Here is a 72,089-nt window from a genome sequence, read left to right as displayed (position 1 = left end):
TCCTGGTCAATGACATGACCACAGTACGAGATCCGTTTCTGAAAGAACTCACATTTCTGGCGATTAACTCGAAGTCCATATTCCTTCAATCTGGTGAGCGCCAGTTTCAAATTTGCAAGGTGTTCCTCATCGTCATCTCCTGTAATCAGGATATTGTCCAAGTAACATTGAGTGTTTGGAATTCCCTGTAATACCTGCTCCATGGCCCTCTGCCAAATTGCTGGAGCCGAAGCCACTCCAAAAACCAGTCTATTATATCGATACAAGCCTCTGTGCGTGTTGATTGTGAGATACTGGCGCGACTCTTCCTCAACTTCCATCTGTAAGTACGCTTGCGCCAGGTCTATCTTGGTGAAGTGTTTCCCGCCAGACAATGAAGCAAAGATATCCTCAATCCGCGGAAGCGGATATTGCACCGTGTGAAGCACCGGATTAACCGTGATCTTGAAGTCTCCACCGATGCGGACCTTCCCTGGTTCCCCTGGCTTGTTACTCGATGAACGCTTCATGACGGGAACAATGGACGTGGCCCACTCACTCCATTCCACCTTAGACAGTACTCCTGAATGTTCTAGCCCTTCCAGCTCAGCTTCCACAGCAGGTCGTATCGCATAATGTACCGGTCTGGCTTTGAAAAATTTTGGGTTTGCATGTTCTGCAATCTTGATTTTTGCCGTAATTCCTCTCAGTGTTCCCAGTCCCTGTTGGAACACCTCTTTAACCTCATCCAATATTCTGGACAATCGTTCAGGTTTGACATCTTTTTTTCCGGAATCTACCGTTATTGCTTTTAGGGAGCGCCAGTCCATATTTATTTTCCTGATCCACTCCCGTCCCAGAAGTGGTGGACCTCCCTCAGGTAGTACATATATGTCCATTCCTTGGTATTCTTTGCCCTTGTGTACCACCTTGACTTTTATCTTTCCGATGGGGTATACTCTTTGCCCCGTGTATGTCTGCAATACTATCTCCGTATCCCGTAGGGGAATATGTGTGAATAACCTTTTGTAATCTTGCTTATTCATGACCGTCAACGCCGATCCGGTGTCCAATTCCTGCTATCTGAAGTGTGACCCAGATAGTTTGTAGGTCAGCTTCCTTACTCACATTGTGAATTCTCAGACTACCCAGTTCCTTGCTGTTGGAGTCTGAATCCGAATTCTGTTCATCCGAACTCTTCTCAGCCACCTTATGTACCTTTCTGCACTTTTCCTGCGGTGACTTTTTGTTGCTAGTCTTCTTTCCTGACCGGCATACTTTAGCTATGTGACCAAGCTTGCCACATTTTCTACATTCCTGATTTTTAAACCAGCATTGGTTCTGATCATGTGTTGTCTTTCCACAACGATAACATTTCGCTGTACCCAAAGCCATTTGATCTACGCTGAGTACCGCTGCCTTCAGCTGCATTTCCGCAGTGCCTCTCGCTGCGGCTTCGTGCGATGCTGCAATAGTGACAGCCTTATCAAGTGTAAGATCATTCTCTTCAAGCAGCCGCTTTTGTGTTCCTTCTTTCGACAATCCACACACGAATTTGTCTCTTAGTGCCTCTGTCAGTCTTTCCCCAAACTGACAGTATTTCGCTAGCTTACGCAGTTCAATTAAATACTCCGTGTTGCTTTCCTCTTTCAGTTGCGTTCTCGCATAAAATTTAAATCGTTCCGCTAACATCAGCGGTGTGGGGTTCAAATGATTTCTCAGGACAGCAACAATATTAGTGAAAGCCTGATCCGCCGGTTTAGCTGGTGATAGAAGATGCTTCAATAGCCCGTATGTCTTCGCACCCATTGAGTTTAGTAAGGTTAGTGCTTTATCTTCATCTGATATTTTATTTGCCTTACAATAAATCTCTATGCGTTCTACATACGTGGCCCAATCTTCAACATCAGGATCGAAATCATTGATGTTACCACGCTTAGGCATCCTCGCAATCTTCTTGAGAAACAAAAAGAATTTTTTTTTTTTTTCAAAATGGCGGTTTCCCGCGCTTGTCTTCTTCCCCTGCCTACGAAAATGGCGGCTTCCCACGTTTGCCTTTCTCCCCCGCTGGCTGTAATGGAGATTGCCGTATTGCTGCGTTCGCCCTCCCCAGCGGTTCTCAAATCGTGCCTCCCAGCCCCTCTTGCAGTCCGGTCCTTTCCCCCGGCTGCGGCTGAGTTCTCCGCGTTTTTTTTAAAATTTTATCCCGCGCCTCGCGGCCTCGGTAGCTGCCCGGCCTTTTTCCCCGGTCGTGGTCAAGCTCTCTCTCGACGCTGTTGCATCTCCCAGCCCGCTTGCAGCCCGGTCTTTTGCACCGGCTGCGTTTGCTTTCACCGCGGCTCCCGTGCCTTACGCTGCCCCAGTCTCAGCGCCTCTGGCCCCGACTTCTGTCCGGCTCTTTTCCCCGGCCGTGGTCGAGTTCTCCGCCCTTATATCCTCCGTTTTTCCCTCCTCTACTTCACAGCTAACGTGGCCGACTTGCTGCTCGTCGCTGATCGGCTTACCCACCACCGTGATAGAAGGGATGATCACTGCCTGTTGCTGATGGAAGGCTTCGTGTCAGGATTCTTCCTTGCTCTTCAGACCCGAGTCTTTTCTCAGCAGGATGATGAGGGCGGATGCCTCTTCTCGACGCCCGTTAAACTGCCTTGGATATATCTCTGCCGCAGGGTAAGATCGTCATCGTCGCCACTGTTAAGCCTGTGTGTTCTAGTTATTGTTAATAAGAATCACTGCACACAGACCACAAGAGTAAATTCAACAGGTCTTTACTAGTCGGAGGTCCGGCTGAACTGCCCAATAAATCATTACACAGCACTTATATACCGGTGTGGTCACCACCGGTATTACAGTATACAGCAGCCAAGATAAAGTAGTGCATCTCTTAAAATAGTTCTCTTGAAGGTGGAACGGTTACATACACCACATAGGTCGTGATGCCAATCGGCGTGCAACGCCTGAATTGAAGCACGACTGTGATTTTGGGCATCGCCGCTCTCCATCCCGCCTTCTCCTAACCACGCACGGAAGAACGAGCATGCAGCAGTTCTACAGAGGCACTGTCAGCACTTCTTAAAGGGACACACATTTTTCAGTTAAGTTTCGATTTCAACTTTTGTGGGCGGGGGGGCGAGAATTAGCACCGGCGAACGCGAAAATCAGTTTTAGTGCCCCAAGAGGGAAGTGGAGCACTAAATCAAATGCTACACACTGCTCTTAGGGTTCTAATGTCGGCGAGCGGGGTGCTACCGCAGAGCGCTACTCAAGTTCCGGCGCTGTCTATTACAAGTACTCAGGCAGACTGGCGCCTTCCAATTCTTAAAGGAGAGGTTCCATCATGCTGCACAGCCTCACTCTGATCATTGCTGCTTGTGACCTGAACCTGCAAGGAGCTGCAAACCATCATTCACAAATCTCACGGCTGATCAGAGGCCCAGGGAGGGAGGAAGCCGGTTCAACAACTAGGCTTCGGTTGCGGCTGTGGAATGGCGACGGGCAGTGCTCTTCCCGGACACTGGCAGGAGGCCATTGCTGCAAGAGTTCAGGAGCATGTGGAGGGAGGTCGCCCAGTACGTCTTGGCCAGAAGTGTGGTCCACAGGACTCCCACCCAGTGCCGCAAGAAGTTCAACGACCTCACTTGGGTGGTCAGGGTGAGTACATGCTTCAAAAACTTCTCCTTCTCACCATCTCAACCTCACTCTGTGCACAGACAGTATAAACCTCCAAATCCCCAACACTCGCCCACCAACTATGCCCATCTACTAAAAGTCACATCCACATCTCGCGCCTTGCATACATTAACAGCTATTCAACTATGGTAGGCACATCTATCAAACACATGGCTGCACACTCACTCGCACGCTGTCCTTTTTATTACAGGCCAAGCTTGCTCATAACAGGAGGGAGCAGCAACACACGAGAGGAGGTCATGCAGAGCTGCACCCCCTTACAGACCTGAAGGAGCGAGTGCGCAGCATCATTGCGGCCCAGGTCATGGGCGCTGTAGCAGTCGGAGATGTCGACCCCCTTGGGGACAACAACGGTATGTTCATCACCACTCCCTCTTCTCTCATACCACTTCCTCTTCACAACACAAGCCCTTCCCACTTTCCAGCTAAGTATACTGTCTCCATTCCTTGCTCCCTTCCTGCCCCGCTCCCCTGACCTTAACCGCACTCTTGTGCGTTTATGCTTTCAGATAATCAGCCACCAGCTGACCAGCCTGTCCCCCAGCCTCCCAGTGGCAGCAACGCAGGAGAGGTGGAGGAACAGCAAGCCAGAGCCTCACTGCCTGTGTTTCTCAAGGGTGAGAGGTTGGATAATGGGGCCACACGTTCACTGGAGGGGAGCCTAGCAGATGGGTTTGATGTGGGTGAAGCTCCGGGACCCAGCGGGCTGCAGCAATGCCACAGGGAAAGGAAAGCTCGGGCCATCTCCCTGGAGGGTGAGTGTGCGCGCGAGTTCTGCTGCACAGGACTCAGATGAGGAACTCGATGTGGAGGTGTTGACCGCACAGGCAATGAGCATGCACACTGAGCTCATGGGTGCAATGGCAAGGGTGCCCGAGAGCATGGATGCACTGACTAGGAGCGTAGAGGAGTCCGCCGCCAGCACAGCTGTCATCTGTGCAAAAACCCTCAAACCCATGCTTTGCAGTTTGCAAAGGATGGTTGCCTCGCAGAGAGACCGTGGGGACCCAGACCTCAGGCTGCGTGTCATGGGTGAGGTGGCAGGAGCTATTGCAGCACAAGCCAAAGCAATGCAATGTCTTAGTGCTGTAATGGAGTCAGTGGTTGGTGGCATCCAATCTCAGACTACTCTCATGCAGTCTCGGATTGATGTTACGCAAGGGCTGACTGCTGCCATCGTCGTTGGGTCGTCCACCGCGGATCTCACAGCGCCGAAGCAAGCCAGCAATCTGTGCTCGAGCAGATTGCTCCGGATGCTGAGGTTCTGCCCCGGGGGCGTGGCAGTGTGTCAGTCGAGCAGGAAGCTGCTGTCCTCTCTCTGGATGACAGCATTCCTGCTCCCACCACTGCCACTCCGCCACTGCACTTGCCGCAGCCTGTAACCCAGGCATCCCAGACTGCTGCCGCCCATGCTGAGGTGGTGCAGTCTGCAGCCGGACCTTCCAGGCCCAGAGCTGGTCGAGGGCGTGCTGCAAGGCCACCTGCAGTCTCTGGCTCCCAGACTCAACAGCCTTCCACCAGCCTTGCTGCAGCCATTGGGGCCACATTACGGAGGAGCAGTAGGGTGGGGAGGGGGGAATTGCAATGGGGAGGGAAATCATTGAGGAAGGATGAAGGTGGGGAACCAAGGGTTTAATGAGGGTGAGGAACTTAACGTAATTGATATAAGTAAAGAAAGAGTACTAGAGAAACTAATGGGACTAAAAGCCGACAAATCCCCTGGACCCAATGGCCTACATCCTAGGGTTCTGAAAGAGGTGGCTGAAGAGATAGTGGATGCATTGGTTTTGATCTTCCAAAATTCCCTAGATTCTAGAATGATCCCAGCGGATTGGAAGGTCGCAAATGTAAACCGCTATTCAAGAAAGGAGGGAGAGAAAAAACAAGGAACTGCAGGCCAGTTAGCCTGACATCAGTCACCGGGAAAATGCTGGAATCCATTGTTAAGGAAGTGGTATCAGGGCACTTAGAAAATCATAACATGATTAGGCAGAGTCAACATAGTTTTATGAAAGGGAACTCGTGTTTGACAAATTTATTACAGTTTTTTGAGGATGTAACTAGCAAGGTAGATAAAGGGGAACCAGTGGATGTAGTATATTTGGATTTCCAAAAGGCATTCGATAAGGTGCCACATAAAAGGTTATTACACAAGATTAGGGCTCATGGGGTTGGGGGTAATATAGTAGCATGGATAGAGGATTGTTTAACGGACAGAAAGCAGAGAGTAGGGATAAACGGATCTTTTTCAGGTTGGCAGGCTGTAACTAGTGGGGTGCCGCAAGGATCAGTGTTGGGGCCTCAGTTATTTACAATCTATATTAATGACCTAAATGAAAGGACCGAGTGTAATGTATCCAAGTTTGCTGATGATACAAAGCTAGGTGGGACAGTAAGTTGTGAGGAGAACACAAAGGGGGAGAAATTCGGTTGTTAGTGCCACCGATTAACGCCTAAAGAGGCCGAGAAGTGGGGCGCTAGCCAATTTCCGGGTGGGCGCAAGGCGCCTAGCGCTTCGCCCCATATTGAGCATGCATTTAGCGCCGGCGCTAAATCTTAGCGCCCGCTCATGGGCGCAGGCTGATTATGACGTCATTTGAGTGTGCAACGCCTTTTGGGCGCCCCGGACTGGAAATTCAGTGGCGCCCCCCTCCGTAGCACCTGGCGCTAATAGTGACAGCTTACCTGGACCTTACCAACTCACTCTCGGGCTGGAGGAGCGTTATTTAAAGGGGACTGGTGTGGTTTAAAAGTGGCAGCCATTTTTGGAGCACAACTTCCTCGAGAGCTACAACGAGTTGCTGAGCTGCACACTGAGAGCCATTTGACCACTGAGCCAGCGCAGGCAGACGATCTTCAGCCTTCTGACCATCACCTTGCTGTTGGTGAGCCTTGACAACGGGGAACCTTCCTGTGGGCACTTATTATGGGGGCTGCATTGGAGGGGAACATCCTGCTGCTGAATCATCTGGAAAGGGCACTGAGATGCTGGGAGAGGGGGGCGGGCATGGCCAGACGGAGGAGGGCCAACAGACGTCGCCACAGCAGACCTTACGCTGGCAGGGTTTTCCGACAGCAGTTTTCCTACATGAACATGCCGGAGGAGCAGTGTGTCAGAAGGCTGCGATTTAGAAAGGAGGTGGTGACTGAGCTGTGCCAGCTGCTTCAGCCAGATCTGCAGCCTCAGATAAGGTGCAGGACATCTCTGTCGGTGGCTGAGAAGATGGCTGCTGGCCTGAACTTCTACGCGAGTGGCTCTTCTCAGGCTGCGCGTCAGAGGCTGATCAGAAGTAGCTTCTAGACCCCTCTCACGGAATGCTTGCTGCCATTCCAAGAACAGGAATGGAACTGGTCTGATACCCCCAAGCCTGTGAAGGGCAAGATGCATGTAAATAGAAGGCATGGCCATTGTAAATGAAGCAAGTGTTTCATTGCACAAAATGTGGTTCCTTCAAACATGAGAAAGCTATGGCAACAGAAAGCAAAACTAATACACTGACACATAACTGCCTCTCACACCCGGGAGACTGTCCAAAACATAAATCACATTCCGACCATCTTCCTTGGCCTTGATTCCACTGCGCCAACCAAAGCATCCAATGTCCCATCAGTGAGGTGTTCCGCCCTCTGCCTCACCCTTTCCATGTCTTGCTAGGCTGGTGCACCACAGGTAGGCTCCCACCGCTTTGAAGGTCTACAAGGCAGTGAGTGTGTCTGGTGATGCCAATTGACCTGCCCCTTTAAGAGCTGGCCGGCGCCAGTGTGTCTCAGGGAAAGTGATTATTGACAGCACCCTTGCTGCGCCACACCGCTGCGAAATTGGGTTGCGCCGCCGGGTTAGCGCCTGATTTAGCGCCGCAATCACCTTTAGGGGCACTGCAACCCAATATCGCGCTAGGTGGTGCTAAATTGCGCCTGGCGCTAAACTTTGCGCATTGCCAGGACTAGCGCCACAAATGCAGCTATAACGAATTTCTAGGCCAAAGAGTCTGCAAAGGGATATAGATAGACTAAATGAGTGGTCAGTAAGGTGGCAGATGGAGTATAATGTAGGGAAATGTGAGGTTATTCACTTTGGTAGGAAGAATAGAAAAACAGAATCTTTTTTAAATGGTAAGAAACTTTCAAATGTTGGTGTTGAGAGAAATTTAGGTGTCCTCGTGCAAGAAACAGAAAGCTAGCATACAGGTACAGCAAGCAATAAGGAAGGCAAATGGCATGTTGGCCTTTATTGCAAGGGGGTTGGAGAACAAGAATAAGTAAGTCTTGCTACAATTGTACAGAGCCTTGGTGAGACCACACCTGGAGTACTGTGCAGAGCTTTGGTCTCCTTATCTAAGGAAGGATATACTTGCCTTGGAGGCGGTGCAACAAAGATTCACTAGATTGATTCCTGGAATGAGTGGGCTGTCCTATGATGAGGGATTGTGTAGAATGGGCCGATACTCTCTGGAGTTTAGAAGAATGAGAGGTGATATTGACACATACAAGATTCTGAAGGGGATTGACAGGGTAGATGCTGAGAGGTTGTTTCCCCTGGCTGGAGTGTCTAGAACTAGGGGGCATAGTCTCAGGAGAAGAGGTAGGCCATTTAAGACCGAGATGAGGAGGAATTTCTTCACTCAGAGGGTTGTGAATCTTTGGAATTCTCTGCCCCAGAGGGCTGTGAATGCTGAGTCTTTGAGTATATTCAAGGCTGAGAGAGATAGATTTTTCGACTCTAGGGGAATCAAGGGATATGGAGATCGGGTGGGAAAGTGGAGTTGAGGTCAAAGATCAACCATGATTTTATTGAATGGCGGAGCAGGCTCGAGGGGCTATATGACCTACTCCTGCTCTTATTTCTTATGTTCTTAAATAATACATTATTAGCAAATAGGGGGAGTGTGTGTAAATAATTTGATGTGTTTGTAAATATATTGTTGAGTTTGGTAACAAATAGTTCAGTTTGCTAAGAAAGAGTTGTGTTTGTTTATTATTGGTTGTGTTTGATAAGAGAGAGTTGTGCATAATAATGAATTTTTAATTCGACGTAGAGCATTTTGTGATGTTTCTCATTTGATCTTTGCCCAGTGATAGGGGCTGCGAGCTGGATGTAATGATGTGGTTGTGCTGCGCAAAGGCCATGTGCTATCTCATTTATTGGAAGCGCTGTCTAATGATGCGATCACGAACGGCCCTTGCAGAAGCATGATTGAGTGCCTCCCTCCTACGTTGCTGCTGCTCCTCCTCCTCTTCATCCTCCTCCTCCTCCTCCACTTGAGGTGGACCTGCAATCCCTGGTGGCAATGGCTGGGCCCTCAGAATGGCCAGGTTGTGCAGCATGCAGCACACAACAATGAAAAGGGAGACTCGATCAGGGAAGTACTGCAGGGCTCCTCCAGAGCGGTCAAGGCAGCGGAACCGTTGCTTTAGCACCCCGATAGTTTGTTCGATCAGGTCCCAGGTGGCGCTATGACTCTCATTTTATGCGTGTTGAGCAGAAGTTTTGAGGTTGTGGACGGGTGTCATCAGCTAGGTGGCGAATGGATAACCCTTGTTTCCGAGCAGCCAGCTGTGAGTTTCCTGTGGTGGGTGGAACAGTGCTGGAACTCCGGTCTCATGCAGGATGAATGCATCGTGCCTGCTGCCAGGATAGCGGACACTGATGTCGAGGATGCGCTGTCTGTGGTCGCACACCAACTGAATGTTCAGAGAGTGGTAGCCTTTGCGGTTACGGAACACCTCTGCATAGTGATGAGGTGCCCACAATGCCACGTGGGTGCAGTCAATGGCGCCTGAACCATGGGGAAACCCACTATCCTTGCAAAGATACATGGGTGTTCATCCTGTTTCTCCCTGGTCATGGGGAATGAGATGTACTCCCTTATCCTTCTGTACAGAGCATCTGTCACCTCCCGGATGCAGCAATGGACGGCGAACTGCAAAGTGTTTGCAATATCCCCTGTTGAAGCCTGGAAGGAGCCGCTGGCATAGAAATTTAGAGTGACTGTGACCTTCACTGCCACTAAGAGAGACATCCTGGTCCTGATCTGAGTCTGGTGGTCTGGCTGCTGGGGGTGGCAAAGCTCTTGCTGAAGCGGAGCCTTCTAAGGCACTGCTCCTCTGAGCGATGAATGTAGGAGAACTGCACCCGGAATACTTTGGTAGGGCAAGGTCTCCTGTTGAGAGCCCCGTTGGCACTCCTCCCTCTGGCCACATTTTCCAATTTTTCTCTCTGCCTCCGACGGTGATGCTGGAGGGCAAGCTCCAGTGCCAGTACAGAACCCATTAAGTGTTGGAAATGTTGCACTATCAAATGTAACCCAAATGAAAGTGATAAACTTTTCTAAGGAGCAAAACTCCTTCAAGTCGAAAAAATTCAAATTGGTAAAAACGCCTCTCTGCTTCTGTCAAACTGACAAGGCAGCATTGTTTGCCAACTAAAAAAAAAAGCAGAAGTTCACACCTTTAAATAGCGCTCCTCCAGCTCTCAACCAACTACAAACTCCTCTATCTATGGTTCCTAACGGCAGGCGCTGAGGGAAGGGGCGAGAATGAATTTCCGGTCCAGGGTGATGCACGGCTGGATGACGTCAAGATCTCTGGCCACAGGCAGGTGTGGTGATAATGGTTAGTGCTGCCCCAAACCGTCAGGTGAATTTTGCCAATGGTGCTAACATCACAACGTTCGGGCAGTAAGTCGTTAGCACCCCCCCCCCCCCCCCGAGGTGTTAAGTTACCCAATTTCTAGCCCTTGGACTTTTTACATTTTATTGGAGTAGTGGCTTGGTGCAATGCATTAAAAAAGTTGTTAAAGTGTGCAAGGAATGCTGCTGGACGCTAGCAAGGCTTTGGATGTTAAAGGATGGCCTCTGAGAACACCACTTGCCCACAGTCCTGGGGGCTGTAGTTGTACTCCCCCTTGGGCAGCAACAGCATATGGAGATGAAGCCGAGGCAGCAAAGGAGACGAGCTGCTCACAGAGGGAGGAGGAAAAAACAGAAGAGGACGAAGCGGAAGGAAGGAGGCAACCCAGACAGTCCCTTTCTGGCTGGGATATCCGGGATCAAATCATCCACCTGCGGTACCAAGGAACACAACCCCAATTCCCCTTTCAACATTTGTCCTACACCTTACCTTCCCTCTGTTACTGACCATCACAGCATCCTCTTGGCCACAATGCTAAAATAAAAGCCACCACAAAGCAAACTATCCACTCCAACTTTATCCATATATGCATCCAATATTACATCAAAAAATCAACTAATCACCCTTGTGCATTCCCTTAGTGACTGTCTTGTGTGTGCCTTTGCCTATCCTAGTGATGTTATGCAGTGCTACCCCAGTGGCTGCAGCATGAATGGTGCAAGTACAACAACCTCTCCCTCAACATCAGCAAAACAAAGGAGATGATCGTGGACTACAGGAAGCGGCAGGGGGAGGGACACACCCCAATCTACATTGAAGGGGCTGAGGTGGAGAGGGTCAGCAGCTTCAAATTCCTGGGTGTATTCATTACGGAGGACTTAACGTGGTCTCATCACATCGACGTCGTAACGAAGAAGGCATGCCAACGCCTGTTCTTCCTCAGGAGACTGAAGAAATTTGGAATGGCCCCCCAGATTCTCACCAACTTCTATCGGTGCACCATCGAGAGTATCCTGTCCGGCTGCATCACTACCTGGTATGGCAACTGCACCGCCACAGACCACAAGGCTCTACAGGTGGTGGTGAAAGCTGCACAACATACTATAGGAATTAAACTACCTGCTGTCCAGGATATCTACCCCGAGAGGTGCCGGGGGAAGGCCCTGAGAATCATTAAAGACACGAGCCACCCCAGCCACAACCTCTTTGCCCTGCTCCTGTCCGGTAAGAGATACCGAAGCATACGGTCTCGTACCAGCAGGTTTCGAAACAGCTTCTACCCCCAGGCCATAAGACTCATGAACGTATAATTTATTATTATTTATTACTGTTTTATTTATTATTACTGTATTTCTATTAGTATTTTATCATTGTTATGCCATATTTATTCCAATGTTGGGAGGACTCGTAAAAAATATCAACATTTCATTGTGCAGTACACACGTCTGCTGCATATATGACAAATAACTAATTGAATTGAATGCTGCAGACTTTCAGTGGGGGGACACTGCATGATGGCCTTGCAGGACGAATTTGAAGAACTGGTGGCTGGGCGTGTGAAATCGAATGATAGTGTTTCTTCTTCACTCTCCTCGCCCTTTTCTTGGTCAACCAGTGGCTAATGCAGCTGCATTTCTTGGGTGTTTCAAATGAGGAAGGCACTTGGGTAGGGTTGTGGTGAGGGGAGGGCAGGAAAGCAAGAGGTGCATGCTTACACCATGTGCAGCTTGTACATCAGAAGAGATTGTGGGATGAGGGGGAAGTGGAATGTGAGAAGGAGGATAACGTATGAGGATACCAGTATCTCGTATTCTTTCAGCCTCAGTGCTGGCCAGGGGCTCAGCTATGTCCCTGCCAAGAATGTCTAGCACAGTCTCCTCCAAGGAGGTGAGGTGAAGCTAGGAATGGGAGGTGTGGCTCGTGTTTGATAGAGATTGTTGGTAGGTGAGTGATTGGGCGGGTGGGGTGTCGTGCATTGAGCAGTGTGTGAGGCTAGTGATGCAGTTGGTAGGAGACGGCTTTTGAAGATGCATTCACTGATCTTGACCACTCGTCTGAGGTCATGAAACCTCTTTGGGCATTGGAGCCAGGTCCTGGGGGATGACACTGCTGGCAGTGACTGCCTCGGCAATCTGGTCCCACATGCTTCATTCTGGAGTGCCTCCTGGCCCCTGTGGGTAGAGGACCTCTCTTGAAGTGTTGACCCCTGCACAAAGCTGAAGTGCATGCAAGACCCTGACCTGTTGAGCCATTTGTGTCAGTGCTGGAGCACTTTTACCATCTTTTATGTGCAGAAGGCAGTTCAGCTTTAAGAGCTGCAGACTGCTTAGTTTGGAATTATTTTCATTTTTTTTTGTTGTAGAAGACATTTCACCTTTTACGGGCTTGAGACTGCTTTCAAAACTGACAGCCTTGTTTTTTAAAAAATGCAGCATCACCCCAGCGGCACAACCTTGGGCCTCCTGCTGAGTGACAGCCTATCAGCAGCGTGATAGTCACTGGGCTGTGCATTCAAATCATTTAAATTAGCAGGCAGCACCCAATTAATGTGCTGTCTGCACTTTCTAAACGGGTGTGAGCAAATCTCGGCCTGTGGTGCCCCCATCTGTTTTCGGGCCTTATCGAATTTCCTGGCCCTAATGTGAGCCAGTTCAATGCTTTAGGAACATGATGAAAATAAACTGAAATGTGCCTACTTTCTTTTCAAAACCTAAACAAAATCAAATGGTATTTTGCAGTACACAAAGATTGAAAAGAACATAGTGAAAGTTTGATATGTGATTCTGTATTAGAAATTAGACATGAGTAAAGCTTTTTATCATCATTTTGGTTGGTTCCAATAAGTAATTGGAAATTGACTGATCTAACATTGTTGCTAAGCGCCTATGTCATTAGTTCATCCGGTGTGCATATGCAAGTATCTTCTATGACTTCAAAAAGACATGTTGTCATTAGCAATACAAATTAGAGGCCCACAACGGGCCACTGAACCTGTAAGTGACCTGGGAGCTTATAGGCTTGTCCAAGACTTTAAACTTTCAGCTTGGAGAAGTTGTAATATTTGAAACCTAATGTTAAGCAGAATAGGTGCATAATGTGAAATCAGGCCAGCACACAGACTTGGCCAAGCTTCAAAAGCCTGTCAACTACGCTCTACAATTTTTTTTGTACATGTCTCTAACATAAATGCTCTAGTTGAGACAAGCTGACATAAGATCTTTGAGTTCAAAGTTTTCAAAATTAATGTCAGCCATTCTGTCTTATGTGGTGACAATGAGGGCACTTTATTAAATCATAAGCTCAGATCTACATTTCCTACCTTCATCAAAATTGTTTTTCTGTGTTCTGTTAATTGTTTTTCTAAGTCAAAATCTAATTCTCAGAATGTAAGAGGATTAAATGGTTGATATTACACTTTCTGGAGAATGTGTTTCGCTAACAGTGATGACTTTATTGGCATCTCAAATTTCTTGAAATCTAATAAAATCTGCAAGCTACTTTGTAAATACTGTAGTGATGTGATGGATGAGTCTGTGTAGGTCATTCAAAATATATTTTATAAAGGAGATTCCTTTAAATATAGTGAATAATTCTAAGATGATTCAATTCATTTATACTTTTTAATGTCTTTACATTTTTTGGTAAGACTTTGATCTTTGTTTAGATCATCTTATTAGAGTTGTATTGAGTGCAAAAATTAACAGTTGATAATGTTGAACACTATTTTGTAATGCTGACTGCAAGAACTGCTCTTCTTTTTCTTGAACGCATTGGCAGTTGAAGATGTAGAAATCTTTGATTTAATTACCAAAAGTACGTGTACTAGCTGTACTTGATTCAAACACAGTTATACGATGTGTTTTGAAGTACGCACAGTGAATGATGAGTTTGAGCCCCTTAGTCATAAATTAAGTACATTTTATGATGGAAAGAAACCACAGGAGTGAGCAAAGTATTAAAATCACAGCAAGGAGCAAATTCCTAGTGAGAATAAAATGGAGCACAGTACTTAGGAAGGTAGTTTTTATTTGTGTACTAAGAGTTAACATGGCATATAAAACGCTTGGAATGAAATCTGATTCTGTTCAATTACAAAATCTTTATGACTTCTTGGTTTTTGCTTACCATAACTGGATGAGGCTGTGAAGATAAGCTAGTTCAACATAAATCTGCAGTACATGCAGTAAAATGAGTACAGTAATTACAATGCACAAGTAAGCATAAATACATACAGTGCTCATTGTTTAATATTATTGACTCAAACTAATTAATTGCTACTAATGATGCCTGGCTATACCAAGCAGAACTGTCGTGCTTATATACTATATAGGTGAGCACTATGATCAGTCAGCTGTAATTGCATTCTCATTCAGTGTGTGACTCCACTGTTGTGTAAGATTTGCAGAATCATGCAGTCAAATAAGAATGCAGTGGTTCTTCCCACCTCCTTTAATGGTTTATCCTTCGCAATCCCCAAGAGAGCTGGGGAGAAATGAGCTGGCTCCCAATTGTTTTTTTTAGCATTTTAGCAAAACTGACTGCACAAAGTCAAAGAGATGTTTGCAATGACATCAAATCCAGACTCATTTTGTTAAATCTCACTTTAACTAGTATTATTTGAATCTACAGTGCTCAACATTCTATCATATAATGTAGAGATCAAAGATTTGAGAGCATTATTCCAAGGTGAATAACTATTAACCTAAATAAAGACCATTGTTCTGGTATGAATAGCTTTTACTTTGCAATGAAGTATGGACAACCTTATACTTTTATTCTAAAATGAAGACCATTCTACCAATAATCTCAGTTGTTCATCGCCGACTCTTATTTTTAATTTATTTTTGACATTCACCAAGTTATTTTATCTTTCTCAATTATTTCCTTAGACTCTCCAGGCTATGCACCAAGTACAGCTGAGAGGACAAGTGGGCTGCTTCAAGGCCTGCTGTTTTCAGCATGTTAAAGGCCTAAGGATGACTCTCATTCCCACTGTGGGGAAGCTCCTGCTTTCTACTCCAGACCTCCTTGCTGTAACGTAGTTGAGATGAGGATTTCAGTAACATGGAGCTTTACAGACAGTAACCCACATCCCGCCACTGTGCTGCCTGTTCATCCCAGAATTTTAATACTTAACAGCAGTAACTGGAAAAAAATATATAATTTTTTACAGTGAAAAGCAGCAAGTATAATATATACTTCTACTAAGGGCATTAAATTAAAAGCTAAAATACTGTTGCTTTTTACAATTGTGGTAGTTATCGCTTATCGTTCTTTAGTTGTTCTGTGTAAGGACATATTTCAAGCACCTCAAAAAAAAACACACCCAAAGGGAGAATATAGACATTTAATAATAACTGATATTGAATGAGACATTGGGGTAGATTTATGTCTTCACCACCTACGTAATAATATACGACAGGAGCGGATCACGCATCCTTTATAGAACCTGCCTAATGTTCATTCCATTGATTTGAACAGTGAAAATCAGGGGGGTTGTATAAAGGACGTGTGATCAGCCCCACCATATATTACCACCCAGGCGGTGAAGGTGAAACTCTATCCCATAGGTTTGCTGTTCTGAGTGGATAATAGGCACAACACCTTTGCAATTTGCCCATTAAAACTGCCTGTTGATTAGTAATGTTTTCATAACAGATCGTGTTGGATATTTAGTGCAGGTAAGTGGTTTGCCAATTATTCTGTTTTGTTTTATTTTTGAGTCTGAGGCTTTTGTATGCATTTGGCGGTCGGTTACAGAGGCAGCTCATCTGCTGCTATCTCTAGCCAGTCGAAACAGTGGGAGCTCAAATGTTCATGAGAATGTGAACCTTGCCTGCGCTGGTTGGTTTTTCTGCCCTCTCACACTCCTAATGCAAATCATGGAAGCACATGTGAGGATATGCTGCAAATTCCAAAACAAACTACTGGATTTTTTTATCAGTTCAAATACCTTTTAAACTCAGGCTGCTCGAAATAGGTTGTGCGGCGTGCTTTTAATTAATCTTCAGTAAACTTTATTAATGCCAGAATGACCTCCCTTTTGGTCAACCTTGTAATATTATGGGCAAAATTATGCTGAATACAATCTCTCACAATGAAACAGAAATTAATTATTAAATACCCATAACATTCTGAACAAAAGCTTTGAAATAATTATTTAAATATTCATATCCTTCTCTCTGACTATTCACATTCCACACAGTGGAAATTATCTCCTTGGGGGTTTGGATTTCAATCCAAGTCCTTGAACAAATAAAGGTAATTGAGGATACAAACATGTGTAACTGTGCATGTCCCAGTACTTTTGCCTGTGGTATATTAGGTGATAAGTTGCTGAGTTATGTTAGTGGTATTCTTGTTGCTTTAGTTGAGGTCTATGGAAATGCAGCGACACTGTTTAACTCTCTGGATTCTTTTCTTCTTAATTGGTGGCTGCAGGTCAGGACAGTTGAGGGTGACTGTCATGGTGGTGAATCTTTTAGGCTTGCAGAAAGAGCAGGACTGGAAGGAGCCCTCCTCCTTGCGGACATGCCTTGGTATGTAAAAAGAATTGCACTGGCCGTAGCAGAACCGATTGATGATGGTACGGCTGTTGCAGCCTTCCTCATGGATGGTTTGCTTGAGGGGCTGTGTTTTGCACCAGTCCCGTTTCAGGTACTTCCTTTCAGTGACGTGCAGCGCCTCATGACTTGACTCCAAGACCTCATCCACATTACTCCGGTTCCCAGCCTGCTCGGAGTTGTTTGGCTGCCCTTTTTCCGGGGAGGGGATTGCCCCTTGGGAGCTACGGTTCCTCTTCTTCCCAGCTCCCTCAGTGGTACCCAGCAGGAAACCCCACAGGAACAGAAAAATACACAGTGCACACAGAGTTCGGGTCATCCTGTGAAAGAGACCAGAATGTATTTAATGACATGCCCACTGTAACTATTTATGAATTTTGTCACACTACATATATTTATGTATTTGTTGACTGCACATTGTTCTTGAGGGAAGACATAACTCCTGGCAGGTTGTTGGATCAATTTCCTGCTTCATAACCTAGTCAAAACACTCCTGATTATCTATAATAGTGGCCTACTTCCACTCATTTTGCTCCTCTGATAATGGTCAAATGGAGAACGAAGTAATTTGCCATTGAGATCACTGTCATTAAAAACATGGCCTATTATTATGAAACCCCAATACAGTTTTGCTGGACTGCACCTTTTGAAATATTACTGTATTTAGATGCACTTGGATACATAGTGTCCATTTACATAAACAAAATATTATCTCAAATAATGCATGATTACATTTGCAAACAAAAATAATAAGACTTAACCATGTCAAATTAAAAAAAATATATATATATATGGTTAATGACTATTCTCATAAAGCATGCCGTTTTATTTTGTAATAAAACTGTCTCTTCCTACAATATGAAAAGATCCCACATTATAGGGTGGCGATTGCTTTAGGCAATTGAGACTGAAATGTGTACCACGCACGGAGCGACCACCCCAACCAGTCCCTAGGCTGGCCCGAAATTGGGCCTGAGGCCTCATTAACAGTGGTTAGGCATGCTGCCGGTTGCCTGTTGCACCTCCACAGACAGCTCGCCCATTTGAAAAATTTCAGGCCTTTGCCTTGCCGGCAGTGGCCCAAAGGTAAGTCTCAAGACAGGAGGAGCGGCAATAGGGGGGCGGGGAGAGGGGTGGGGGGACTGATTGCTGTACTGAGGAGTCGGAGGAGAACTTCTGCTCCTGGCTCCACAGGAACATATTTTTCTTTTTTTTTTAAAACAAACTTAGGCCACAGCAACCACTGGAGATTCCCGAGCGGAACAACCCCAGCTCACTCTGAGATGTCCAAGTTCCTGCTTTAGGTGGCCGCCAGGGACACCTGAAAAATGGCCCAGTCCAATATCAGGTCAGACCTTGGAGTATGGGACGTTGGTCCCCGAAATTGGCTCTCGTTTTCTGTCTGTAAAAATGGAAACAATGAGGTCCAATTCCTAGCCCTATTTGTCTTCATAGCTGGTCCCAAACTCAGTGGTCAAGATGGTGGTGACTGGCAACCATTATAAGATGTGAACTACAATGGCTCGTCAAACAAGAAAGCTACATAACAATAAAGGTTTTTTAATAATTGTATACATAATAAAAAATAAAGGGAAAATGAGTGGGGAATGGGCTGTAACACACGCAAAGCCATATTCATTCTCTAAATTTCAGCACCTCAATTTTGGTATTTCTACATAAGTGCAGTGAATTGAAATAACGTATGTCACCTTTATTTTAAGTTGCATTTAATTGCATCTGGCTGATTCTTTTAGCAAAAATCCTATATTTAGAGTGCTTAAATAATCCATGAATTTATTAAAATATTAAAATGAAGCTGCCTATAGATCAGAAAAATATTAGTTAACTAATTTTGTCAATTGAGTATCACAAAGGAATATATTGATAACTTTTTTTCTCATTTCCTACTGATTTGTTTTTCAATTTGTTTATTCAGTTATGTATCTGTAAAATATATCTCCGCTGGTCTTTGTCTCTTTCACTTGATGTTTTTCTTGTATTTCTTTTTGATACACTCTCCCTCATTTGCCATGTTTTTGCTGTTTGCTTTATTTTTCTGCTTTTATTCTAATCTTTTATTTTTTTCATTTTCCTTATTCATACAAGGATTTTTTTCTGCTTTTACATTCTTTTGATCTCTTTATCCACTGCTTCAACTACTTTTCCATGTTTGTCTTTTTTATTCAAAATGCAAAAGTACACTGCAATCTGATAAAATAGTCTATAAGTGCCCCTTTGACTTAGTTTTAATACCTGAAATAAAGTTTGTTGAAATCAGTCAGTCCAAAAAATTGATAAGATGCTTGAAAAATATTGGTCTCAGGGTCAGAAGGTAATATTCATGTTTAGCCATTTAAAATATTGCTGTCTATAGATCTGATTTTTCTGAATTTTTGTCTATTTGTGGCAAACTATTTACTGATCTATCTGATAGCTGTCAATAATTCTCCAGCATGTCTGTGTGGAGGTGACTGTCTGTGTGGAGTTTGCACATTCTCCCCATGTTTGCGTGGGTTTTCTCCGGGTGCTCCGGTTTCCTCCCACAGTCCAAAGATGTGCGGGTTAGGTTGATTGGCCATGATAAAAATTGGCCCTTAGTGTTAGGGGGGATTAAATACGTGGGGTTACGGGGATAGGGCTTGGGTGGGATGGCTGTCGGTGTAGGGACCGGGTGCTAGGGTTTGGATGATCAGCCATGATCTCGTTGAATGGCGGAGCAGGCTCGAAGGGCTGAATGGCCTACTCCTGCTCCTATCTTCTATGTTTCTATAATGAACACACTCATGATCTTTTGTGATATGGTCTTCATTATGTAAATTGTATAAGTACTCTATTCTCAGTCCAATAATAATATATTTTTCTATTACTTGCTTTCTCACTGTTACCATCCAAGAATGATTTCCAAGGACTGAACTATAAAATATTATTTAATAGTCTAGTGCACCCTTGAATTGAAAAACCACATGAAGTACACAATACAAAATAAAACTATACTCAAACAAAATCTACTCTAAGTTTACACCACAAGTTTAGTATCTGTGTTAAGCAATTTTGGTTTCACACTACCACTAAACTGGCAGTGTAAGTCCAGAGTCAGGGCCTGACCTGGCTCTAGAGTCAGGGCCTGACCTGGCTCTAGAGTGAAGTGGAATGAGATTCTCCAGAGGGGTAGTCTCGTACTGCTTCGGTTTGATGCCATGTGGACTATAAATTCGGTGCAGTATCAAACCTGGTTTACAAAGTGCTGATGAGGGTGTCTGCAATCTAAATGTTTAGAAAGTGGTGATTCTCTCCTCCCTGCTTTCTAAATGTTTACATTTTTAACTGTTGGGGAGAGAGCTATGTCTACCCCTATATCCAGGCATAGTGCCACAGCGCTCTCCTGGGCAAGACTGTTACAGTTCCAGCCAGGCAGGAGCCTGTCCATCTAAACACAGTTCTGCCTGGCTGGAACACAAACTGTAGCTACCAGTCAAAGTAAATTGAGCTTTGAACAATTGAAAGAAAACTGCTGCTTTCTGCAGGGGGGTGTTAATGTAAATGTTCTGATCCTCCCAAATTAAAATCATCTCTAACTAAACTGCAAAATATTTAGGGGGGTAATTTTCTCATACATTGTGTGAAGAAGAATTGTAAAAACATCCTTCAAAAACATGGTTACAATTTTGCTGAACATGGGGAAATCTTAGTGTAGTACTAGGACCAGGGATATGTCATCTATGTAGTGCAATTGGTTAGAGTTAAAAGTATGGGTTGGAAAGCTGGATTGGTACCTTGTGTATCTGTTTAATTACCTTCAGGAGTCGAGGAGAAATTTTACTGAGCTTTATCTTCTACGTGTGATTGGTTACCTATCTTGTGACATTGGCCGGAATTTTCTGGGGTGATAGCGGGCGGGAATGGAGGCGGGTCAGGTGGGAAATTTGAAAAAAGTCAATGCGGATCGGGAACCCGCCGTCATCCCGCTCCCACGCGCCTTTCCCATGGGCACGTTTGCCGGTGCGGCAGTTGTAAAGTCTGTAGGTTGTGCAGTAAATAACTTCAGAGACTTTAGAAGTACAAACAAAACAGGTCTTTACTATTCAGAGGTCTGGGTGATTTCTGATCTAGTTAACGTATCACAACCCTTATATACTGGTGTGGTCACTATCGGTATTACAGTATACATGAGCCAATAAATAGTGCCCCCCTAAAGTAGTGCTCTTAAAGGCGAACGGTCACATTCTATAGTTCCCTTAAAGGTAAACGGTTACATACACAACACTCCTCCCCTCCTAGCTTATTACTTACAGAATCCCGTTAAACATACAATCTTCAATTTTATATAAACAGTTTGCAGATATACTCTCGATGGAGTCAACGTCATATAACAATTTACAGATATACTCTCGATGGAGTCAACGTCATATAACTTCATGTTTAACATAACATAATAACATATATAACTTCATGTCAAAACAGATCACAGATTCAGTCTCTGTGGAAAACAGTTCATAGATTCAGTCTCTGTGGTGTAGTCGGTTCACATTGCTGGAGTGACTCATTCAATAGTCCTTCCATGGGTTTAACAGTTTGAACTTCCGAACTGAATTGGCTCCGTTCGGAGGGACCACGTGTGTGATCTGGTAGAGGTAATAATGGTTCAGATGGGTCATCTTCTGTTTCGACTTTTCCTTTTCTGCTTCTTGGAGACTCTCTGGGCTCCACTGTCAGCTGCCAGCTGCATGCGCAGTTCCTCCTTCTCTTCCTCCTTTTTCCGTAGTAGAGCCACCTTCTCCCGATGTTCCGTAGACTTTCGGTGCTCCTCCATGATTTCTGTATGGTGGGAGTCGAAGTTACAAGTTGGGCAGGACAGGACATAGTAATATTCAGAGTCGTCCTGAGCTAGGCCAGCGAGAGGGTCTTCTATGTCCTCCCTACCCAGCTGGACATCAGCCAGCTTTTGTTCCAAATCCAGACATCTTTCCTGAAGAGACTTCTTCACGTGTTCCGCTTCCTCTAACTTTTTATGGGCTTTCAGCAAGTTGTTTACTAATGACCTCATTTGTGATTTTAATACTTCAACTTCCTTTGGAGATTGATTGATCGGACTATTCAATCCCTCTACCGGAGCAGTTGTTTCAGCGTTCTGTTGTTCAACCTTGACATGAGTCAGCGTACTTTTGGTATCTAAGGGTTGCTCTGCTGCCATCTTCTCAGTCTGTGTTGCAACCTCGGCTATTTCAATAACTTTTGAGAGCTCCAAACCCTTCTCCTCTGACGATTTAAGCTCATGTTCATGGCCCATTCTTACGGTCTCTGTGTTTCTTACAGTTCCCTTTTCTTCCACTGAAAAGATTTCCAGTTGCATCTGTTCTTCAAGTCGTTGGACCTCGGCCATTGCCGCTTCATATTTATTTTGTGTTTCCTTTAATAATTTAACGAGTTCTTGGACATCCTGTATTCCCTGTTCTGGTATGTCTTCCACCACTAATTTTTTTCCTATGGATTGAATCCCTAACGATGAGTCAGCCTTGGCCTGAAGCTCATCAAACATTTCCTGCAGACTTTGTAATTCTTGCTTATGGTCAACCTTTAGTCGTTCATGTTCAACCTTTAGTTGCTCATATGCTTTCACTAACACGAGCTTTTCGGAAGTTGCCAAGTTAACCCCTTCCAGGATTGTCGTCCGAGCCTGTTCATACTGTTCTTTCAACTCGTTACACTCTGCTTGCAACAAGTCGTAGAGGTGAACTGGAATACCATCCTGACTTCCTGAAGATTCCTCTTCCTTTGGATCGTTCTGTGTATATTCTAGTTCCTGAACAGCCTCAGGGAGATGTGATTGGTACTTGGCCACGATGGCTCTATGGTCGCTCTCTGCTTGAGCGAGCTGTCTCTGTTGTCTTTCCAGGGACTCCCATTCGGTGTCCCAGAACTTTTTCACCTTTTCCATCTCTTGTAGGAGACGGGCACTCAACTGTTCTAATTGTCGTTGTACTTTGACATAACGTTGAGTTCTAGCCCGGTGTTCCTCCGTAATGCATATGTCTGTAGCTTGAACAGACTCAGAATTCTCTGTCTTTATGCACGCCATCGATTTCCCAACCTTAGTCCGTGAGTTCATGTTAATCTTGTTTTTCATACATAAGCTGGACTTATCGTCTTCCGGCTCGGAGTCTGAGCTGCTTGTCTGCACCGAGTCCTCACTCATCATTGCTTGTCGGTAGTGCCATTCCATGTCTATTTTCTTGATCCACTCCCGTCCCAGAAGTGGTGGTCCTCCCTCAGGTAGTACGTACAGATACATTCGTGGGTGTTCTTTACCCCTATCTCTCACCTTGACTCGTATTTTTCCCAGGGGGTATACATGATGCCCCGTGTATGTCTGTAATACGAATTTGGTATTTCTTAAGGGTATGTGAGAGAATAGCCGGTGATAGTCCTTTTGGTTGATGACGGATACAGCTGATCCCGTGTCCAGCTCCATTCGTACTTGGACTCCCGCTATTTTTAGTGTGACCCAGATCAACTGTAGATCAGTTACTTTACCCACATGGTGGATTCTCAGACTATCCAGCTCCTGGCTGTTTGGGTCTGAGTCTGAATTTTGTTCGTCTGAACTCTTTTCAGCCACCTGATGCACCTTGTTGTACTTTCCTTGTGGTGGTGGCTTCCTTTGCTTGTTGGTCTTCTTTCCGGACCTGCATACCTTCGCGATGTGACCCAGTTTGCCACATTTCCTGCACTCTTGGTTCTTAAACCAGCACTGATTCTGGTCGTGCGTTGTCTTTCCACAACGGTAGCATTTGGGAGTGCTTGCTGTAATTTGGTCCACCCCGAGTGCCGCCGCCTTTAGCTGCATTTCCGCCGTCCCTTTCGCTGCGGCTTCGTGCGATGAAGCTATGAGGACAGCCCTGTCCAGTGTGAGGTCGTTTTCTTCCAGAAGTCGCTTCTGCGTTCCTTCTTTGGCCAAGCCGCATACGAACTTGTCCCGCAGCGCCTCTGTCAAATTCCCTCCAAACTGGCAGTATTTCGCTAGCTTACGCAGTTCGACTAAGTATTCCGCATTGCTTTCATCTTGCCTCTGGGTTCTGGCGTAAAATTTAAATCGTTCAGCCAGCATCAACGGTGTGGGGTTCAAGTGATCCTTCAACACTGTTACGATCTCTTCGAAGGTCTGGTCCACTGGTTTAACTGGTGCTATTAGATGTTTCAAAAGCCCGTATGTTTTTGCTCCCATCGAATTTAACAAAGTTATTGCCTTGTTGTCATCCTCAATTTCGTTGGCTACGCAATATATTTCTATGCGTTCCACATACGTGGCCCAGTCTTCTATTTCTGCATTAAAGTCATTAATATTTCCTCGCTTAGGCATCTTCTCTTTTTGAGAACAGTACAAGTATTACTTTACTTATTATTAATTTTCTTCTCTCTTCTTGAGAACACACCAGCCTTTCTGAAAAATCTTATTACTTTTCTGAAATTCTTAATAATTTCCAAGATGGCGGTTTCCCGCTTCTTCCTTCTTCAGCGGTTTTCCCCGAAAAATGGCGGCTTTCCCGCGCTTCTCGCTCTCCCCGCCCACTTCAATGGCGGTTTTCCCGCGTTTGGCGGTCTTCACCCGGTCCCCCGACGCCGTCTGTCAGCCCGAGTGCGGCCCTTATCTATAATGCGATCGCTGGATCGCGAAGCGGCTGCCGGCCCTTATCTGTAGATCCGATCGCTCTCGCGGCTCTCGGCCCTTATCTGGAGATGCGATCGCTGGCTTGCAACGCCTCCCGCTCGGCTCTGGCTCCCCCGCTCGCGCGGCTCTCGGCTCTGACACTCCCGCGCCTACTCGCAGGCTCAGCGCTTCGTGGCAGCGGTTGCTGCACGGCTTCTCACATTGCCCGCGGTCCGGCTGTCACCCGACGCCGTTGGACCCGAATGCTTTGCCCTTCTCCTCCAAATACTTCTACCCCGTTTTTTTAAAATTTATTTGTTTTAACTACTCACAGTCTCTTCGGCCGCCTTGTTTTAGGCTGATTGGCTCGCTCAAGATGTGGTAGCAGGGTAATCTGTGCCTGTTGCTGCCGCAGCTTTGCTGTTAATCTTCCAGCTTCCAGTAAGTACTATACTTTTAGTAGACGGAGCCTCGTGTTTTCTTTTTGAAGCTCTCTGCTACTGGTTAGTCTTGCCGCAGGGTACGATCGGACTCGTCGCCACTGTAAAGTCTGTAGGTTGTGCAGTAAATAACTTCAGAGACTTTAGAAGTACAAACAAAACAGGTCTTTACTATTCAGAGGTCTGGGCGATTTCTGATCTAGTTAACGTATCACAACCCTTATATACTGGTGTGGTCACTATCGGTATTACAGTATACATGAGCCAATAAATAGTGCCCCCCTAAAGTAGTGCTCTTAAAGGCGAACGGTCACATTCTATAGTTCCCTTAAAGGTAAACGGTTACATACACAACAGCAGTGACCCGAGTGGCAGAGGTGTGCAACCTAATTGAAATCATTATCGGGTAGTTTACAGACACTTAGGCTGCGATTTTGCCAGCGCTCAGAGGGTGGGTTTGGAGGCGGGTCAGTAGTAAAAACCTAAATGATTGATGGCAGGTTGCGAACCCATCGCCATCCCGCCTCCACGCAACTTTGCAAAGTATCGGGTCTGTGAGTCCCAATCAGACTCGACATCAAACGGCGGGAGAGGCACTTAAGGCAGTTAACAGCTTGTTAACTGCCTAGATAATCACATTTTTACAGGCTCTTCCCATTTTAGTACATTTTTCAGCGTGTTGCACGTTGTGCAACAAACACGCCAGCTGATTGTGTCGGGTTCAGCAACTCGCTGAATACTTGACAGCTGCTCCTGCAGCATACAAGCAGACTTGCAATATGGCTGACTTTCAGATGCCAGAACTTGTGTTTTGAGGTTTTGAAACACATTTTGCAGATCTATTGAGCTTGTAATTGTTTAAGCTGAGATCCATATGCACTGTACCCTCCTTGGAAAGCCCTCTCCCCACATTGACTGAGCACTTATAACATCTATTCCTCAACTGAGATATATACCAGCGGAATGGGAGCCATTCATACCTTCTCATCCTGGTCCTCAGAATCGGAGGAAGACCAGCCACAGCAGCAGCAGAACCAGGCACAACAGCAGCACCAACAACAGGAGTGCCAACCACCTCCTCATCCACCTGATGCTGCACAGGGCAGAGGGCGTCAGTGCAGGGCTGCACCGCGCTGCGGGAGATACCCCCAACACAGGGTTTACAGGCTGAGGATGATCTTCCTCAACATGAGTGAGCGGCAGTGCCAAAGGAGGCTGAGACTTTTGCGAGACTTAGTCACTGACATCTGCACCCACAGCTGGAGCCCAGATGAGCGGGTGGAAACTCCTTACCAGTGGCTGCCAAAGTCACCACCGCACTCAACTTATTTGCTTCAGGGTCCTTCCAGGGATCAGCAGCAGACATCAACGGCATCTCTCAGTCGGCCGCACACACTTGCATCATGCAGGTTACCGATGCCCTCTTTGCAAAGTCGCACAATTACATCCACTTCTCCACGGATGAAGCAAGTGTAACCGCACGTGCGGTTGGCTTTGCAAATATGGCAGGCTTCCCAAGGGTGCAGGGTGTCGTAGACTGCACACATGTGGCCACCCTATCACAACCCAGCTGTATTTGTCAACTGCAAGGGTTTCCACTCCCTTAACATCCAGCTCGTGTGTAACCACAGGAAGAACATTATGCATGTTTGCCCCAAATTCCCTGGCAGTTACCATGACTCGTTCATCCTGCGGCAGTCTACTGTGCCTCAGCTGTTCAATCCGCCAATCCAACTTTCCAGATGGCTACTCGGAGACATCAAACGAAGCTGAGGAGCGCTATAATGTGAGCCACATTTCCACCAGAAGCATCATCGAGCAAACCATCGGCTTGCTCAAAATGCGATTCAGATGCCTCGACAGATCTGGTGGAGCCCTACAGTACTCACGAGCCAGGAAAATGTTAACTCTGTTTCTCTCTCCACAGATGCTGCCTGGCCTGCTGAGTGTTTCCAACATTTTCTGTTGTTGTCTCCAGAATCATCGTGGCCTGCTGTGCACTGCACAACATCGCACAGCAGCGTGGCTTACCGCTGCCTGAGGAACAAGTGGCTCAGTGCACAGCCTCCTCCTCCTCAGAGGAGGAGGAGGATGCAGATGAGGAAGACCTTGTGGAGGCGCATGTGCCAGTTTCACGAGCACACAAGCACATTGATGGCCGTGAGGCAAGGTATACACTAATCCATGCCGGATTCGCGTAAGTTTATGTAGCCAACACATGTGGCTGGCACATGGAAATGAGTGTGTGGCTGAACTTCTTAACACACCACAGAGCATCTGTACAATAAAATGTGGCTTTCTATCACTCTCAGCACCATCATTACAGATGAAAGGCATCCTCATCCTTCACTGTGACACTTCCATTTCTGAGCACACATAGGCCAACTGAAGTTTTGCCATTGCATCTCTTGATTTTCATCATTACTTCAATTGTAATAATCACTTTGTTTTATATCAAAACACCCGAGTGACTACCCTTGTGACTATTTGTGTGTTAACTTTCTCTTACTCATGCTTCTACGTGGTGCTTCCCCTGTGGCATCAGCAGATGTTGAGGCAGCTTGCTCACTTCCATGCTGCGCCTGCTTCAACGCCTTTGATGGGCGTCTTCTGGGTTTGGGAGCCTGGTGGGGCTCGGCAACAGTCTGCTCCTCCTTTGGCTGTGCAAGGGCTGCGATAGCCATCTCAGTTGGGTGAGGAATCGCGGGCTCTGACCAAGGGCTCCGCAATGGCATGGGAGTGTGAGTGCTTGGAGAAGAGCCCACACTTCCTTGTTGTCAACCACTAACACCCCTCTCATGGGTCACCCATACTTCACTTCTAGCAAGTAGCTGGAGAGCACCTTGCTACACATCAGTGGGGCCATGAGGACCCATCTCTGTACTGACAGTCCTCATTATGGGGATGTCCATGTACCTATGGTTCCTCTTCTCAATAGATGCCCATCTATCACCATAGCAGACCATCTATTTAGAAGAGTCACCATGTTCTCCTGAGCCTGGCAACATATCTCCTCCATGGAGGTTGCCACCCTCTCCATGGCGGCACCTACATTCGCCATTGAGTGCACCACGTCATTGCTTATATTTAAGATGGACTCCTCCATTCTCTACACACTCGCAGTTACAGTGGTTGCAAACCCTGTCAGAGACTCCTGCACTTGTTCCTGAAGTTCCAGCACCGCTCCCTTTCTGGATGGCCCCAGAGGCACAGGGTCCACATGCAACTGAGCAGAGCTAGGAGCGTCCTGCGGCCTCCGACGAGGACTCTCCACTGCTGTCCCTGTCTCCACCATCTGCTGATGTTTCTTGTGAGCTGTGATACACCAGGTGACGACACTACTCTATCTCGCGAATGACCCACCGAGGTGTGCGTCTCTGCGCTGGTGCTGGGTGCGCTCAATTCTGCTGACGCAGCACCCTCAGAGGTTGCAGCTTCCTCTGAGGAGTCTTCCAGCTCTTCCTCTTCGACAGTGTGGAGGGGGGCACTCGATGGTCCTGTGGGGGAGTAAAGGCATGAGTTAGACATGTGATATTAACGTAGCAGACACATCCCCATTGTGCAAATGATCAGAACTCAATCTGTATGAACATCAGATGCCATATCAGTCACTCATGCAATCTAAATGAGAGGGTTGCAAATCTATTCTGTCACCAGCTTGCTCTACTGCGCCTGTCTCTCCGTCCCCCACTTCCAGATCCTCAGCACCTCCGACGATGTCGAGAGCAGCCTCCTCAGCGGTGGTCAATCGAAGGTGGCCCTCATCCTGTCCTGCCCCTCTCCCTCTTATTGTGGGCTCTCATTTCCTGCAAAGAGGGACACAAGTGGAGTTTGAGCGAGAATGTTGGAGTGAGTGTAGAGAATCGATAGCATAGATGCTTAGAGGGAGACAAAGATGGAGTGAGGTGCCAATACCAAGGGCCCTCCCTGTGTTGTTAGTTGTTGACATTGCATAACAGTGAGAGCGAATGTGAGGGGTGCATAGTAGAATAGTGAAGTGATTCTGTACATAGAAAGAGAGGGATGGTTAAGGGTGCAAGGGATGTAAGGGTAAGTTGGGATGTGCAGGATTAGGTTGACAATACAGAGTGCTGGTGATGAGATGGGAAGCAGAGTGTGATGTTATACTCACTTTTGCTGAGCGGAGTAGATCATTGAACCTTTTCCTGCATTGAACCCAGGTGCGTGAGCAGAAAGACCTGGCACTCACCTCCTCAGCAATTTGCAGCCAGGCTGCCTTGGTTTGCTGAGGAGGCTTCCTCCGTCCATTTGAGGGGAACAGTACCTCTTGGCGCCCTCTCACTCCCTCCACAAGAGCATGGAGGGAGTCATCATCAAATCGTGGAGAGGCCTTTGATCTTGACCCACTCATCTCTCTATCTGCCACATTGAAAAGCATCAGAAAATGAAGGAAAAACCACAAGGCTGCATGGACCCCTTAAATGCAGCTGAAAGGAAGACGTCAGCAGAAGCGAGCAGCAGACCCGAACCCATTGATTGGGCCGGGCAACGCGCGCGACAGGCTAAATAAGCCCAGTTAAGGCAAAATACTTAATGCAGAGTGGATTAAACCAGCAGCGGAACTGGAACCACCCGACTCCAACCCGTCTCCACTCGGAAAATCGTGGCCTTGGGAGCCTTTTTCCCCCTACATTTTAAATTTCCCTGCATGGCCTCAGGATTCACGCAGCTCAGGAACCATGTCTGTCAACCTGAGGCGGGAGTTGAGTGGTCTTTGATCCAGCTGATTAGTTGACAGCATCAAATGTAGTTTAAAACCTCGACCTGCCAGTTGATCACTTTCCTCAGGCAGAAGCTGTTGCTGACTACATTCCCAGCACAGATTGAGCTTTCTGCAGGCTGCGAGTCTTTCCAGCAAAGTCTCCATCCAGTCTCAGCTCATTGGAAGAACCTCTCTCACCATTGACAGATTGCTTCTGTCAACTCTACTTGACCTACCTTCTATTACATTAACATGGGTGCCACTTATACTGTCTCACCTTGGTCCTCGGAATTGTACCATGATGAGCCCCACCACCAGCAGCACCAACAACATTCTCCTCATCACCCTGATGCTCCACAGGACAGAGGGCATCAGCACAGGGCTGCACCACGCCGGAGGCAATACCCCCACAAGGTATAGAGGCAGAGGATGAGCTTCCTCAACATGACTGAGCAGCAGTGCCAAAGGAGGCTCAGGCTATCATGTCAGGTCATTGCAGACATTTGCACATTGCTGGAGGAGGACCTGCAGCCCAGAGAAGTGGGTGGACATGCCTTACCAGTGGCTGTCAAAGTTAGCTGCACCCTCAACTTCTTCGCCTCAGGCCCCTTCCAGAGATCTGCAGCAGACATTTGCGGCATCTCGCAGTCGGCCACCCACAGATGCATCACACAGGTCACCAATGCCTTCTTTGACATGTCAGCCAATGATATCAACTTTGCCACTGATGAAACCGGTGTTAATGAGTGGGCGCTCAGTTTTGCCATTCTGGCTGGCTTCCCATGGGTGCAGGGAGTAATCGATTGCACACGTAGCCATCAGGGCACCCCATCATCACCCAGGAGTCTTTGTCAACCGCAAAGGCTTCCACTCCCTCAATGTGCAGCTGGTCTGCAACCATAGGACGACCATCATGCATGTGTATGCCAAATTCCCTGGCATCCTGCACCAGTCCACCCTCCCTCAGCTCTTCGCTGCTCCAAACAGTCTTTCTGGCTGGCTGTTAGGAGACAAGGGCTATCCACTGAAGATGTGGCTCATGCCACCCTTGAGGAGGCCAAGTACTGAGGCCATATCTCCACCAGATGTGTCATACAGCAGACAATAGGCATGGTGAAAATGCTGATTCAGATGCCTTGACAGATCTGGAGGAGCCCTTCAGTACGCACCAGCCAGGGTCTCCAGAATCATCATGGTCTGCTGCACCCTGCACAACACAGTGAAGCAGTGAGGATTAGTGCTGCATGAGGAGCAAGGCACTCAGCGCACAGCCTCTTCAGAGGAGGAGCAGGGGGAGCATCAGCTGGAAGACGAGGAGGAGGAGGAGCTGGAGGAACCTGCGGTGCAGATGGTACCAGCACATGAGCACATTACTGCCCGGGAGGCCGGGGATGGCCTCACCATAGCAAGATTGACTTAACTTTACGTAGTCCACCCATATGGCTGCCACTTGCTTTGCCAGGTTGGCAACACCCCACAGCCACACCATTCCTTTCACAGTCACCACCGTTGGTGGCGGTAACGTTATGTCTGACCCTTCACTCCAACTCACAAAGCCACTTCCAATGGTGCACACAAATTTGTCCAAGACCGGAAAGTTTTGAAATAAAAGAAATTTATGGTTCACATTAAATAAACTGAAACTTCACATTAACATTAAATATAACACCCAAGTGACTAGCCTTGTAAATCTACTTGTATGGCATCTTTTTCTTACACGTGCTTCTACGAGGTGCAACCCCTGTGGCTTCAGCAGAGGTTGAGGCAGCCTCTTCACTTCCCTGCTGCGACTGCGTAGACACTTTTGGCGGTCATCCCCTGGGTTTTGGAGCCTGTGATGGCCCCGCCAAAGACAGCTCCTCCTGCAACTGTGCAGGGGCAGATTGGACATCGCTATCCGAGGAGGCATCAGGGGTTCGGACTGTGGGGGTGGCAATGGGGGAGAAGTGTAAGCGCTTTGAGAGGAGCCCACACTTCCATGTCCCCTCTCACCGTCATCCCTCTCATGGGCCACCCGCACTTCCCTGCTAGCAAGGAGCTGGAGAGCACCTTGCTGCACATCAGTGGGGCCATGAGGACCCAAGTGTATGTTTACATCCCTCCTAAAGAGGAGGTCTATGAGCCTCTGCCATGTATTCTCCATAGATAGCCATCTATTCATAGATGGCCATCTATTCTCCATAGATAGCCATCTATTCTCCATAGATTCCATGTGCTCCTCTGAGTGGCACATACAGTCACCATCACCTACAACACGGTGGTGCTCATGTTGGAGATGGACCCCTTCATTTTCTGAACACTGGCAGTCATTGCGCTAGCAAAACCTGTCAGAGCCCCCTGCACTTCTTCCTGCAGCTCCAGGGTTATCCTCTTTCTGGATGGCACCCGAGGCTCAGTGTCTGCACGCAGCTGAGCAGAGCTGGGTGTGTCCTGCGCCCTCCGGTGAGGAGTCTCCACTGCTGTCCCTGTCTCCACCATCGGCTCTTGCTCGGTTGTGATTTGTGACACACCAGGTGATAACACTACTCTACCTCGCATGGGATCCACTAAGGTGTGAGTATCTGCGCTGGTGCTGGGTGCGCTTATGGCTGGTGTCAGTGCACCCTCAGAGGCTGGAGGCTCCTCTGAAGAGTCATCTTGCTCTTGCGCCAGGACAGTGGGTGGGGGCTCTTGATGGACCTGTGGGAGAGTCAAGAGGGTACAGAAACCATTACACACAATGACCATTCAATGGCTGCTGACATCAGTCCCCATATGAGTGACTGATGTATGCCGTATGGCTGTATGAGATGTAATTCTGTCACCAGATTGCTGAGATGTCCCCCTCTCTCGTCTTCCACCTCCAGGTGCTCGGCAACTCCCGCCAACTCTAACGCAGCCTCCTCTGCTGTGTTCAAGGTGGCCATTGATGGAGGTTCACCACCAGTTCTCTCCCTCTCCCTCTTATTGTGGGCTCTCTTCTCCTGCAAGGAGGGAAAGAAGAGAAGGTTGAGTGAGAGTGATGGAATGAGTGTAAGGAATGGATGGGAGGGAGACTATGATGGAGTGGGGTGGCAATATTTTTAGTTGGCATGATTGCACTAGGATGAGGGTGAGTGTGAAGGGTGGATAGTCAGATCAGATGGGGATGTGATAATGTAGATAGAGAGGGATGGGTGGACGTGCAAGGTATGTTAGTGTGAGTAATGATGTACAGGAGTAGGGTTGGGAAGACTGAGTGATGGGGATGTGATGACAGGCACAGCAGGATGAAGGCGAGTGTGGCTATGTACAGTACTCACCTTTCCTGATCGAACGAGATTGTTGAAGGGTTTGCGGCACTGCACCAAGGTCCTCCTGATGACATCCCTGCTATTCACCTCCCCTGATATTTGGAGCCAGGCTCCTTTGGTCTGCATCCTCTGACTCCCTCCACAAGCATATGGAGTGAGTTATCAGAGAACCTGGGTGCAGCCCTCTGCCTCTGTGCAGCCATCTCTCCAACGGTTTGGAGCAATCAAATCCTCCAGTGTGCTGCCTGCACACTCCTAGATGAACCTTCAAATGAAATGTGGCCATGGCTCCTTTAAATATCCCAGCTGAAAACGTGTCATCGATGGCGTCACCAGACCCGCACCAGTTAATTGGGCCAGGTAACGTGCAGGGCAGGCTTAATAGGCCCCATTAACGTAAAGTCATTCTGTGGAGTGGGATGGAGCCAGCAGCGGGGTCACGACCAGCCATGGCGGCTGCCCACACCAAACTCACCCAGTTAGGGAAAATTCTGGCCATTGAGTGGGTTGGGTAGAGTCCATGGTAGGGCAAACTGCATAGCTTCTATCAAAGGAATGTGCCTGGTGGGCTGGAGAACCTGTTTCCAAGGCATGTTTGATCTCTATTATCACCAGAACACATCCTTTGACCTACTAGTGAAGCCCATTACTTTTAATACAGCCAGCATAATTGAAAGAAATTACTGCAAATACAAAAATTGAAAAACTTATCAAATTTACAATAAACATTCTTTTAATAGCAAACAAGTTAATTGGACCTAAAATTTATTTGCCTTTTATTATTTAAAGTTTGTCATACTTACCATTTACCAAGGCAGGCTGATTTAATGCTGACTGCTGGAACTTGTTTTGTTGGCTGTATCGTACGAAGAGATGAAGAAACAGGCCAAGATTTATTTCAAACAATCCAATTGTTAGGCAGGTTGATGTCTGAGCTGCCAGAGGCCCCTTACTTTGAATTGAATATTTTGTTGTATCTACAGCACTCCTGACAATAACTTCAAATGGTGAGTTTTCATAATTATCATGTCCATCGTAATGTCTCAGAGGAACTGAGATCTGAAAAGTCTGTCAACAGTATTACTGCACAGCAATGAAGATCAATCCCTAACTGGCATTTTATATGGGGAAGAGCTAAGTTAGCTAGAGAGATGGAATGACTGAAGATGCTGTGTGTACCCAGTAACACTGGGCTGATGCACAAGCTAAGGAGGAATCCATCTGCTGAATCAATGGTGGAGGCCGTAATCCCCAGCCTGGTTGAATGTTAAGTTCTCCTAAACCAGTCCTGTCCCTTCCACCAGGTGTAGGTAGAGAAGTGTGAATGACTAATTGATGACCTGCAGTATCTGGGAACATGAAATGTTATGATAAAACCAATTATTTAGGGTTAAACTGGGCTAAAACGATGAAGTCAATAGAATGTAAAATGTGCTTGAAATTTTATTTTAAAGACACAACTACAATTGGTCATATTGTTTTTGATAACTAATCTGTTTTTGATTTTCATGGCAACCTGGCATAAAAAGAATGAGAATCTTGTGTTTCCTTTTGGAAAAGAGGCACTTAAAACTGAAGCACCAACAAGTGGTCTATTTCTGTAATGTTGCTGGATAAAACTCTGGAGTACTAATATTATAATTCAGTTTAATTATATTTAAATTTGGATGTTTACTTTCTGAACTAACGGAAAGGTTACAACCCAAAATTCCACTGGGGACAAACATAAACTTGATGATTGAGTACATAATTACCCTTTGACAATTTGTCATAGTCCTAGAATGAACACAAGGCAATAACTTTAAAATTGACATCAGCTCCTGGACTGCCGATAAATATAGAAAAAAAACAGGAATAGCAGTAACAAATATTTGCATTACTGGCATTATGTTTGACACAATCAACATATTTAGGAACCCTTTACTATTTAAAGGTTATTCATTCTTTGTCCTATGTGAAAACTGTCAATTATGCCCTGGAAAAACAGCTCCCACATAACAGATGGCTGATTCTATACAAAACAGAACATGTCATAAAGATAAATATAGATAAGGTAGTCTGTTTGGAAAATCAACCTCATCTTTCCATAGAAGCCTATCGTCTCCACCCCCTGCTCAAGCATCTAATTGCATCTTGCACAGTTCCAGAGGTTTTGCCTCCACTTCCCTAACTGGATGGCCATTCCATGTATTGATCATTCTTTGAATGAAGAAGTGCTTCCTGACATCAGTCATGTTCAGTCTGATCCAAAACATCACATGATGCAAAAATGCGTTATTTGTTTCAAAAGTTCTTAAGAAACAAGTTCATAAATATTCTTATAGTAAAATTAACATTTTAAACATTATGCAACTTTCAGGATTAAAACTATTTTTCAAAAGCTTCAAAGCATTGTTCACTATGCCACTAGAGTGATAACTCATGCTCAGACGATCCCAGTTGGAATTGTGATTTACAGTTCTTTTTTCCCTGGGGGATGACTTTTACTAGTCTTTGCCGATTCATCTGTGGGAGGGAAGGAAAATTAGCTCCCTAATTCCCTTCTGTACCTTCCATGGAGTTAGGTACCCATGAAGATTCCATGTGCTGAAAGGTCCCACCTTTCCTGGCCAAAGATTCAAAGATACTAATTTTAGTTGGGAGGAGGGGAAGAAAACAGAAGCAGAGAGATTCCAGTTATTATGGCATTAAAAATTACAGAAACATCACCACTACAGTCATTTAAAGATTATTGATACCAAGATGTAGATTGGATTGTGTCATTCTATTTGCAGTAATTGGGTAATTTTCTTAAATATTTTAAGAAAAAGTTTGTATTGCTTCCTTTACAATGAAGTGAAACAGTACTTGTTTCGAACGCAAGCTATAGTTTCTCACTGTGGAGTAGCTCAAGATATATGGCTTGAATTCATGACATTATTTTATTCAGAGATCATATGAATCGGTGAATGGAATTTGTAAGAAAATGTTACCATTGAACACGATTGGAGAGACCTACGTGTGCAAAACATGTATTGCCTCGGGCAGTGCATGTATTTATTGCCCCCTTGTGCTCCGATTGATTTCAATGGGAGACACATTCCAGATGTGTTAGAAAGAAATTTATTACCCTCTTGAACTACTTATTGTTTTCAATTACACATCGTTTCAACTGGGCCTATACAATGACTCTGAGTGGAGAGTATTGCCAGTCCACATTACACCTTCCTATGCAAGCAACTGCAGGATAATATATTGAAATATATTTTCTGACTTCTGACATGTCGTACAGCCTTTTAGTTTGCTAAAGATTGTAAATCCTTAACCTATTTAAAACCCTTTTGATTATTAGCTTTTCATTCAGTGCTTAAAGATTGAAAGTGACATTGCACATGAAAGGTCACCAGCTCCAGTGGGCAAGTATCAATGTTAGTAGAAAATGATATCAACGGTTTGTCTACCAGTCCTAGATTACAAAGAGTTACTTCATTTTAAGCCAGTTGCTTAAATGAGCTAACAACAGAAAATGCTGGAAAAACTCAGCAGGCCAGGCAACATCCGTGGAGAGAGAAATAGAGTCAACGTTTCAGGTCAAAACCCTTCGTCAAGACCTTCGGTTTCGACCTGAAACGTTGACTCTATTTCTCTCTCCACAGATGTTGCCTGGCTTGCTGAGTTTTTCCTGCATTTTCTGTTGTTATTTCGGATTTCCAGCATCCGCAATATTTTGCTATCTGCTTAAATGAGCTGCCTCCTTGGGCCTATTACCCTTATTGCCATATCAATGGGGGGTTTTTTAAGGGAATGAGTACTGATGGAAATTTCTCCCATTTTTTACATGGGTAAATGTCACACCCAAAAAGGCAAAAGTTGTCAGTCTTAAAGAGTGAAACAATTTTGTCATCAATAGGCCACACTCTGATCAGGAATAGCATAACCAAATGCAGAGCAAAGCTCTCTTTACTCAGCCTCAACCTCAAGAGCATCCCAAATATACTCGTGCATACTTCCACCTCTGATACCAATCATTCCCATGGCCTCTCTGAATGAAGTTGTCAATGAGTGCTGAATTGGAAGCATAATGAGTTGGCTTCACCAGAATGATTGAATATAGAAGATTAAGGGGTGATCTAATTGAGGTGTTTAAGATGTTAAAGGATTTGATAGGGTGGATAGAGAGAAACTATTGCCTCTGGTGGGAGAATCCAGAACAAGGGGACATAACCTTAAAATCAGAAAAAGTCCTTCTAGGAACTGAGTAATGCAGTGGGTTAATATTGACCTTTCATCTTTTGGATCTGAGTTCAAATCCAGCCCAGATTGATGTGGTAGAAGTTTTCTTTGTCTGCTGGCTGTAAGAGTCTTATGTAGAACAAGTTTGGGCATGGGCCCAAAGCACAAAAACATCCATATTTAGCACTAATCTCACTCAGAGAGGTCACAGGATAACTGAGTGGGAAATGCAAATATAGTCTGGGAGGCTCTTTCAAGTTAGGAGCATGCTGTTGAAGCAAAGTAGAAGGAGGTCTACCCTGCATCTAACTGTTTCTGGCCTGAGCTGAGAGTGCTGGATACTGACAATGGGTTTCTGAAATTGCTCACCTTGTTGAGCACAAAATTCACAAATAAAAAGCCAAAACAAAAGGATTTGTTTCATTTCAATTTAGATCACAAAAGAGATGTATTTATTCTGACATTCAAGGGTGGAACTTCCAACTCAGGGGGCAAACGTAAAACAGGTGGTAGCGGATCAGCTGCCATTATATAAATTGCTCGTTTATCCTTCTCATTGATCAGCTACCACCCGTTTTATACCCCTGCTGGAGTTGAAAGTTCTGTCCCAAGTTTGCTCTTGAATTTATTGGTTGAAATCAAAAGGCTAAAATTCTCACAGTGCACATGCCATAGAAGAATTATGAAGTAGTTACACTCTGCAGTCAACCACTGACATTTGTTGTCTTAGGGTATAATTGCCGATTACAATTATAAATAACAAATAAAATCAGCAGGTAGATCTGTTAGCTTACATTGCAAAAGGGGCAATGGAAACCCCATTTCATATTTATTTTTCTCCCCATCTTTAGACTTGCCCACAACACCCATTGTTGACAGGTAGCATGTTCCTAGGCTTCTGCCAATAAGCACTGCAACTGGTCACTAGGAGGTCTGCAATTAGAATAGAATGACTTGCTCTCTCATTTCCCCCCCCCCCCCCCCATCACCCTGGGGAAATGCCAAGCTTTTGCTTGTTAGCTGCCCTTATGATGCAACTATGATTGGGAAATTGTGGAAGGAATCTTGGCTGAAAACATGTGTTATGCAGTTCCTTGGTACAGCACAATCTGTACACTGCTGGGCTGCTCAGAAATTGCCTGCTTAAACAAAAACATTTCTTAAATTGCTGGTTGGCAAAGGGGAAAATATTGCTCATTAAGTAAACAGTAGTTGAAGGTATTAGGCTGGCTGATCTACAGCCAACCAATTCTAACAATCAGATGTGTAACTTCCATTAAGGGCAATCATATTAAAATACTGAATTAGCAGATAATGATGAGTATTAAAACTAATTAAAACAGTAGCCTGAAGCTACTGACAGAATTAGACAGTTGATTAGTCATTTTTGACATTTAGGTATACAGTCAATCGGGATATTGGCATCTGACCAAGTATTATTTAATCTCCAAAACAAACAGTAATAAACATTTGCTTTTCAAAACTCCACTCATCTCTCTATTAATTTCCCTTTGTTTGCTGCCCTATTACACATTAATAGAAGTCGGCCCAGAATTCGTGGCGAACAGGCAGTGTCCTCCATCATTCCACCTTTGAAACTGACTGCAACTTCGGGATTTGGTGCATGCGCCCTGAAATCCCAAAGTTGCGGTCTGTCGATGACAGCTCCAAAACTGGCTGCGCTGTGCTGCTCCCCCACCCCACAACAGAGCCGGCAATCAATGAAATCTCGTAAATCATTGAAACTGATGAAAACTTCGGCTCTTCCACAATAATACCGCTGTGAAATTCCCCACTAAAAGTTAGACTCAAAGGGATTAGGTGTAACTAGGGTTTTAACAGCGTATTGACTGTTATACATGGGTTAAGGGCCTGAAAAACTAATTTTAATTTTGTGCCATGTGAAATTTGTTCATTTTAATAAAATTTAAGATTTTTAAGAAACTTTAAAAAAAAATAAGTTTGTCCATCTTTATTTTGCTGCTGACTGCAAATTCCAGGCCATAGCCTTTAATTATTTCATATTCTAATAATTTAGTACTCATGAAAGAAAAAGTATAGACTCAATATATATTTTTATTCCTTAGCTACAATTATTAGTGCATGCCCTTAATTTTGTAACATAGTTTCGTGGTGCCACCTTTTGATGTTTCCGTGTGCTGTACCAGAAAATCATCTGCTGCCAATCAGCAGCAAAGTAATTCTATAGATCGTGCATTTTTGTAATATATTTATGTCAATAAAAGTGACAATGCAATGAGAAACATGGAAACTGGACACTAAAAATCTCAAGTTATATGCATACAAGAAAATCAAGGAAATGTGTTACATAATAAAAGTTTGTTATATATTGCATTTACCTTTCTTTACTTTTCACTTGTCTTTGATTTGTTCTTTTCATCTATCTGCTTTTATTTCTTTGTGTTTCTCTCTGTTTTGATTTTCTCTCTTTTTACTGCTCTTTTCCCTTTGCTACTGTTTTCTCGTCACTTTGTTTTCTCACTGCTTCCATTTCTTTTTCTTTCTCTCTGCCTTCAAGACCTCTTCTGCACATGTACAAGTAAATAATAATTACGGCTGCCCATCTTCTCTGGGAATCCTAGGAAACATTTTGAAACTGGGCAAATCTTTGTGCATTAATAGGATTTACCATTTTCCTGCCCATATAAATAGGAGAATCCCTACAATTATGGGTTCACATGTGCCATTCCCCACTGTGTGAGTTCCTGCCATAATGCACATCATGAGTTACCAAGCGGAGACAAGTTGACTCTCTACATTGGTCCTCTGACTTTCCCTCTCAATCTTCAGAGCTGCTCATCCACACCTCCTAGTGGAAAGCTCCTGAATAGCAATTGCAGAGTCTTTGGAGCAAACTATCTGCTCACCCTGTTAGCCAGGGAATGGTGCATTGTGTGAGAAGAAAAAAAATCTACAAGTTGGGAGGGGAGAAACATTGTTAATGTGAAAAGGAGATAAGCTCTTCCTTTATTGCTCTTTGAAGTGACTAAAGACTATATCCCACTGGCAGTTAATAATGAAATGATCATCCTCAATTACTGTTGCAAGTGAATGAGTTTATTAAGTATGACTTCATTAAGGAGGCCAAATGCTATTCCATTGTAAGATGGTTCAAAGAATAATTGTGTTACTCTCTGATGCCACTTATTAAAAACTGTGGGGTAGAAATTTGTATGCGTTGCACCTGTTTTTTGGGTGTAAAATGGGTGCAACACATACCACTTTAACAGCGAGACCGCCTGCACCCGATCTGTGTGGGGTTAATTTATTAATTAATTAATTTAATTTATTTAATTATAAGTTGTGAGTTCCTCACGATGCTCTCCCAGTGCGGCCACCCTGTAGCCAGAGATTATTCTAAAAGCCTGGGTAGAAATATCAATGTAATTACTGTAGAAATTACTTTTTTTACATTATTGCTTGTTCATTTTATGTGCTGTCTTTTTTATGTCTTTTATTTATTTTATGTCTGCTTTATTTATATTTAAAGTATGTATACGTGTATATGTCGGTATGTGTTTTTTTGTGATGGCGCCGATGAAGATGGCTGCCGTCCTTGCGAGCTCCGTGCATACCAGGCAGCTCAGTGTTCTTGCTGCTTGGTGCTCTCGGCTCATCAAGAAAAAAGCATTTCACTGACTAGATTACACTTCTTGTATTTAGTTATGTGACCAATAAAATTGAAATTGAAATTGAAATTGGATCTGGCCCACTGCTAAATTCAGTAGCCCATTTTTTAGACAGCCACTTAAGAGGCGTTAGGCCCCTCATTTACAAATGCAAGGAGCTTAACGCCTGTTGAAGGAGCCCTTGCTGAAATTAGTTTAGGATGAGAAAATGAGCAGCCCTGACATAAATCTATCCCCGAAATCCTCCAGTATTTCAGTTGCAGTGGTATTTTAGTCAATCTTGTGTAATCCACTATATTTTGATTCTGAATTATGTGACAATATACAAATACATTTGCCGACATGACAAGACACTGCATTCCAGATGTCTTTCACTATGTGAAGTGCTTGGATAGTGGCAGAACTGAGAATTGTTTTTTAACAGATGGTACCAAGAAAATAACTTTAAACTTCACTGTCCTGGCCAAGTCTAATCTTCAGTCAAGTAAAACAATAGATGTAAACATAACCATATGTCTGGCATCCTCAGTGGTCAGACCTAGAGGTTTCCCTTAAATGATTGCTTTTCAAAGCTAAAAATACCAAAACACTTGGTTCATATAGTAGACCTGTAATAGCACTCATCCTTTATATTGTGTATGTAAAATAATGGACACCTAGAATTGAATTACAAAGCCAAAAGGTTAAAATGATAAACCATTAGAAACCATGAGAATGAAGTTTGAGTGGTCAATAAATGTCAATGTAACCACAAGTGTTTCAAACTGCCCCCACACATTGTTTTTTATAACATGTGTGATGTTTTAATATAACTTCAAAATAAAATAAATTAAAACAGGCTGACAGCTTTTTGCAGTGTGCTCTAATAGAGGTTAGTGGGTTTGTGTGGCTCGCAGAAGAGAATAACAAGGTACTATATTGCAAAGAACTATTCACCACACATTAGGTATAATAAATTATAACATGTTCGAGTCCAACTGTGCATTACATTAATATTACAGAATCATGATCTATTGATATGAATAGTACTAATCATATTTTATCAATAGTATCTTTAATATTGTAAATATAACTATGCATAATAATGATGCCCCAAACATTCTAACGTGTAAGGCTAGAAATTAATGTTATTAATGATACTACATAAATTCTTAACACATTAGTAGCAAATTCCTCTCTTCATAGTTTAACAATAATATTAATCCATCTGAAATAAATTAGTTAATAGTCCTACCAAAGTAGAAGGAAGAGGAATCTGATATGAGTGTGTTATGCCGCCGCCTTCTAGTAAAATTGCTCACAGTAATTTCCAGGCTATACTTATAAGATGAGTGGGGTGTAAGCATTGTTCAAGAATGTGCGTAGATCTGCAGCAAAAGTAAATGATGATTTTTTTAAAACTCATTCTGATGGAATTTTATAGCTACAGATTCTTCAAATTACTCAATAGAGGGAACAGTAGTGCAATAGATTGGAAAAGGGGGAAGTGAAATTCCTCTGACCAAAAATTAGGAAATTATGGCATGGCTTTGAAATGTGATTGCTGATTTGATTTTGTTAGATTGTTGATTATAATATAAGTAGAGAAATTCCCTTTTTTCATTAAATGAAAAATGTCAGTGTCCTTTCAACTTTGGAAAACAGACTTACAAAATGAAACCCAGGATTTGACAGAATTATGAGATGAAATTCAGTCTCTGGGTATAGTGTGCATCCATTTCTTCTAACTGTAGAGGGATATATAGTCTAAGAAAAGTTGAAGGGTAGATAAAATAGGAGCTCCAGTTAATTTCAAGTGTATCCAAGTTTCAGGATATCAAAGTCTTACTCAATCTTGGAGAAGTCCAAACATACTTTCATGAAATTCCATTTTAACTGTCTTTATTACATTTTTTTTTATAATCACAATTTTTTTTTAAAGAGTAAACCCATTTAAAAATACATTTTATTTCATGTAAGCTACATCAAATGATTTGAAAGTGTGGCCACTACAGAAGAATACAAGAATTTCCAAATTGCTTTAAAGAGGCTGATATAAATAATACGATTTAAGCACTGGTGGCTAGTAACTTTGTTTTTTTTAATTATCCTATGGTTATGAAATAACATATTACCAGGAGGTACATTCCTCCCCGGCAGGCCTTTGGCCAGGAAATTGAAAACTCCCAAAGCACAGATTTAGGTTAAAACTATTGACAGTTTTGTTATTCATACAGCTATTAAACACAACAGCTGGGATTTCAACAATTTTGTTAACTATTATTAACAAATGAATTCCATATTGCAGCACATTAGTGTTGTAAACACTTATTAAAACCTTTATGGGTAATAATTTATGCTTTGTAATGCAGAGCTGGATTGGAATCAACATTTTGATACTTCTGAACTACTGTGAGAATAAAAGTTGTCAACCTTACAATGGCAAACTACATTCTATTTCCCTTTTTATAGCACAAACTGTTTAAAGGTCACCTGAAGAATTTTTAAGATAGTGGCCAAACATATATTTGTTGCATTTTTGCTATTATACTGCGGGCAGCTGGAGATTACTGTAGCAAGGCCAAATGTCTCCCAGAATTGTTCTCTCTGGCTACAGAGAGGGCAAAACGCCTGCAAAGTTTTTGCTGAGCTGCCAAGGACCAAAGCCACAGCCTTCTGATCGCCTAATCTGTGCTGTAACAACCCAGAGATGGTTAACTCTGCCTTTGAACGTCTGCATGCTGGTATTCCATACTGACCTTGTGAATTAATGCTGAGATGCAGCTGCAATAGCGCTTTGTGTTCTTGACATAAAGACGGGGGCTTGGCTGCCGCCCTGGTAAATCGGAAGAGACTATGCGAATATTAAATCGTTTTACTCTAAATTCTGTAATCAGCATCTTCTGTTGCGGAGGCACACAATTTAATATTCGAGCAATACTTTCCAAAATGCTTCACCAGAGGTCTCCAGAAGTAAAATAAACAAATAAAAGCTGATCAATGGATAACGAATAAAATAATTGCATCGGTACCTCAAAGATTACTCCTTTAAAGAGAAGGGCGGCTGTAGAAATGTGTTCTAATAAAAAACAATTTTTTTTTTGAAAAACTAAGCCGTTCAGGTCTGTGCATGACACGAGTTCTGACAACAGAATTGCTCTCGCTCTGTGTGTTAGCTGTCCCCTTCCCTCTGATCGCTCCCATCCTCCATGCATTGACTCCTTTACATCCCGATGCGTGCTGCAATCTCTGCGATTTTCCCTCTTTCCCTCCCCTCCCCTCCCCTCTCAATGGCAACATGAGACATACATAAAGGTACAACACGTCATTCAAATCCACCACGTCGTCAGCAAGTGACCTTCTTCACAGTAACTCATCCGTATGATACCTTTGAGTCATTCTGACCGCATCTTGAAACCTCATCCTATTATCTGATGACCCGCCCCGGACAGCAAACCCGCTGACGCTGACAGCAAGGCTCCGTTACAAGCGAAGAGAAAACTGCAGGGGGAAAAATGAGGAGAATAAAACCAAGGTTTCGAATACGATAGAGATTAACAAAACGAGGAAAACTGTAGAAAGGGAGAGTAAAAGGGGACAAGAAACCGGGAAAATGTAAGGGAGAGGAATAGGAAGTTATAACAGAGATGACAAAGGTGGAAGAGTTCAAACTGCATTAAAAGTAAGTTGATGGAAAGCAGAAAGATGCTGCAGTAACGGGCGGAATTCTTGAAAGACCAACATAAAGTGGACATGTCAAAGAAAGAGAAGTTGGAAAGCCACGAAAAGAGAGCGCCGAGCACACGGACCATTGGCTTTTGTCAGCTCCCGCGGTTTATATCGATGTGGCTGTAGATTAGAGCTGACCTCGGGACAGAGGAAAGGCAGTATTGGCCCAGAGAGAGAGAGGGAGGGAGGGAGCAAATAGAACGGTTGCAGAATACAACTGGACAGGTTAGTACCACGGCATTGTGACCCCAACCCAACAGACAAATTGGTCAACATAAATATCAAACCATACGATGGGGACTACTGTGTGATGTAAATGTTTGAATGGGAGAGCCGGGTGTCGGGTACCTGGCTCGATGGATTGGGTTTTTTTTTTACGCTAAGTGCAGTGTCTTGCTGCGGGAAAGCCGAGATCAGTTGTGCAGCATGTCAGATGGCGAGGGGTCGGGTTTGAGGGGAGCTCGGTCAGCACTGGTGACTGGCCTGTCCCCCCACACACACACCACCGCTTCCATCGCAGACAGCACCCACAGGGGCCAACACAGCGCAGCGACAATGAATGGTGAAAGGTATGGAGAGAGAGAGCTGTGGAAAGGGGGAAATATATAAAGCAAACAGGGAGCGGGAGTGAAATCAAGCGCGTAGTTCAGCTATCGCAACAAGCACCCTGCCTCCGAATACTTTCAGACACGAACAGCTGGACATATGGATTGAGCATTTTTACTGATAGTCGTTCTAAAAAACCCCAGTACACACTCACCTGCCGTGCGGTCCCGGTGCGGTGAGGCTCACTCCAATCTGCTGTTTCAGGCAACAGCCGGGACGCTATAGAGTAGAACAAGTGCTGGGGGCTGGCGGCTCCATAGAACGAGCCGCTGAATCGCGGGACAAATTCTTCCCGAGGCGTGCGGTCACATTTAAAAGCAAGGATGTCTCCAAACCCCCCTCGCGATCATTGGCCAGCAAGCTCGGAATCGCGGCAAATTAATCCGCCCACAAACAGCTCGTAATCGGAGCCAGTATTATTTTCACACCACGCGCAATCTTCTATCTTTGCGAATAAGCAACTCTGACCGTCATTGGGGGCGGTTTCGCCGGAGCGCTGCGCCAATTATTGAAGTAGAATAGGAACAGAAATTACAGAATTAATGAATGTAACTTCTGTTGCAAATTCTATCGGTGTTGATGTAGTTCTGCATTTTGCATGGCTGCATTTCCACTACCTGTTGGGAAATCTATCCATCTACCAATTAATGAGCTACCCACTGAACAAGCATCTAGAAAGTATGAGCATCACAGGCTGTGTCTTTAGAAGAAATTAATGCAACGTTTGCACAGATACAAAGCAATCGTGGTTTCTGTAAAGATGGAAATTTGCCCTAATTGAATCTTTTAAGATCAGCTATAACGAATTAATGTCAATACTCGTTTTCCCATCTTTATTTGATGATTTTCCCCCAAACAGTGAATACTCTTGACATCATAAGTAAAGTGATTGTGTGTGAGTTTAACAGTGTGAGGGAGCTGAGCTGACACCAGTAACCAGAGGCACGAATGTTCTGTTTTATTCAAAGCCTTCACCTGTTCATCTCAGAAGCTCGTCCCAGCCAATCGTCATGTAATGCCACGTTTATTATATACTAAGCCGGTATGGATTTTAAAATTGAAATGATAGGCAATCTCTCTCAGGTTAAATTAGGACGATTTGATTCCTAGTGAGTATAAAATGTAAAAAGGCAGCGTTTTACATTCGATATTTAAATAACATTTGTATTGCAAAGATAAATTATGTACAGAAATGTAATAAACTGGTAATACAATCATCTAAATTCACTATATCCTAGAGTAGATCGAGCCTTTACTATTAAGCTCTTGTTTTGCTCTTTCAGAAACACGAAAGAATAAGCTTTTCTGTATTATCATCATAAACTATAGAACGAGGCGAAAATATCCAGTTTCTTCAACTTGATGTTCAGGACTGTAGTCAGAGAGTGCAACGTTGAAAGAGCACGATAATATTTAGGTTAAAATGTTTCAGAGAATTTCCCTACAGTTATGATTTGCTTCATTGAATGTTGGGAAATCGCTGTCCGTCCTTTGCTCCGAGAGCACGGGAGCGCAACTCTGACTGCTGCAGATTCCCTGACAGTTGGAAAACAATCCCCTCGAATCACGATGCGCCTCTTTGATTAGAAGAGAACAGTTTGAAACGGTTACTGGAGGTGATGTGAGCCAGCATTCCGACACCAGAAAATGCTTAAAGGAAAAGTATTTTTCCGCTATATGAACATATTCGATGCAGTTCGATATAATGAGTTAAAAAAGTACTTTATGTGTTGCCAAAACGTACAATTCATTATATTCTCAATCGCACTGTGTGTACCAGTCACCACAGCGATCTGTGCTTTAAACAACGAAAATAACTCATTTCAAAAGCACTTGTAACGCAAAACATTTGATCTTTTGCGAAGCATTTATAATAGAATTAGGAGTTTATTTTTGAGTGCATTCGGAAAGAAATAGGAATTGTATTTAACACTTGTAAGCTTTTTTGGGGGGGTGGGGAGCGGAAGGTACAACTAAGCTGTTCATTTAAGGAGGATACAGTTGCCAATCCACATACTTATTTTCAACATTTTCCCAGCTCGGCTGCTCTCCCAATTAGTTCCAGTTTGTGGCCCTTATGTCACGATCCGCCTTAAAACTCAAGAAGTTTCTAAACTTTCACAACGATTTCGAACTGTTCCGCTGGCTTCGACTCCAAGCGATTCGAAATGCTTTACATTAATCCTACGTGAATCTGTAAAACATTAAAATGTTACACACACTTAAATAAAACACAAACGCTTCCGATGAAAATAACAGCCGTTGAGCGACTGCAGATTTGGAAGCGATCAGTCAACGTAAACCATCCATCAGAAACTGTGAATCACCCACTCGTATTTGCCATTTTTATTTCAAGTAAACAGAAATCAAAACATCTTGCCTTCCGTGAGGCGGTACCGGGGTGACTGTGAACGAACTTGGTCTAAAGTTATATCGTTAACGTTGTAGGCCGATGACCTTTCATCAGAATGGCCAGTCACAGACCTGAAACGTTAACTGTTTCTCTCTCCACAGATGCTGCCTGGCCTGCTGAGTGTTTCCAGCATTTTCTGCTTTTATTTCTGATTTTTTACTTTTGCATTAAAGCTATATCGTCCGTGTTAATCGGCAAAACCCAGCAATGCAAGTAAGCAGCCCTCCGATGCATTCGTACAAATGGAACAAATCTGCGCTTCTACGAACGCAAACTACAAATTGTTAGCTGGTTTCGTTCGCGCTTTTTAATCGGGACATATCTTAAAAGGTGCAGTCATTTTTTAAATGACCCTGGGGGTCGCATACTTTCCCGTTGTCTCTTTTTGTTCAACGGTAGAAGTGCTATATTATTTCATATTAAAGAGGGGAGCGGGGTGAATGCAGAGTTAGGTTGCGTTGTGCGGGATCCGTGACCGAGGGTCGCACCAACTGGCGAGATTGATGGGTTCAGTGCAGGCTTTAAGATGGTGGTTATTTTGCCAATTCAAATGACCAAGTTCAATTCTTATTTTAATGGTGATGGATTATTATCTAAATTAGGTCTGACGTTTTCCTAAGAATATCCCCTTTTTTTAAATTAAAATCAGACTCAAATTCTACAATAGAATCATACAATGGTGACAGCTCAGAAGGAGGCCATTCGGCCCGTGGAGCGGTGCAACAGCACTTCAGCTAGTCCCACTCCCCGCCCTTTCCCGTAGCCTGCAAATGTCTTTCCTTCAGGTACTTATCCAATTCCCCTTTGAAAGCCACGAGTGAATCTGCCTCCACCACCCTTTCAGGCAGTGCATCCCAGGTCCTAACCACTCGCTGCGTAATTCAATGTATCAAATTCTGTTAAATCGCTGGTTTCTGTTCAGAATGTTAGAAAATGTATTTTAAAGCCTTTTTTTACTTATTTATTTCTCAACTTAAGCAGCTACGCTGCCGGTTAAAAAACAGTTAAGGGTTAAATAGGTTGGTGGATTTCTACTGTCGAATTAATAAAACACGTTAAAACTTTGGATGAAATCTAGTTAAGGCTGGACAGTCATGTGTCGGATAGATGCAGACTTTCCTATAAACTCTGTTCACCCTGTTGCATAATGTCGGCAATACATCAGCCACTCGAAGTAGACAATCCCACTTGTAACTTGAACACATATTCTACACAAAAGTGCTGTCAATCATCTGTGATCTGGGCTACTGCCTCCAACATTCGGATCAATTTAACATGTTTATTGTTCCCATGTGTTCAGCATATGCCGAGTGAACTGATCCCGATGGATTTCTATATGGTTCCGTAGAGCCGTCTTTGTAAATGTACTAAATATGATCGGATTCAATCTGAATAACAGCGTTACAGACTCGCAGCTTCATTGCTTGTGTGACAGAGGCCGAAATGTGAGTTTCTTCAGAACATTTGAATTGCATTTCATTAACTTTCAGATCGATTATTAAATAAAGCACAAGGGCGTTTGATGATTTTCTCTTAATCAAACGCTAATGTTTGCCACGTGTAAAGTAGTAAAGACGTGTCAGATAATATAAATCAAGCTCTGTTCCCCAATTAATGTTATTTTAAAGTGGAATGAAATGTGTCCATTTCGCTGTTGCAATTTTGAAAACCCCTATCAAACGTACCAGAAATAAAATTATATACAAAACTGAACGTGTAAGGCAATTTCAAGCTAATGTGAAATACAGGATATTGCTCATGAAATTGTAGTTTGCCACGCTTATTTAAAGATACAGAACTCACAGGTGACAAAGTCGTCAATAATATTAAGGTTAGGATGAATATCACATGCAACAACTTCTTATGCAGTGTGGTATTTATGCCATATATGCCTGTCAATTTTAAATGAACCCATACTTTCCCTGCAACGGTGAAATTGGTGGTTTATTCTGCAAATTTTGTCGTCTAGTGCGCCAATCTCGCCGTTGATAACTCACTCCATGGCCCCGAAATTGCTGGAGCAGGGCATCTCGCCGCATGTCCCATTAGTGAAACTGTGTCCCTCACCCGTCAACTAGAATTTTTTTTGCCACAAGTTGCTGGAATTGTGAGCTGATAACAGCGCAGCGAGGGCAAGGGAGCATCTGGGACCTCGGTGAATGAAGGGACCAACAGTCTATCTCCTTAACCAATGAGACTTAAGGATAAAGAAACAGCAGAATGACGGAGAAGGAAATGGGGTGAATTAGTGTCAAATTAGATACAGAAAGAGAAATAAAGCGATGGAAAGAAAGATTGGATTAAGAGAGAGAGAGAAGAGACAGGGAAAGTAAGAAAAACATTAAAAAATTAATATAGATTGTTTTTAAAAACCTCTTTGAACAAATTACTATCGGCAGGAATGAGGCTCCACAGTTTCAATAGTTCCCTTTCTGGGCTGGAGAGGTTGAATGGGATTGCAGGAATATAAATCTCGTCATTAAATGGGTCCTTACGCCATTAAGTGCCAGCCTTAACTTTCTGCGGCAAGTTTAATTTGTATTTAACTGTGCAAATGCAGCAATTTCTTGAAACACATGGGGAGGTTGATGGTGAGATCCCATTTTCGCGAGGCGCAAATTGTCCACCAAATCATTGGCGTATCTCCTCGCCACAAATTGCTGGGTTATTTACACACTAATAACTGTGTGCTCATTAAACTCACCGTTATTTTCCTAGAAAATTGTGTGTCAATATTTTCCTGCATTTTTAATTAGAATACGCTTCAGTGAGCATAGCAGCAAATAAAAAGTGGTGAGGCCACTGGTCAATGTAAATGAACTGAGGTGTGTGTGTGTGTATAATTGAGGGAAATATGGACACCGGCTCTGAATGCTGCTTCCAGCAAGGAGACCGAGACTGGAACGGGGAGATTTTAACTAGCCCACAGGCACCTAAGAAGTTTTTTTTAATGATTATTTCAATTGAAATGCTGTTCTTTCATTTGCTTGTGGGAGGTCTGAATCCTCTTCTGCCGCCTCTGAACTTGTTTCAACTTTTGCTGCTGCTCCTCCTTGGAGCCCTGTCCATTTGTTCCAATTTTATCACTTTAAACAAAGCAGGCAAGGTGCAGGCGGGCGTGGCACTCTGCACTACTCCACCGCATGGCACTGGAGTGCCTTGGATATATGACGGCACTCATGAATGTGAAAAGTGCCTGCTGTACTCACTGATCTAGCCCCAGATGCAATGCTTCTGGCCCACAGCTGCTGTTCAAGCTGATTATAAATTTTCTGCAGCCATTGGAAATATGTTTCAACTGACCGATCGGGAAACAAGAAAGCATGCTTTCTTCAAGCATAAAAACAGGCGAGAATCCAGGAAAATCATGATTTTAATGGGGCTATGATGGAGCGGGACACCTCGCGATGAACGGCGTAAATTGGAATTTTTACCTCCGCCTTCGGATCATTTCTTTGTGCCACAAATTGCTGGAAGTGCGAGTTGATAACGAGGCATCTGGGACCTTAGTGACCAATAGTTTCTCTCGTTATCCAATGAAATTTAAGGATGGAGAAAGAACCAGAGGAATGATGGAGAAGGAAATAGGTTAAATTAGAAACAGAAAGAGAAATAAAGAGAGGGAAAGAAAGATTGGATTGAGGGGGGGAAAAAAGACAGATGGAAAACTAAGAAAAAATTTTAAATTTAAAAAACCTCTAGGAACAATTTACTACCTGCAGGAGTGAGACTCCACTGTTTCAATTGCTCCCTTTCTGGGTCTCCAATGTTGAATGACATGTCAGAACCATAAGTCACCTCATTAACAGAGTCTTTACAACATGAAATAGCAGCTCTAAATGGCTGTGGTAAGATTCTTTTTTATTTATGGCACAAATTCTGCAATTTCTTGTCAATCATGGGGATGTTGACATTGAGCTGCCGTTTTCGCAAAGCTAACGTTCAGCAATTTGTGTCAATTCGCCACTCATGACGTATCTTTCCATCGCCACAAATTGCTAGATTTTTTACGCACTAATAATGGTGTGCGTGTTTAATTCGCGTTTATTTTTTTGGGCCGTGATAATTAACTTCTCCCTGTTTTCAGCGAGGGTAGTGCAAAAGTCCCAAGAAAATATGGTATGCTATAAGTAATGTCATAAGTCACTTACTCCATAATTCTTCGTTCTTTTGTGCCAGTCAAGAGTCCCTATTAAATAGATTTATCTGGAAAATCTGGGCCATTTCATTTCACTAATAGTTACAATAGGCTTATCCTTTACTAATGTTGTTTTGGTCTGCTGAGTCGGTCCATTTTCTTGCAGCAGAAAGTCGCAAATCATATAAATCATAAAAGTCACAGAAGAAAAATATCTACCTGGAAAAAGTCTTTTCAAACTTGCTGTAGTTGCTGCAGTGGCAAGTTAGGACATGAAGAGCCAACTCAAGGGCGTTTAATAGTTAAGCTTTCAGTTGTAGAATGCCAGTGTATCTTGTTCACGATACTAAATTTACAAAAATATCAAGAAGAATTATTAGGCATTTCTCTAGTGACTTGTTACTATACGCCAGCATGAAATTATTTTGTTTCTGGCTATAAATATTGCATCAAGCATGTGTTTTGTCTGTAATACTTCCTGGTTCACACCTCAGATGTTACGCTTGATATAGAAAGTATGCCTTACACTGGCGCAAACCTCATTCATAAAATTGCAACAAATCACAATCGAAGAGGTTGAAAACATTTGAATCAAATCGGAGACACTTCAAATGAGGAACTACTAGAAATATGTGAAAACAATGAGTTAAGCAATGAACAGTCAGCAAAGTCTACCAATGAAAGAAAGAAGGAAAATGAACCAATTTGATCCAAACACTTATTTGAAAATTCTTTCGACCATCATCTCAATTTTTCCACTAAACTGAACACTTACTAATAGGGTTATAAAGGAGACATAAAAATGACTACATTTACAACACAATTATTAAACTTAACTATACAATACCATTTTCTGTGTTTGAAATGCTTTTAATAATGTTTTCTTGTATTTGTGCAGGTTCTCAAACCACCATTGTTAGTGCAAGAGACACAAAGCTACCAGGCTACAGTGAAGGGATAACTACTAGTCCTAGCCCTTTTTGGGCTACCCCAGATCAGGCGTATTCCCCAGACGTTCACCTTCAACTAAAGTTAAAGATAGCCAAATTCTATAAGACGCTTAATTGGGTCTAAAGGTTCAGGCTATCTCTCCCTAAAGGAAAGGAACAACGTGAAGATGTTACCATCCTCCGGATAGCACTTTTAATAAGTTTAACTAGACTGTAACCTTCCGGATATTATGAGGGTCCGGAAACCCCCCCCAGAATTCTGCAACTCCTTACAAAAGAATGTACAGAAATTGAGTTTGCGAGTTTGATACAGAAATACTACTTAAATAAATCTATATATTTTTAGAATTGTCTTAAGAGCCGACATACAGTTAACAGCTTGTGGGTCAATTGCAACTTTAACAGTAGCTTATATTTCTTATCCTCAGAGATTCTTATTCTCCAATCTTAACTTCGTACATTTTTACATTTCTTATTCTTAATTCTAATCCAGAATATCCACCAAAATCAAATTAAAAGTACCTTGATCCCCGAGACCCAGAGTTAAAAACTTACAGAGCGTGCCTCTGAAGTCGAGAGAATCGCTTTGCCCCTTTCCAGTGACTTCTGACTGTCTATCTAGAAAGCTCTACTTTTATACTTTTTTTTTAAGTGGTATATTCTTTGAAGTTTTCTGCTGATGTAAGCTAATTATCTCTAGTCATCTTCCTGTTGACTTTTCTCTATACTTACTGTCAGTTCAGCTGCCAACTTTTAGATTTGTGTCTGTTGAGTAGGTGTTTCAAAACGTATCATAAAAAACAATATGACAGTAGTATTTATTTGATGCCATTCTTACCGAAGGACTTCCATTCAATTCTAAAACTGGTTACAACCACAGACTCCTGTCTCCATGGTGTTCAAAGTTCAATACAAAAACCATGTGATTGCTTGGTGCATCTATTGATGTAATATCTTCAAAGTGTTCTGTTGGTATCATATTTACAACATGTAAATTAAAGACACTTCAACTAGGGTGTTTGTTTTCCTAGCCATCTTAGTTGGTTATATTATAATCATGTTTCCTGTTTCATTTGATGTTACTTTTACAAAGGCACATGGTTTTTTAATATTCTGTGTTCCTGTTCGAAGTGTCAGTTTTTAACACTTTACTTGGGTCATTCCATTGTGTTTCTCCCAAACTCCAGACCTTCTGGAAGCGCCAAACTGCTATTTCAATAGGGCCATTGTTTTAGTATTTTTAACCAATTCCCATTTCAAAAGCTTGTGTGTTAACACTTCATCTTGTCTCAGAAGCCTGTATTGACACAGCCTGTGTCGCGGAGGCTTTCCAGACTTTTAAACCCAGTATGTCATGTTTTAATAATATCAGAAATCTGTTCATAGGATGGTGTATCTCTTGGAATATGGCTTTTTCCTTTACAAAAGCTCTCAGCATGCTCCAACTTTTACTAATGCTTATGATTGATGGAAAGACTAGCAATTCACAGAGTGTGCAGAGACAGTGCTTGTAAGCCAAGCCTCCTCCTGTACTCTGCTGAATCAATGGAAAACATATTGGCCTAGAAATTCAGTGGGCTTTGCGCCCAGTTACCGCCCAAAGAGGGCTTCTGCGCCAGTCTGCAAGCTTCGGGCGAACTTCATTGACGCGCTAATTGCGGCGGTAGCCGTTAGCGCTGCGCCGCCACCGATGAAGTCATCGGTGTGCGCAGTGCCCCGGTACCGCCCCGACCCCCATCTTCAGTAGCAGCCGCCTCTTCCGTGGCGGCCGCTAATAACATTCGGAGACTGGGTCCGTACAGCAGCCTTAGTGGGGCGCTTTAAGGTGGAGGTGCGGCCGGCCGCTTTTTCGGCGGCCGCCTGCCCGCACCTCCTTCCCCGGCCTCCTCCACCACCCCCCCCCCCCCCCGGCCGGGCCAGCATTGTCAGCTGGTTTCCGGGAGCCCGGCACTTCTCTGTTGTGCCGGGCTCTTTTGCCGGCACTCGCGATCGGGGCTCCGGCTGCTGCAGGCACCTCCCCCTTAAGAGAGGGAGGAAGGCCTGCAGTACCGCAGCCTGCCGCTCCGCTGCGGGTGGCGCTGTGGCCACTAGCGCGCCGATATTCAGTTTCAGCGCCCCAAGCGGGGGCGGCCACACCCTTGAACAGCGGCCGTCCTCGACTTTGGGCGCTGAAACTGAATATCGGCTGGGCGCGAGTGGCTCCGCGCCCAGCGGTAAATTCTGGCCGCCAGCGAACTGGCGGGGCTATAGCTAATTTCTAGGCCATTGAATATAAACATCTCTGAAAAACTGGTTTTAGAACAGTGAGCATTACCAGATTTGATTGTATAAACATGTACACACTCACGCAACAAGCAGGAAATATACATTTCTTTTTTCATGATGGAATTTTCCTAAATTTAGTAGGTCGTTTACATCATGTTATACATGTCACAAATGACATTTTAAACAATGCCAGATTTCAAAGTGGAATCTTTTAATTTTGCAATGCATGTTGAATGCTTACATTATTTGTTCATATAAAAAGAGGTAGCAAGTTCTGGGAGGATTGTACCATTATTCAAGTTTGGAGGGGGATTCTGAGTAAAAATTCTGAAATTTTAAAATGTTTTACCAAAAGGTTTGATATAAATACACTAAAAATTGTTTCAGAGCTATTTGGTAAAGAAAAATGCAATTCAAGAAAAATGAAAGTTGTGTATCATATTTGGACTTCATTATAAAAGCAAAGAGCTGCTCACACATGTCGAATGCAGTGATTTATTTATTTATGGAAGTACTGAATGTGAGGGAACAAATGCATTTATTTATTTATCCACCTACTGTTGGCAAGAAAAATACTATTTACTTATTTTTCAAAAATCAATTAAAGGTTTAGAAACCTTTTTCCAAGTTCTTTCAGTGGAGATGGACACACACCCCCAACTCAGCAGCCTCTCTTTGTAACAATCTAATCATTGATTTACCATGAGCAATGTCATGGGTGATCGACTATTATTTTTCTAAACTATTGGTTTAGCACCTCCGAGTGGATTATTATCTTGTACATGGGGTAAATACCATATTCTGCATGTGTGAGATAAATATTTATTGCATGGGGTAATAACATCATGTACACTACCAGTAACAATTTGGCTGACAGGACTTTTAATTTTCAAAAGTCACCCAAGGGTATCTGAAGGTTTGCTACACCATCAAGGGTTCTGGCAAGATTCTAAACAAAAAGGGTACTATATTAAACTTGCAGGCATAAAGCCAATTTGGAGAGTAACTGGGCAGTATTTAGTTACTACTGAGCTACAACATGTGATATACAGACCCAATGGGCTGGATTTTACCTTTTGGTGTGGCCTAAGGGCGGGACAGCTTCCTTCCGGGTTACGATCTCGCCCCCAACGACGTCCAACGCACAGACGCTATTTTGCGTCAATTGGCCTTGTTAAGCCCACCCTGCGGGCCTGCCGGCCAATTAGGAGAAAGCTGGTGTCAGATGACTTCAGTCGATGACGCGTCATCTGCTGGTTTTCTTAAAGGGGCCAGGCACAATTTTTCTTGACAGTTGATTTTTCAGTGTCTGACAGCATTGAGGTGCTGCAAACACTGACAATCACTGTACAAAGGTGAGCCCTTGCACCCAGGCACTCCAGTGACTCCCTCCTTAGGCTAGAACAGACTGGAGTGCATAATTAGTTCAAATAATCAAATTTTAATTTGAGGGGTTAAGGTTTATTTAAGGGGTTATTGGATTTTAGTTACAATTTATTTGTTAATTTGGTTTCACACAAAGATTTAGGCTAGAACAGATGGCAGCTGCAGGTGCGGTGACAGAAGCGATCTGTCACTGGTGCGAGAGGTTCTCCCAATGAGGTGGGACTACACAAAGACTTCAAAACTTGTTACCTACAGAACAGTCTAAATACATTAAAAAATATTGTTCCAACATTTTCTTACCTCTGAAACTCACCAGTGTACCATTGGATCCTTCACACCACTTCTGCAGCTGTCACCAATGACGAAACATTAGACCCAAAGCACGCCACACTTAACCTGGTGTGGTGTCCGGACATCGGGAAGCCCACAGTAGACCTGTCAAAATTGGAAAAAGCCTCTTAACTGCCTGTTAACTACCTGTTAGCAAGTAATTAAGTGCCTATAATCCTTTTCCTGCCTCTAGATATTGGGTCCATGCACAAATCAGGAACCCAACACCCGGGAAGATTGTATGGAGGTGGGTTGACAGCGGGTTCAGGACCCGCTGTCAATCTTTACAATTTTACCGGATGTTCCACCTCCAAACACGCCCCTTGAGTGCCGGCAAAATTTCCCCCAATGTTTTAGCTTTCATGCTACTGAAAGCTACTTGAAGTAATTCCAATTTAATGTTCTGACAAATGGAAGTGCATTCTGGCACACGGGCAGGAAAGGGTGGGAAATGGCAGTTAAAGAAAGGGCAACATTATATTGAGACTGAACTGCATGGTTTAGTGAAGCAATACAAAGAATAATTTAAAGATGCTTTTCTTGGAAACAAAAACAAAATGCCTGGAAAGAGAGCTGTCAATTGACCTGAGCAATTGACCTCGATTCCAAAGTTTTGACGAAGACTTCAGAAAAAGAACTATTGATTTTAAGCATGCAGTTTGGTTCAAAATAGTACACAATATAAACAGCGATAATTTCCTCATTCCCCCCCCCCAAAAAAAATTGTTAGATAAAAGGATTTGAAAATCTTTTCACTATTCTGAGCAGGGAAGCCAAAAAGTTAGATTCTTCCAGTTTTGTTCAGTTAAAAATACACACAGAAATAAGGAACGATAAGCAAATGAATTTTCAAAACTTTTTGTCTAATATATACTTAATAATAAAACCGTTCAGATAATGTGTAATGCTTATAGTCCAGAATTAGTTGTTGTGCATGAAGGAAATCTTAATTGTTAATTCTGTCCTTTGGAGAAGATTTGCATTTAAAAAATCCCCAGTTTGATATCAATTAATAAAAATGTCACAATAGATAAAATCTTTCAACTTTTTTGAATGCAGTACAGTTTCCAGATGCAGATAAGATTTATTGCCCATTTGGAACAAGAGAAAGCTTAGGGACACTGCCCCTTTAAATTTCAAAGCCTCAGCCTTAGATGTCAAGGTGTCAGCTGTGGCTCAGTGGTAGCACTCCCACCTTTGATTCAGAAGTTTGTGAGTTCAAGCCCCACTCCAGAGACTTGAGCACATAATCTAGGCTGACACTCCAGTGTAGTACTGAGGGAGTGCTGCACTGAAAGAGGTGCTGTCCTTCAGATAAGATGTTAAACTGAGACTCTATCTGCCCTTTCAGGTCCTATGGCACTATTTAAAAAAAAAATCCAGGGCAGTTCTCCCTAGCCTTCTTGCCACAACCAACATCAGTAAAATAAATTGGCCTTGAGTTTCTGCTAGGGGCGCAATCAGGAAAATAGACACTGTGCCGGTTTTGCTGAGGTGAAGTAACTCATTTGCATAAGTCGAAATGTGAAATCTCCCATGAATTAGCGCAGTCGAGCAGCAAAATCAAACGTAATTGATTATTGACTGGACCATGGCCAAGATTACTGAATTAAACTAATTTAAATGGAAAATGTGTTCAAGTAATTGCCACAGCTGAAGAAATATGCCAATCAGTGGTTTCAATTGACTGCTGGTCACAGGGCAGCTCAATTGGCTGAATTTAAAGTAATCGAAGCGTCAGTATGAGAAACAGACCTGAGTGAAGCTTCAATTAACTGCTGGTCACTGAAGCTGCAGGTCAGTAATGCTGGAATCATGTGACCATGGATGCCTGTGTGCCCAAGTATAAGGAGGCAATGTGATGAACGCCCCCGAATGGGTGCACTCGGTAGAAACGCGCCATGCCAACTTGGGGGCATGGCTAGTTTGTGGGCGAGGACTGCTTCGGGAGATTTGACGTTTGAACCAAGGTAAAAGACACTCAAGCGTATTTGGTTATGGGTGTAACTCATTGATGTTTTCAATTCTGCGATCTTTTGTGCTATTTCAGTTGAATGCGCCCAGATTATGCTGATATATGGGCGGAAATCACACGGAAACTCCAAGCCATTAGCTGGTTGGTATCTCAACACTGTGGGAAATTTCTGTTGAAAATTTGCTGCCGTGTTTCCTATATTATAACATTGACTTCATTGGCTGTAAAACACTTTGGGTTGTCCTTTTTTAAGTTCATTCATGTGATGTGGACGTCGCTGGCAAGACCAGCATTTCTTACCCATCCCTAATTGCCCTTGAGAGGTGGTGATGAGCCGACTTCTTGAACTGCTGCAGTCTGTGTGGTGAAGGTAGCCCCACAGTGCTATTACGCAGGGAGTTCCAGGATTTTGACCCAGCGATGGTGATGTATTTCCAAGTCAGGCTGGTGTGTGACTTGGAGGGGAACTTGGAGGTGGTGGTGTTCCCATGTGCCTGCTGCCCTTGTCCTTCTACGTGGTAGAGGTCGTGGGTTTGGGAGGTGCTGTCGAAGAAGCCTTGGTGAGTTGCTGCAGTGCATCTTGTAGATGGTACACACTGCAGCCACGGTACGCTGGTGGTGGATGTTTATGGTGGTGGATGGGGTGCCAATCAAGTGGGCTGTTTTGACTTGGATGGTGTCGAGCTTCTCGAGTGTTTTGGAGCTGCACTCATCCAGGCCTGAGGTCATGAAAAGTGCTCTAGCAATGCAAGTTCTTTCTCTCTCACCAGCGATCAGCTGTATAACTAACCTCATCTGGCACACATTCTTCTTCAGTCGCTTTTGACTGGAAGAAGCAGTCTCATACTCGCTCTCACACCCCATAATATATGCTTCAATTTGAAGTCTGCACAGGTCTGTTGCAGAATATTCAAAGAGAGAATAAAAGAATGGGAAGCAATGGAGTGCTGTATGCAAAGATAGTCTTTGTCATTATGAGAGTCCAGCAGGACTTCTTTCTTTGTGTCCACCTCACACCTTACTTTTGATATTTTGTCTGGTGTACGTCCTAGTTGCAACGGTGAAGCCCCTAGTTCCGATTCCTGGCCAATGGGCGACTGGCTTCCTGGATAGGCTCGGGAATTGTCATGTAAAATGGGGGTGTTGATTTGTGGGCGGGGTCATAGTGCCAAAAAGGAAAGAAACAACTATATTTTATTACGCATGTAGGGGTCGATTTTCACTGCCTTTGCCTGGTGTTAACGAGGCAGCAACAGCCTCAAAATGGGATCGGTAACCATTAGCACCGGTCATGGTGCCGGCTCCATTTTAAAAGGAGCCTATAGCACAGCATCCATCGAGTCCCCTCTGCTTTTCCATTTTCATGCTCCACTGTTTGCTATTTTTCCTCTTTCTTCTTGGATTCTCGCTGCAGAAGGTTTGAGAAAGCTTTCAACTTCAGCACACCATCCAACTTCCGGTGGTGGAATCCTGTCAAATGTTATCAGATAGTTCTAATTTCAAACGGTATGAACAGCTGAGCAGAGAAGCACGAGGCTGGAGGTGTTACAATGAGATGCAAGACTCACCACCCAATTTTGCCCGCTTTTCCACCACTATCCAGCCTGATTTCAAAGGAAATTCTAGCTGCACGCATCACAAAACTTTTTATATTATACTTCAAAGAAAAGTATCAAAGAGCTCTACAGGAACATAAAATATTAGGGCCAGGATGTCTTCAGTCTCTTGAGGTAGGAAAAATAATGGAATCTTTACTGTGGTAGGAAAGATAATGGGATCTTTACTGAAAAATGTAATAGAAAAACAGCTAGAAATTGAAAATATAATAAAGAGTAGTCAGCACGGATTTCAAAAGGAAGGGTCATACTTGACTAATTTTATTGAATTCTTTGAAGAAGTAACAGAAAGAGTAGACAAGGGTAATGTAGTAAATGTAATATATTTGGATTTTCAAAAGGCCTTTGATAAGTAGATTCATGACTACGGTCAGAACATGTGGAGTCAGGGGACAAGTAGCAGAATGGATAGCAAGTTGGCTACAGAACATAAAATAGAGCAGGGGTTAAGGATAGCTACTCAGACTGGCAAAAGGTGGGAAGTGGTGTTCCACAAGGATCGGTGCTGGGACCATTGTTGTTCACAATTTACATAAATAATTTGTGGATGACACCAAATTAGGGGGTATAGTTAATACTGAAGACTGCATCAAAATACAAGAAGGCATTCTAAACTGAAAGAATGGGCATGTAATTGGCAAATGAATTTCATTATATATAAGTGTGAGGTGTTATATTTTGGAAGGAAGAATAAGGAGGCCACATACTGCTTGGATAATAAGAGTCTAAATGGGGTAGAGGAGAAACAGGATCTAGGGGTATAGATACACAAATCATTAAAAATAGCAATACAGATTAATAAAGCCATACAAAAGCAAACAAAGCACTGGGGTTCATTTTTAGAGGATTAGAATTGAAAAGCAAAGAAGTTATATTAAACTTGTATAGAACCTTGGTTGGACCACACTTAGAGTTCTGGTCTCCATATTATAAAAAGGATATAGAGGCCCTGGAGAAGGTGCAATAAAGATTTACTAGAGTAATACCAGAACTGAGAGGATATACCTATCAGGAAAGATTCATATCTAAAAAAGAGAAGGCTGTGAGGTGACCTGATAGAGGTCTTTAAAATTATGAAAGGGTTTGATAGGGTAGTTGTAGAGAATATGTTTCCTCTTGTGGAGAGACCAAAACTAGAGTCCATAAATATAGGATAGCCATCAATAAATCCAATATGGAATTTAGAAGAAACTTCTTTACCCAAAGAGTGGTAAGAATGTGGAACTCACTACCACAAGCCACCACCACCCTCCTCCGCCTGGCTGAACTTGTTCTCACTTTGAACAACTTCTCCTTTGACTCCACTCATTTCCTCCAAATCAAAAGGTGTTGCTATGGGTACCCGCATGGGTCCTAGCTATGCCTGCCTTTTCGTGGGATATGTGGAACACTCTTTGTTCCAGTCCTACACGGGTCCCCTCCCTCACCTCTTTTTCCGGTACATTGATGACTGTATCGGTGCCGTTTTCTGCTTTCGCCCTGAACTAGACAATTTCATTCACTTTGCCTCCAATTTCCACCCTTCCCTCACCTTCACATGGTCCATCTCCGACTCTTCCCTTCCCTTCCTCGACTTCTCCGTCTCCATCTCTGGGGATAGGTTATTGACCAACATTCACTACAAGCCCACTGACTCCCACAGCTACACTTCCTCCCACCCCGCCTCCTGTAAGGACTCTATTCCATTCTCCCAGTTTCTCCGTTTCTGCTCAGACGATGCCACCTTCCACACCAGTGCTTCCGAAATGTCTTCCTTTTTCCTCAACTGAGGATTCCCCTCTGCCGTGGTTGACACGGCCCTCGACCGTGTCCGTTCTATCTCCCGCACTTCTGCCCTCACCCCTGCCCCTCCCTCCCGGAACCATGATAGGGTTCCCCTTGTCCTCACCTTTCACCCCACCAGCCTCCACATTCAACAGATCATCCTCCGCCATTTCCACCACCTCCGTGATCCCACCACCAAATGTATCTTCCCCTCCCCTTTCAGCATTCCGTAGGGACCGCTCCCTCCGAGACACCCTAGTCCACTCCTCTATCACCCCCAGCACTCCTTCCCCTTCGCCTGGCACCTTTCCGTGCAAGCGCAGGAGATGCAACACCTGCCCTTATACTTCCCCCCCCTTCCCACTGTCCAGGGCCCCAAACACCCCTTCCAGGTGAAACAGCGATTTACTTGTACTTCTTGCAATCTAGTATACTGTATTCGTTGCTCACGATGTGGTCTCCTCTACATTGAGGAGACCAAACGCAGATTGGGTGACCGCTTTGCGGAACACCACCGTTCAGTCCACAAGGATGACCCCGAGCTTCCGGTCGCCTGTCATTTTAATTCATCGCCCCATTCCCACTCAGACCTCACCATACTCGGGCTCTTGCATTGTTCCACAGAAGCTCAGCGTACGCTCGAGGAACAGCACCTCATCTTCCGATTAGGCACTTTACAGCCTTCCGGACTCAATATCGAGTTCAACAATTTCAGATCATAACCTCAGCCCCCATTACATTTTTACTTATATTTTTTATCCACACTTTTGTTTTGGCCCTCCCCCCCCCCCCCCCTTTTTTCTCTCCCACATGGCAGCTGTCTCCCATTCTGCCAGCGCATTTCACACCTAATTTAGAGCCGTCTTTTGTCTCCACTAGTCCGATCACCATCTCGTCTCGTTTTGAATACCTCTTAATGTCTCTTCACTTTTTTGTTCTCTCCCAGCCCCCAAACTGGCCTTTTAATCTGTTTCATTTTCTGTGCTTTTTCAGTCTTGACAAAGGGTTTCAACCTGAAACGTTGACTCTATTTCTCTCTCCATGGATGTTGCCTGGCCTGCTGAGTTTTTCCAGCATTTTCTGTTGTTATTTTGGATTTCCAGCATCTGCAGTATTTTGCTATCTCACTACCACAAGGAATGGTGGAGGCAAATAACATAGATGTATTTAAAGGGAAGCTAGATAAGCACATGAGGTAGAAAGGAATAGAAGGATATACAGATTGGATTAGATGAAGAAGGGTGGGAGGAGGCTTGTGTGTGGCATAAATGCCGGCATAGACCAGTTGGGCCGAATGGCCTGTTTCTGAGTTGTAGATTCTAGGGAGGTGAAATTGGGTATCTTTGCGTCTCCCATTATCACTTCTGGGGGTGATAACGGGGCGCTAACCACTTACCACCCGGGCACGGCGACAATATCACCTCCTGCTAAATTCGGCGGGAGGTTTGCAACGCCGGTATGGCGTTGCGTCCCGATCTCCTTTGCATGGAGATCGTGATGTCATCACCGTGTGCATCGCCCCGGTAGTGACCTGGACCCGAAATTTGGTTATGCCCTCTGCAGCATCACCGGGCGAAAACATCGGCAGCTGCAGGAGGTGTTGATCAGGAGGCCGGACGCTTCAGGGGCGAAAGTTAAAGGGGAGGTTGCCGAGGTAAGTCCCTAAATTTTTGAAATCGTTTGGGTCAATTTTTTTTCCTTCTCCTGGGCCATGATTGATCAACCCGGCACTCGGCAGGAGTACATGGGGCAGATCGGGCCGGATCGTGGCCATCGTCAGCGACCAGCTAACTGGTCCCAATGCAGAGTCTGCAGCGATGGTCTTTCCCTTTAAGGGAGGGAAGGAACCTCGGATCGCGGCAGCGCTGCACGGGACATAGTGGTGCAGCGCTGCACAACCACCCCGCCTGCGTCTTTCAGTGCTCCAGGAAGGAAGTGGAATGCTATCGAGCGCTCCACTTCCTTCCTGAAGCGCTAAACCCAATTTCGTGAAAGCTGGGAATCATTAGTGCCTGGCGCTAAGTTTTCCAGCTTTCCAAGGTTACCGCCCCCAAACGGGGCGATACTGAATTTCTCCCCCTATGTAATGTAGTGGACGTAAGTAAACACTGGTTGAGTGATACTGAATAGCAACAGCAGCCCTTAACTGACCGCCATACATACCCATTGTTTACTTAACAGTGATTAGGCTTTGTAAGCTTAAAAAGGAACATGTCTACACTTTATACAGCATAAAATTCTTGACCTCATAAAACATTGGACTCTTTAACAATGTGAACAGCAGCATGAGGTATTTGTTGTGATGTTATAAAATTGATACACCCACATGCACTTCACATCAGTGTGCTTTCTGCATCACTCTCCGACATCACAATTTGCTCAAAGTAAAACCACAACCAATCAGAAATAAGGAGGTAGGGAACCTATGAATTGAAAGTGGCTACAAAACTACCAATGAGAAACTAGTAAGGATTTGTGAAAGCAGCCAATTCTGGGTGGCTAGTCAAGAAAACCTACCAATGAAAGAAAAGCACACTAAATTGGTCAAAATATTTATTTTGAAAGAAATTTTGTGTGCTGTTTTTCTCCCCTCAGCCTGCTGACTAAGGACTCTATTAAATAAGTTTTGTAAAATAATAAACACATATTAAGTGCCTTAGGGCATTGTTCTACATTAAAGGCACTATATAAATGCAAATTGTTATATGTTTCATAACATGATTAAACTTGCATATAATATTGTCTTTTGTATCTTTTGAATACCTTTTAAGTTGAAAATTGAAGGTACTGGCCTCTCAAAGTCTAGGTGTGAAATTAATACTTTCCTCATTCTGCCAGCTAAGAGATGCTGTAGTCTGTGCATGCACAGTGCATACAATTTACTAGCATGCATCCTTAGAATTGTAGCAGTATAATAGTGTTTCATCATCCTTCAGTAAAATTTCTGTCCCTTTGTTTTCTAAATTATTTCCTCACAAAATGGAGAATGAATTTTCTTCTGAGCCAGCACGGATTTGTTAAGGGCAAATCGTGTTTGACTAACTTGATTGAGTTTTTTGATAACGTAACAGAGAGTGTGGATGAGGGCAGTGCTGTTGATGTATATATGGACTTTCAAAAGACATTTAATAAAGTACCACATACTCGGCTTGTTAGCAAAATTGAAGTCCAGGGGATAAAAGAGCCAGTAGCAGCATGGATACAAAATTGGCTAAGGAGTAGAGAACAGAGAGTTGTGTGAGTGGCTGTTTTCCAGACTGGAGTGAAGTATACATTGGCATTCCCCAAGGTTCAGTACTAGGACCACTGCTGTTTTGATGTACATTAATGACTTGGATTTGAGGATACAGGGCACAATTTAGAAATCTGCAGATGACACAAAACTTGGAAGTGTAGTAAACACGGAATAATAGACTTCAAGGACAGACAGGCTGGTGGAATGGGCAGACCCATGGCAGATGAAATTTAATGCAGAGAAGTGTGAGGTGATACATTTTGGTAGGAATAATGAGGAAAGACCATACATACTAAAATGGTACAATTTTATAGGGGGTGGAAGAAGAGAGAGACCTGGGGGTGTTTGTGCACAAATCTTTGAAGGTGGCAGGGCAGGTGAACAAAGCAGTTAATAAAGCATATGGGATACTGGGCTTTATAAATAGAGGCGTAGAGTACAAAAGTCAGGAAATTATGCTGAACCTATATAAAACACTAGTTTGGCCCCAGATGGATAATTGTGTGCAATTCTGGGCACCACACTTTAGGAAGGACGCGAAGGCTTTGGAGAGGGTACAGAAGAGATTTACTAGAATGGTTCTAGGGATGAGGGAGTATGCGGATAGACTAGAGAAGCTGGGGCTGTTCTCCTTGGAGTAGAGAAGGCTAAGAGGAGATTTGATAGAGGTGTTTAAAATCATGAAGGATTTAGTTAGAGTAAATAAAGAGAAACTGTTTCCAATGGCTGAAGGGTCGATAACCAGAGGGCACAGGTTTAAGGTGATTGAGAAAAGAACCAGAGGCGACATGAGGAAAAACATTTATATGCAATGAGTGGTTAGGATTTGGAATGCATTGCCTGATAGGGTGGTGGATACAGATTCAATAGTAACCTTCCAAAGCAAATTGGATCAATAGTTGAAGAGAAGAAAAATTGCAGGGATATGGGGAAAGAGCATGGAATGGGACTAACTGAATTGCTCTTTGAAAGAGCTGGCACAGACTCAATAGATCGAATAGCCTCCTTCTGTGCTGTACTATTCTATGATTCTATGATTTTTCCAGTTGACTATTATACAATCAAATAATTAATGTATTATGAACAGTTTAATTTAACCTCAAAGACAGACAAAAACATTATCAGCGTTGGTTTCTATGGTTTACATAAGAACACAAGACGTAGGAGCACGAATAGGTCATTTGGCCCCTCGCGCCTGCTCCGCTATTCAATAAGATCATGGCTGATCAACGACCTCAACTCCACTTCCCTGCCCACTCCCCATAACCCTCAACTCCCTCACCATTCAAAAATCTGTCTGTCTCCACCTTAAATATATTCAATGACCCAGCCTCCACAACTCTCTGGGGAAGAGAATCCCAAAGATTTATGACCCTCTGAGAGAAGAAATTCCGTTTTAGATGGGTGCCCCCTTATTCTGAAATTATGCCCCTTAGTTCTAGATTCCCCCAGGAGGGGAAAACATCCTCTCTGCATCTACCCTGTCAAGCCCCTTCGGAATCTTATATGTTTTAATAAGATCCCCTCTCATTCTTCTAATCTCCAATGAGTATAGGCCCAACCTGCTCAACCTTTCTTCATAAGACAACCCTTTCATCTCTGGAATCAATCTCGTGAACCTTCTCTGAACTGCCTCCAATGCAAGTATATCCTTCCTTAAATAGAGACCTAAACTGTACGCAGTACTCCAGGTGTGGTCTCACCAACGCCCTGTATAGTTGTAATAGGACTTCCCTACTTTTATACTCCATTCCTTTTGCAATAAAGGCCAACACTCCATTTGCCTTCCTAATTACTTGCTGTACCTGCATGCTAACTTTTTGTGATTCATGTACAAGGACCCCCAGATCCCTCTCTACCTCAGCATTTTGTAATCTCTCCCCATTTAAATAATAATTTGCTTTTTTATTTTTCCTACCAAAGTGGATAACCTCGCATTTTCCCACATTATACTCCATCTGCCAGATTCCTGCCCACTCACTTAGCCTATCTATATCCCTTTGGAGATTCTTTGCTTTCCCACCTATCTTTGTATCATCAGCAAATTTGACTACATTACACTTGGTCCCTTCATCCAAGTCATTAATATAGATTGTAAATAGTTGAGGCCCCAGTAATGATCCCTGTGGTACCCCACTAGTTACAGTTTGCCAACCTGAAAATGACCCATTTATCCCTACTCTCTGTTTTCTGTTAGTTAGCCAATTCTCTATCCATGCTAATATATTACCCCCAACCCCGTGAGCTCTTATCTTGTGTAGTAACCTTTTTGTGTGGCACCTTATCGAATGCCTTCTGGAAATCCAAATACACGACCTCTACACTTCCCCTTTATCCACCCTGCTCGTTACATCCTCAAAGAACTCCAGCAAATTTGTCAAACATGATTTCCCTTTCATAAAACCATACTGACTGCTTGACTATATTATGATTTTCTAAATGTCCTGCTATAATTTCCTTAATGATGGACTCCAGCATTTTCCCCAATGACAGATGTTAGGCTAACTGGTCGATAGTTGCCTGGTTTCTGTCTCCTTCCTTTCTTAAATAGGAGCATTACATTTGTGGTTTTCCAGTCCACTGGGAACCTCTCCAGAATCCAGGGAATTTTGGTAGATTACAACCAATGCATCCACTATCTCTGCAGCCACTTCTTTTAAGACTCTAAGATGCAGGCCATCGGGTCCAGGGGACTTGTCCACCTTTAGTCCCATTAGTTTGCCTCGTAGTTTGATAACTTGAAATCCAAAATAATAATAATTTTATAGGGCACACTTTTCTCAGTGGAAAAGCTGAATATGTTTTTGCCAAACATTTCAGTTTGTTTTTCCACATGATTTTGAACCTAGTTGGATGGCAAATTTGAATTTCAAGTTAGGCTCTCTGAGCATTTTTTTTTCTCAAAATGCTTTACTTTCTCCTGATTGGGTTGTCTCAAACATAGCAATTCTCTCCCCTTTTCATTTTGCTCAAAATGTCGCTAAGGATCTTTCTGTTCTGAATGGAATGAATATTCACATTGCCAGCGCTTTTTGTTTGTACACTATGGAGCTTTGCAGTCAAGTAGAGAGAACCTGGAAGAGTGTGAGGTAATTGAATTTTTTTGGATTAAAAATCAGAAACAACATAAACCATGGAACGGGACGTCTAAAAAATGGTCCCCATGAGTTTAGCTGTGGGATCAACGTCTGCTCAGATTTGACGCAGGATGTCCCACTGCTAAATTGGTATAATTTGTGCCCGTTTCACGCCCGAAAAATGGGCACAACGCATACCAATTTCTACCCCATGATATACAGGTAAGATCATAAAGCGGTCCTGTTGTTACACCCTTGGGTTATGCTATCTTATAGCTAGATATTAGGCAATATGGCACGCCCTTAAACCCAAGACTGCTTATAGGAGTATCCAATGCTATTGTACCCGAGAGAATAATTAAGAATTTTCTAACGTCTAAATGTGCTACCTCATTCATTAAATTAGTGGTAATAACATCCAATAATCAAAGCTTTCTAATTAGTCTACTCTTATGCTGACGTGAATCTTCTTTGTCGGGAGCTAGAGATACAGGGGCTTCCGTTATATTTTTTAAAATTACAGTAGAACTAGATAAGAAATCCATGTTAAAACCAGGAAATGAATGTTGTGAATGCATTGCATAATCTGAACATTTTGAAAATCTGGTCTATATTTAGTGATCAAGTATTATGTTATTTTATATTTACAGCAGTTAACTTGCTTTTAACTGCTCAAAATATCTCTATCTAATTGTTTGCCTCTAGAATTCCATTATTAATGTAAAACTATGCACAGGTATTTAGATAATGTGCTATTTTACATATTCACTTTAACATTAGTGATCAAGGGCTAAAAATTTGGGTGTTTAATGCCACCCATTACCACAATAAATCGGGTGAAAAAATAGCAGCCGCCACTCTTCCACCAGCTGACAGCGGGTCCTGCAGCACTGACCATTTTGCAATGGCCAGCAGTGCTGCCAATATCAGCAATAGCAGAAGGGATTGAAATGAACGAGATTGTGACGTCAGTGAGTGTGCAATGCTCACTTGATGCCCGATCTGCAACGTTGGATTTCGCCGCTGCACTTACTGGCATGCCTCAATAACGATAGGCAGAGCAAGCATTCAAAAGCAGGAAGGAGGCTCCAGAAGTGGCATTTAAAGGGATCATTAGCAATCCATTGCACCCGACATGTTTCTGCAGTTTGACAGGCTCTGTGCTACTTTCTGCAACTCCACCAGCTTTGTAAACTTCTTTCAAGGTTCTAAGGTAACAGGGAGTGTTGTTGCAAGTGCAGAATGCCGTAATTCTTTTTTAAAGGCTTCTGCTCACAGTGAAGGCATTTTGCTGCATGCTTCACAACTTGGCCATCATGAGGACACAGCCCTTGCCACCAGAGATTGCGACACCACCTCAGGAGGAGGAGAAGGAGGATGAGGAGGAAGATGATGAGGAGGACGACTAGGAACAAGAGGAGGGAGGGAGGGAGGAGGCAGGCAGCCATTCGTCCTTCCGGACAGGCTATCCGTGAATGGCTCATCAGACTCTGATTCCAATGAATTAAACCGCATTGCTCACCACATCCCCATTGTACCATCATGGACTATCAGTGTTTCCCTGGGCACAAAGGTGAAATGAGAGACACCCCAAAAGATTCTAAACAAAATTAATAAATTGATCAAAAATCAATTCACATATATTTATATGAAAAATATTAACTAATCACCCTTGTGCAATCCCTTAGTGCCTCTCGTTACTGTGACTTTTCCTAATCTAGTGCTCCTACGAAGTGCTTATCCAGTGGCTGCAGCATGGCTGGTAGAAAACTGCTGAGTTTCTGTGCGAGAGACTTCAGATGGCCTTGCAGGACGACCTCGAGCAGCTGTGGCCCTAGAAGGCGCGGCTGTAGACTGCACCAGCTCAGCATAGGCGCCAGCAGTCTGGGCTGGCTGGATGACAGGCAGTGGCAAGGGCAATGGCGGAGTGGCAGACGTGGGAATAGGAATGCTGTCATCCTGAGAAAGGACAGCAGGTTCCTGCTCCACTGACCCACTGCCACTCCCCCGGGGCAGCACCTCAGCATTCCTAGCAATCTGTTGGAGGCCAGATTGCTGGCCTGCTGCGACACCCTGCAAGCCCCGGTCGACAGTGGTAAACCCAGCCTCGATGGCAGCAGTCAGAGCTTGGGTGGCTTCATGTTGAGACTGCATGAGAGCAGATTGAGCTTCCGCTGCAGCACAAAGACATTGGATGCTTCCACCCATGCTGCAATGGAAGCTGTGACATCACCCATCATGCATGCCATCACGTCTGGGTCGACACGGTCTCTGAGAGTCTATCATTTCCAAGCTGGAAATCCCGAGCTCCATGATCTGCGCAGATCCCCATGCAATGTTGGAGGTAGACTCCTCCACGCTCTTTGACATTGCCAAGAAGCTCTCAGGCACCCTTACCATTTCACCCATCAATTCGGTGTGCATGCCCATCACCCTTCTTCTGAAGACCGCCCCATCGAGGTCCTCATCCGAGTCCTGTGCAGCAGAACTCGCACACGATCTTGCCCTCCGGGGAGCTGGCCCTCGAGCTACTCTTTCCCCCTGGCCTTGCTGCAGCCCACTCGTGCCCAGTGTCTCATCCTGTGAAAGTTCTGTTACTGCACTACCCTCCAAAGTACGTGTAGTGCCACTTTCTGAGCTGGTATCTGCGAGTGACAGATGCAGTGACACTGTTTCATCTTCTATTTTCTTCTCCCCCCTTTCTCTCTTCAATGACATCAGGGGACAGGCTGCTCAGGTGCTTGTTGATTATCTGAAAGCAGAAAGGCACAAGAGTCAGGTTATGCTGAGGGGAGTTTGGGGGGGGGGGGGGAAAGCAGAAATGAATTCATATAGCAGGAGTAGCTTGAAAGAGAGAAGAGATTGTGAGCTGAGGGAGAAGTGGGAAGTGAGAAGGAGGATTAGGAATGAACATACCATTGTTGTCCCCAAGGGGTTGAACCTCGGCGGTTGCCACGGCATCTACCACATGCCACCCAATTAGCTGGAGCACTCGCTCCTCCAGGTTGCTAAAGTCCTGCATTTCAGCCTGGCCCCCACCTGTCTGCTGCTGCTCCCGGCGATTATGTGTCAGCCTGGTAAGATGGTGGGATATGGCTTTTACTGAAGCCTTCACTCACCTTGACCAGCCTCGAGAGGTCATTAAACATCTTCCTGCACTGGATGACGGTCCCGGGGACCACAGTGCTGGCAGTCACATGGTCCACTATCTCCGGCCACATGGTACGGGATGTATACGGCGAGGGCTTCATACCACTTTGGGGGAATAGGACAGCCGTCCTCCTCTCCATGGCCACTGAGTGCCTCCAGAGCTTCGTTGGAGAACCTCCTGGCTCTCCCCCTGGTACGACGATCTGCCATTTCTATGTCTCCTGTGCCAGTGCCAGCTGCAAATCCAACTGCCCTGACAATGAGTTGCTGTAGCATCAATACACCTCCCCTTTAAGTAGTGGAAAAAGCCTGTGGCACACATGACTGTGAATTAGACTGTCCCCGATATTGGTCCACCTTCTTAGCGTTAAGCCAATGAGCAGCAGTTTTAGTGCTGAAATCATGACTATAATCATTTTAATGAAGAGTGAGCATGAATTTTGTGTGCTACCTAGACTATTTTCAGGTGGTACAGCTTAACATAATTTGAAAGAAAATAAAGAGTGACATTTATATAGCGCCTTTCACGACCACCAGACGCCTGAAATGTAGGAAACGCAGCAACCAATTTGTGCACAGCAAGCTCCCACAAACAGCAATGTGATAATGACCAGCTAATCTGTTTTTTGTTATGTTGATTGAGGGATAAATATTAGCCAGGACACCGGGGAT

At 44.0% G+C, this 72,089-nt stretch overlaps 1 protein-coding gene across 1 annotated transcript; it reads right to left on the bottom strand.

Annotated features, from left to right (window-relative positions):
• Positions 1–14,305: 14,305 nt before the first annotated feature.
• Positions 14,306–45,573, bottom strand: LOC147109491 (gremlin-1-like). The gene is made up of 3 exons (XM_086003483.1): positions 45,273–45,573; positions 44,172–44,284; positions 14,306–17,182 (listed from the first exon to the last, which is right to left on the bottom strand). The coding sequence occupies exons 2-3, from the start codon at positions 44,204–44,206 to the stop codon at positions 16,666–16,668; spliced, it is 552 nt and encodes a 183-aa protein (XP_085859609.1). The 5' UTR covers positions 44,207–44,284; positions 45,273–45,573; the 3' UTR covers positions 14,306–16,665.
• Between the last annotated feature and the right edge of the window lie 26,516 nt (positions 45,574–72,089).

The sequence above is a fragment of the Somniosus microcephalus genome, chromosome 12 (genome assembly GCF_052327205.1).
Source record: "Somniosus microcephalus isolate GS21.2 chromosome 12, FLI_Smic_1.0, whole genome shotgun sequence".
NCBI lineage: Eukaryota > Metazoa > Chordata > Chondrichthyes > Squaliformes > Somniosidae > Somniosus > Somniosus microcephalus.
The sequence above is the reverse complement of the archived record's forward strand: the minus strand, read 5'-3'. Positions and strand labels throughout refer to the sequence as shown.

Excerpts from the sequence above, each read along its gene's own strand:
- LOC147109491 (XM_086003483.1), bottom strand. The coding sequence starts at position 44,206 with ATGAGGTTTCAAGATGCGGTCAGAATGACTCAAAG. Across the intron at positions 17,183-44,171 it reads GCGGTCAGAATGACTCAAAG|GATGACCCGAACTCTGTGTG; the intron begins GTATCATACGGA and ends TCTCTTTCACAG.